Genomic DNA, 72089 nt, shown 5'->3' with positions numbered 1-72089 from the left:
ACCCCTCCCATTGCTGCTTCACCAACTGTAATGGCCCCTTAACCTCGCGGCCATACACAAGTTCAAATGGTGAAAACCCTAAACTGGGATGTGGTACAGCCCTGTAGGCAAAAAGCAACTGCTGCAACACTAGGTCCCAATCATTGGAGTGTTCATTTACGAATTTACGTATCATGGCCCCCAAAGTTCCATTAAACCTCTCCACCAGGCCATTGGTTTGATGGTGGTAAGGGGTGGCAACCAAGTGATTCACCCCATGAGCTTCCCACAGGTTTTTCATGGTCCCTGCCAGGAAATTAGTCCCCGAATCTGTAAGAATGTCGGAGGGCCAGCCTACTCGAGCAAAAATGTCTGCTAATGACTGGCACACATTTTTAGCCCTGGTGTTGCTTAAGGGTACTGTTTCCAGCCATCAGGTGGCAAAATCCATGAAAGTTACTATGTATTGTTTTCCTCTGGGTGTCTTTTTTGGAAAAGGACCCAGAATATCCAGAGCTACTCGCTGAGTCCAGATCCAATCCCCTTGGATCTTAACACAAGGAAAAATCAATCATGTTCTTAAAATTAAAACTTTTAATTAAAGAAAAGAAAGGTAAAAGAAAACCCTCTGGGAAATAGCATACCAGCTGATCTCACAGACAACAAATTCAAAACACAGAGAATGTTCCCCTGGCAAAAACTTAGTTACACAAAAATTACCCAATTTAATTATTCCCTAATGCCCAAGACAAGTTACAAAGAAAATAAACATAAACCTATTTAGTCCCTTCACTAATACTCACTACTTGATAAGAGGCTGATTTCTGGAGCTTTCCCACTCTGGTCAAAACTGAAACTCAACTCTAACAAAGGAAACTTCCCTCCTTCGTTTTGAACCATCTTATCCCCCCATTGGTTCCTCTAGTCAGGTGTCAGCTAGGCTAGGTAAACTACTTAACCCTTTACAGGTAAAAAAGGCATTAACCCTTAACTATCTGTTTATGACAGATGGTTTCAGTGCAGTTACTCCTGATTTACACCAGTCACTTTAATGGAGAACAGAATCAGGCCTTAGTCCTTAAAGCAGCTTGGCCTGATTCCTTCTGTTCTCCTCTTTGTGGCCTTGTTTTGGGGGCTCTCTCAGAGCTCCCTGATCCCATGTGCTCAGGGAAAGGTTTTGGGGCTTTGTGCTGTCATTTTAATGTCTGTAAGGGAACTTGCTGGATATGGCCATGTCCAGAAGCTCTGGTAGAAGAGAAGGTGGCCCTGGTACTGGGGAAGTTTCAGAGGAGAGGGAGGGTCTAGTTGTCATGGCGCACCAAAATGGGGGTTACACACAGACAGCCAAACTGTGACTGAACTCAGCTCTGATAACAACAGAAAACACATGAATCCCTATTGAATGTTAAATGTACACAGGTGTTTAGGTCACCATAGTCTATGCAGATGGTTTTGTTTCTATGAGCACATGTGGCTAGATCTGTATGTATTTCTTACACCTGCTACTAATCCTTTTGGTTTGTTGTTTGGAAGAGGAGTTGATTGTGTCACAACCTGACTGTTTGGTCTGTAACCCCCATGTTATTGCTCCGGGCTTTTGTGTTCACAGCTTGCAAATGGAGAAGTTGGATTAAAAAAACCCATAAAAGACTCTTGTTGGAAGGTTGAAACATAGCTCTATTTCATAGACTTCAGAACAATAACAGATAACAAAAAAATGAAGGGAGACAAAGCAGGCTGCTCCCTAAAACAGAGAGGCTCCGCTCACCCCACCTTAGTCTAGGCCGGATCTCTGCTGACTGACTGCTCAGGACACACATTGCACATTTCCCTGCAGAGCCCCCTCGCCTGCAAGCAGGACCGGGATACCCCTTACAAACCTAAACTGATAGCATGTCATTTTAACTCAGTTTACAATAAACCACACATGGCAGCCAGATTTCTACTCCTATTATTATAATCAAGAATGACAGGAAAGCACTATGGGACATGTGTGTTGGACCCTCTGCGCTGTATGCCAGCCCCGGCTCTGTGCAGCCCAGCCTGAACCTCTCCATGCTGCCAGTGGCTTCACTGCCAGCACCTCTGCCACACAGCCCTCCCCATTTGCTTCCACACGGGTATCTGCACAGCTCTGAGGGCACCAGTCTCCATAGAGTGGCTAAATCCTAATTCTGCCCCTTTCCCTCCCATAGCATTTGGGGCTTATTCCCTCCAAAGGAGCCTTTGGGTAACCGCACCTGGGAGCTCCACAGCACCCACCTCTCTGTCTAATGCCAGACGCTCTGCTGCAGGGTCTTTTATAGCCAAGCCCAGGGAAGGATGGCATTTACATGTGTTCAGTGAAAGGCTCCCTCCCTTTCAGTAAACATTCCATGCCCATCCTCCCCACACATTCCTGGTCTCCCAGATCTCATGCCTGGCTCATCTTTTCCTGATCATAAAAATCACCTGCCTCGCCCTTCAAAGCCCCAGCTCCCCGCTAGGGCTCCCAGCCAAGGAGTCAGCTCAGTCTGGTTCCCCCCGAAATCCCCAGCACCCACATCCCCACTCCACCCAAATTCCTAGCTCATTCCTGTCTTGATGTTTCTTTAATCCAGTGACAGTAACTTCCACGATCATCTTCAGCCAGGAAGATTCTTTACCTGCTATTTGCTGTTGTCTTCTTGGTACTTATGGGTGCCCAAGTAAGATATAAATAAAAACAAGGAATAAATGTCTTTGTCATGGCCTGTCATATTCCTATAGAGGGACCTGTTGAGACCTTGCTGTCTACACAACATTAAGAATATGGGAAATTCACACAGGTACCTCTGGATTCCAAAGAACCGTGTACATTACTAGATATAAACATATTAGGCCAGGCTACCCATAAACATTTCGGCACCAGCCGAGTTCTGCTGGATACAGCAAAAGATGATACTGAGGGCCACTAGAGGGTTCCTCTCTGTTTAAATGGAAACTACCCAAGTCCCATACACCCCCATAACGCCCCCAATCCACACACATATAGTCACGGCTCACAGTATCCTCCATGTTATCAGGGAATTTCTGCATATGGGGTTGATGCATAAAAATAGGAAAATTAACTAAATACACATAGAATATAGATCAATAATGTATAAAAGAGATACACAACCTACCCACACAGAGTTTGGTGCCAAGCCACTTCTCAGAGGGAGTTGTTTCTTGAATTCCTCTCTGAACCATGTTGGCTTGTCCAAAGCCAACTGGTCAATGAGACTCTATCTATTCACTTTGTCAGCTTTGTACCAGACTGATGATGTTTAATTAGTGTAGGTATTTATGATGTAATCCTGGCCCCATGTAAATCAACACAAAACTCCATGGGGCGAGCATATCACCCTAGATTGTAATTTCCTCCAGACAAGGACTGGTTAACTGTAACGATGACACAGAAAATATGGAATTTATTACTACTAATAAAGTCACATACATCCAGGCATAGGACATAATCCTTGACATAATATAGGCCTAAGCCCTTAAAACAGATCAAACATTAAGTGCTGCATCTGTGGTTCACAAAGGAGTTAGATTGAATAACAACAACAGTCAGTAGTGAACCACAAACTCTTTCTAAGTTGTGAAGTAACTTCATCTTTGATCTGGTTCTTCTATATTATATGCTTTATATTTAGACATTTGTAAGAGAGTTAGAGTAAATCAAGGTGTAACGAGGCAATATAATATATAATTTAATTTATATAATTTTAGAGATTATAAAAAATAAATCTATCTTGAGTATTCTGCAACAGAACCCTGCAGTCTGAGGAAGTTTCATAGCCAAGTTGATCTAACTACAGAGTATATAAATGAGTTTGGACAACTTTGTGTGTATGTTTATCTATCTATCTATCTATCTATCTATAGATATAACATATAAAATCTATATCTATAGATAGATATAAAATATCTCACTGATCATTAACAAAGGTATAACAAGGCATTTTTTGATAAAGAAGGTTATACCTTCAGTTGATATGTTGGGAAGCCAGTGAAAAGTTAAAATATGTAAAGTGAATCCCACTGAAATATAGGCCTTCATAACACTTGGCCTAATCATCTGTCCTATGGCCAATTCTAAAGAGGTCTCATAAGAAATGTAGCTAGCCTTCTACGAATCAAAAGAAGTGTAAAGAATAAACCCCTATGGTGCAGATGGGACAGCTGTTTTGTCTTACTACTCCAATAATTGTGAATAATAATTGTAATTAGTGGTGAACCAAGGAACTGAATCAGATCATTTATGTTACTGCATGATGAACTCTGTAACAAGTACAGAATCTCCAAGGGACATGTAAAGATTTTACAAAAAGAATCTCTCCTGACTTCAAAATGGATATTTCCGTAGACTGCTCAAAGTGCTGACAGAGGATACATATGGGAAATGATACAGAGTGGAGCCAAGTTGGACCAGGATCACACCACAGGGAGGTCTTAGGAAGGCGTCTGTAGTAGGTTGATGATCAGAGCTCAACTGGCAGGTGTTCAGTTTGTGTCCAAGACATTTTACACAAAGCACTGTGAGCTAACAGCCTTACACAAGGTGTTTTGTTCAAAGATCATGGAATTTTGCAGAGAGAATATTGCAGCAGTCCATAAGAGATGCCTCATTTTGTCATTGGATGGTGAAAAGGGACAACTCATATTCTGGTAGGATGTTTCCAAACTTTTATGCCACTTTCAATGGATACGTATCAAAATACATGTATTTTCTTTACCAAATTAAAAGATGATTATTTTAAAGCTAAGTACTTCTCTGAAAGTACATACATGAGTTAAAATGATCTATATTACTAAAATATATGATGTATACGTGTATTTCACTAACAAATTTAACCTGAATTGTTTAGAAGTCATGTCCTGGTTGTGGTCACACTCAACTGAACTGAACTTGCTAAGCAGGGGGCTCAGATGCCAGCCCCTCATGAAAAGTAAAAGGGAGGGGGGTGGACAGGTGTTTTGCCTGGAAGTATGGATTCGGCCTAAGAGTCCTAGGCATGGTTTAACCTACCCCGCTCCACTGTTCTAAAATAGAGTTACTTAAGGGTCTATTAGGAGTGTTTTGTTTTGTTAAGTATCAGAGGGGTAACCGTGTTAGTCTGGATCTGTAAAAAGCGACAAAGAGTCCTGTGGCACCTTATAGACTAACAGACGTCTTGGAGCATAAGCTTTCGTGGCTGCATCTGACGAAATGGGTATTCACCCATGAAAGCTTATGCTCCAATAAGTCTGTTAGTCTATAAGGTGCCACAGGAATCTTTGTTGCTTGTTTTGTTAAGTGATCTCTAGAACTGAAATCATCTGCTGTGGGACAATGACTCTACCAGCCTGCTTCAGCACTGAGGTTCCCCCACTAAGAGCTAAAAATCACTGAGAGTCGTGTGGAACTTCAAGAGACTGACCCACAGAGGTCCCAGCAGAAATGCAAGTGGCTGCAGAAGGTAACAGCGGGTAGAGTAGCCTGTGGGGTGACTGATGCCAGAGCAAGTGTCTGGATGGGAGAGCGAGCAAGGGCCCCCCTCCGCCCGACCACAGCGAAAGGTGAATTCACACAGAGGCATCTCTGAACTCTGGGTCTTCACTGGCCAAGGACAACAACTGGGAGTGGGGTGTGGTGGAGAGAGAAGGGAGGGGCAGTTTAAAGAAACTTTGGTTGTTGGATTCAGGAACCTGAGGCAAAAGACACTGCCCAACACACTTTGGGGTTTTGCTCATGGTTTTAGGTTTACAAATCCTGCTTGTAGTGTTTTCCCAAATTAATACTGGGTGACTTCCCTTTTCTTATTAACCAGTCTCTTTTCTACACTCAGACTTTGTGCTTGCCATAGCGGAAGAATTGCCTCTTAGAGGCACCCAGCGGGTGACATGTAATTTTCCCAAGTGAAAGAATTTTGCTTTTCTAACTTTCATGAACACGAGTTTCTAACCACCTTGGTGTCTTTTGGGTTTTTTTTTTGTACTTTCTTAATAGCTTTCAATTCTACTTGGCTAACAAAAAATCATAATTGTGCAATAATTCTCCACCCTGAACTTAGACTAAGAAATAGAGGTCCAAAGAACAGCGAGAAACCTAATATAAGTAACTGGAAAATTAAAATTACTTACAAAACATTTGTTTAGAAATATATATTTTGCTTCATGCTGTTGCATTTCCTGAAATGCTCCTAGGACATCTATGGTACTTCATAGATAATAATCATTATTACTATTATTAAGAGATTGCAGCACACATATTATGAATGTGATTTGGATTAAAACAATATTTCTAGCAATCAGCAAATCCCAAATCCCAGTGTTCTATAAATACAAGGCATCTCTATCTCCTCTCTGTCTTGGTGTCCCTGTTCTCCAGCAATCCTGAGTTCCTGTCCAGCCTTCAGCTATGAAGATCCTTCACCTGCTCTATGCTCTTGTCTTCCTGGTACTCTAATATGCTCCAGCTAAGATATAAATGAAAGCAATGGATAATATAGAGCAGGGGTTCTCAAACTCTGGGTTGCGACCCCAAGTGGGTCACGGCCCCATTTTAATGGGGTCACTAGGGCTGGCATTAGACTTGCTGGGGCCCAGGGCTGAAGCTGAAGCCTGAGTCCCACCACTTGGGGCTGAAGGTGAAGCCCAAGCCCCACCGCCTGTAGCCGAAGTCTAAGGCCTTCAGCCCTGGGCGGCAGGGCTCAGGTTACATGCCTCCTGCCTGGGGCTGAATCCCTTGGGCTTCATCTTTGGCCCCCTCATCTGGGGCAGAGGGGCTCGGGCTTCGGACCCTCCAACCCAGGGCAGCAAGCTCAGGCTTTGGTCCCCACTCCTGGGGTCATGTAGTAATTTTTGTTGTCAGAAAGGGGTCATGGTGCAATGAAGTTTGAGAACCGTGGATATAGAGGGATATCTGTGAGTTTATACTAAGGTTGCCTAAAGCTTTCCATTGGAAACATATTTCTGACACATTTTCTGAGCCCTGGCACCTCCCTGATTTGTTGCTATATGTGACATTGGGCAAAGGAATAGTTCTGAGGTCAGGGAGGAGCCTTTCTTGCCCCTATGAAAATCAATTCAGATTTGACCTAATTGGGAGCAGTCAAAAATCTCTATTTCCCAATAGAGTTTTCCTCATTGCATATTGCTGTGGCTTGCTGTTTAAACCACCCAAGGTTGGATCTGCACTGGACATGCTCTTCCTGTCACAGGACACACAGAACTGAATATCTGGATGGGACACAGAAAAAATGAAGTCTGGCCAATCCCTTTCACAACACCCTTTGTTTCAGGGGCAGGAACAATCAACTGGGAAGGAGAAGACCATGAAATTAAACTATAACTTCTGCTACTCACTAGTGTTAACAATTCTGTGCCCTTCACAACACTGACTAATAAAGTCAGGCTTCATGTCCCACTGAGAGGTTACACAGCTAGGAATGGAACCCGGTCTCTAAAATGGTAGCGCTTCATCTCAGTGACTTAGCTCCCTATTGTCTCTCAGAAAGAATTTGTCACATCTATGTGCTTGGTGTCACTCCTGGAAATGCCACTGTCTGAAGGTGGGACAGTCTGTACTGCAATGACACCAGGAACATGAGCTCACACATGTGAATGTGACCCACATCCCAGTGTAAAATGATTGAATTTGTTATTGGTATAACTAGCCACATGTTGGTGGCTGATAGAGGATTACACCTTTCACATGTCACTTTCCCAGCAACTGAAGGAAGCATCTTATTTTCAACAGCTTGCTGAGGACAGATAGAACCACAATATGTGCAGTAACGCCAGCCTCAAGAGATCAAAAATCATATGTTTTACTCACTTATGAGATCAAAAAATTGTGAGTGAGACCCCACAAAATCACAATCTTCCCCAGATTGGGAATGGGCGACAGGGGATGGATCACTTGATGATTACCTTTTGTGTTCATTCCCTCAGGGGCACCTGGCATTGGCCACTGTTGGAAGACACGATACTGGGCTAGATACTGGACGTTTAGTCTGACCCAATATGGCCGTTCTTATGTTCTTATTTATTGGGAAAGGTGATGATGGTCCCTGCTACAGGAGCTCTCACCCCCACAGTGGACTGTCTATCCCCCCACAAGCCTTTTGGGAGCCAGCACTCTGGTCACTTAGAATGTGCAGAGTGTAGTTAGAGTAGGAGGGAGTTAGGCGGTCTGAATTTGGAAGTTTAGTGGGGATCATTTGCACCCGCATGGAGTCTGATGAGCTAACAAGGTAATTAGCTCACCTGCTGGCTACCTCACAGAAGAAAGCAAGCAGTATAAAATGCTGACCAAGGAGCAGGCAAGGTCCCTTCTATCTGCTACTGCATTGTGCTGTACCAGGAGCATAAGGAAAGACACTTGAAGGTGCCCTCAGGGAGTATATGTGCTGTTCAAACCCCAGGAGGGCTTACAAGCCAGGGTTTTTACAAGGGGAATACACATACAGCTTGATTCTGATTTTAATTACACCAGTTTTATGCTAGTGTAACTATGATGGCTTCAGTGGAGTTACTCCTGATTTACAGCAGTTAGTGCAACAGGGAAGTGAATCAGGCATGAGACTTGAACACAATTTGGTCTGATTTCCTTTTTCTCTTCAATGTGGATGATGCGGTTTTGGAGAGGGGAGAAGGGGTCTAGGTGCCATGGAGCACCTCGGTTGTAGAGTCAGTCTGTGACTGAACCCAGCCCGCTGCCACAACAAAGTGAAAGTATTTGTAACAATTATAAGAAATACAGATTTACCCAAGAGCTCACTGAAACCTACAGGAGGTGTGTGGACCCTGGGCTTACAAACACCCAGGTGTGGAAATAACATGTGATAGGGATGTTTTTAGGGTATTATTTTTAATTAAAAGTATGGCTTTGTAATGGAGACGAACGATAAAAACAGCCCTTGCCTTCCACCAACACACAAACAAACAAACTTCGGCAAGATTTTCTCAAACCAACTTGCTTTTATTAAAAGGAAAGTAACAAATCTTGGAGATATACAAGGGTTCTTTACAGCCCACATAAAGAGCACTTCAGGTTCCGTTGAAGCAGGATCTGATGATTTTAGAAGCAAGCGGCTGTCTCCCAGATTCCAAGAGGTCCTGCGTAGACAATTAGCCTCCATATCTATACATGAACAAAGAATAGAGACTCAGATTTCTTGTTGATTTCCATTAAAACAGGGCTAATACCATATTTGATTTCAAACCAAAAGACACAGGAGGAATTGCCCATTCACTGAATGGGGAATGAAGAGGTTCCTGGTTAACTCCGTCACAGCGAATCCATTCTCCCTACTGCAACAGAGTTTTAAGGGGAATAGTCATATGTATCTAAATGGGCGAACTGGCTGCCTATAAAATCTGTACTGCAGAAAAGCACAACTCACACCCCAGTATAGTTGTACCACACACAGCTTGTGCACAGCTGAAGCTAAACTGACAGGTAATTACTTATGCGATAAATCACTTACTCTTAAAGAATGAAGGGAAATTCCTATTCTGTCTGTAGCCTGACTCCGTTCTGGTAGCAGTTGTTTCCAAGAAGCTGCTGGCGTGGCCACTGTGGCCGAGTTCCCTGGCTCTCACTCTGCAATCCCAGGGGGCTCCCAGCGTCACATCTCCTGCCCTCAACCCGCATCTTTAGTAGGTGGGGAAAATCTCTCACCCTCCAAAGTGCTTCTCTGGGACCTGCCCTGCCGCAAAATTAATTTGACCGTGCTGGGCGTCCTGTATAGTTTATGACAGATTCTGTGCGAAACAGGCAGAGCAGGAATAGAAAAGCCTCCAGAGATATGGAATGTGGCCAAGCTAACATTCCATGAGAACCTTTATGCTTAAACCATGAATAAACCTTATGAATAATGTTCGCATTGATGTCACCAAGATTTTTATAATTACTGCCCACGGGCTTTAAAAAGGGTGGAAATCATGGGCTAATGTCTGTACATAGCTGCTGTAAGGACTGAAGGATTCATGAGCCCTTAAATGGCTTTAAATCCTTAGTGGTGTTTTAATTCTATGGAAGAGTGAGTGCTTCTGACAATATGCAGGTGTCATCACTGTTCATTGTGTGTTAGGTGTCCGGTCTGTGCCTGCTCTACAGAGAATGAGAGTCTGTTACAGCCCCAGCTACAGAGCCTGGCCCCATAGCTCAAGCTATAGAGACTCTTGTGCTTTACTCCAGCAGTTTCTGCTTTAATCCCCAATCTGTTGGGCAAGATAGCACCTAGCACCCTTCTGTGTTCTACAGCACCTCCAGCCCGTAAGATCTCACACCCATTCACAATGATACTCTTAACCCAGCTCCTCATGTGCATAAGTATTTCCAACGTCTGGACCCATATATACTGTAAGGAAGCCCGGTGAAATGCTGCACAGTGCTGATCTAACTGCAGTTTTAATGAATTTGTTAGTTTCCACTAGAATATTTTTTCACACTGGGTTGCTCTGGAAGGACCCTTGTGTGAGAACTAGGACACACATTACAATGTTCTCCCAGTTTTGAGTTAACTAGTGTGACAATACTTTACTGTAGTTACTTTTGACCCTCCCAGCACACAAACACAGGTGTCAGTAATCTCAAAACTCTTACGTTTTTCTTTGTCATAAAGCTGCTGCTTTACAATGTTAAAGCCTTATGAACATTGAGTCTCTGTAGACAGCAGCCATTTTGTTCCCAGAATTTCATAGATTTTAAGACCAGAAGGGATCATCTGATTATCTAGTCTGACCTAGTGCCATAGAATTTCCCCCAGTTACCCTGGTATTGAGCTCAATAACGTGTATAACTGGATTGTCTTCCAGAAAGGCATCCAGCCTTGATTTGAAGATACCATGAGATGGAGAACATGTTATTTCCTTTGGTAGTTTGTTCCAATCATTAATCACCCTCACTGTTAAAAATCTGTGTCTTATTTCTGACTTAAAGTTCTCTGACTTCAGCTTTCAGCCATTGGTTCTTATTCTGCCTTCTCTGCTAAATTAAAGAGTCCCTGAGAACCTGGTATTTTCCCCCTCTGAATATACTTTTACACTTCCATCAAGTCACTGCAGAAACTCACATATAAATGGGGAATCATCATTGTAACTATTTTAGGTTTTAAATTTTATTATATGTGTGCTTTCCTGAGGTTGTATGGTGCTAGGTTTCTAATCAGAACCTTGTGCAGTGCTAAGTCAAGTATTTGGATTAATAATTGTTACACTTACAGAGTAACACTTCTCAACTAAACTTGTAATGTCATCTAAAAATAGATTAGGTTTGTTTACCAATGTCCTAAAAGCCCTGCTGAGTGGCATAGACTATATTCTTAACCTTTAATTCTTTATTGTTTGAGTCATTTTTTTCCATGATTTTTCCCATCATTTCCCCCCTGATTTTGCTGGGAATTGATGTCAGGCTAATTGTTAACTGGGTCATCCCACCTGTCCTTGTTACCTTTTGGCAGAACATTAACACTCTTCTAGTCTTCTGGAATCTCCCAAACATTCCAAAATTTGTTACCAATGATCAATAGAACAGAGCTCTCCTCAGCCAATTCTTTGAGGATTCCATAATGGAAATTATCCAGCTCTGCAGAATTAAAAATGTCTATCCCTAGTAGATGTTATATAACATCCTCCTTATTTCCTAATGGATAGATAGTAATAACTCATGTAATATGCTCATGCAATATCAATACATCATCCTGCTTCTTTCCAAACACAGACCAGAAATAGCTGATGAACACTTCTGCTTCATTATTAACTATTACCCATCTATGAAAGGGCCCCCTTTTCTTGCGGATTTTTTTTAAAAAAAGCCTTCTTATCCTTAACCCTACTAGCCATAGATTCATCCCTGATGTCCTTAGCTTCCCCTTTCACATGGCTAAACTTCATCACTTAATTTAGATTGATTGTTATCTATTTCCCCTTTTTCCCCATTTCCCCCCTTCTCCTGCAGACTGATACAAAGTAGACCCAGGCTCTGCACTCACTCACTCCTTTTTTTGTTTTGTTTTTTGTTTTTCCCTACTTGACTTACCTATTCTAAAATATAAAAGCAATGTAGACAATGGGGTATTGGGTGCCAACCCCTGCCCATATATGAAACTTCAGCAGCATATGGAGACTGGACAAGAACCATAAAGGGACTTGGTGCTGGGAGACTTTCCCAACACATGAGCAGCTCACACTGCCAAAATCAGTCTGCTGTCCCTGGAGCTGGGGTGGTGCTAGGGACGATGCTGGAGGCTGTCAGGTCTCTGGGGGGCAATCCCCGTAGCACTGAGCACTGCAAAGAATCTGGGTTGCTCCAAGCTCAGGAGAAGCCCACAGGCAGCCTGGGTAAGGCTGTTGTCTGCAAGAGCAGGCAGAAGAGTGGTTCTCATACATGTTTGGGGCCATTCCAGCTCCCACATGTCCTAGAATGTGAGCAGCACAGATGTGGCTTGAAGCCTCCTTTGCCTCTGGGCTGGACCCTGTGTGCTGAGCCTTCAAGAGTATTAAACTTACATGTAAGAAGGAGAGGAACAAATATTTCTGTTCACACTGCAATGACTCCCTTGTGAAATGCTGAACTTACCTTAGACAGCAAACGTTCCCTCTAGAGCAACTTCCACTGCGAAACATTCTACGAGGACATATCCCAATGTAACAGATACCTCCACGCAGTCTACAATTCCTGCTGAGATCATAAGCCTGGGAGAATTCTGCAGAAAGAAAAAGGATCCTCATCAGTCTGTAGAGCAGGGTTAACAAGGACTGTGATTCCAGGATGACAGGCATTTCCTATTCGCTTACACTTGGCCCAGTCAGCCCAATTATCTTCCAGTACAAACATTGATCACAGCTTTAGTAGCACTACTTAAATGGTTGTAGTTCTGTGAAAATGTAGTGGCTGATTCTAAGAAGGGAACAAAGCAAGTTAAGTAAACTGGGTTGCTGGATTTCAGAGGTACACTTCTCAACTCTGCATCCTGAATATGCGCATTCTTTCCTGCCCATGCCTTTAAGGAGTGGAAAGCAAGTAGCTGCCTACATCTCCACCTTCCTTTAGTGGGTGCTGCTGTGGGTTTGATTCCCCCTGGCTCTGACAGGGATGTGCCAGGCAGTAGGCTAAGTAGGGTTGAATTGGCTCTGCACTGGGTTGGATGACTACAACATTTGAAAGAGATGGGGTTGAAAAAATCCCTTCCGGTTTGAAATCCATTTAAGATACGCAAATTTAGCTATGCGAATAGTGTAGCTGAATTCGCCGTATCCTATTTGACTTACCCCACTGTGAGGACAGTGGCAAATCTACCGCTGCGGCTCCCCCATCGACGGCACTTACTCCTCCTGACGAGGTGGGAGTACATGCGTCGGTTCGGGGATTGATTTATCCGTCTACATGAGACATGATAAATAGATCCCCGAGAGATTGATTTCTACCCGCCGATCCGGGCAGGTAGTGTAGTCTAGCCCATAGAAAGGGTTAGACAACCTTAGTGCAGGCTCCCAGATACCCCTCTGTATCATCCTTCATTTTCATTTATGTCTTACCTGGCGCACACTGGAGCACCAGAAGGAAGACAGCAAAGAGCAGATAAAGGATCTTCATGGCTGAAGGTTGGCCAGGAACTCAGTCACTGGAGAGAAGAGACACAAAGATAGAGAGGTTTCAGAGTAGAGAGGAGACAGAGTCCCTATATTTATAGGTCATGGGGAAACACTGAGCTTTTTCTCTCCTCCATCCTTCTCTGTCTCTCTTCATTCCCCTCCCTCCTGCCCTGTTCTCTTTCCCTTAACTGCTGTCCTGTCTCTCCCTTTGTCCTTTCTCTTCCTGAGCCCTTCTCCTTTCAGTCTTAACTGTAACCCCTTCATCTTATTCTTTCTTGCCTGTTTGCTTTTCTCTCCCTCCTCACCTATTCTCTCCTCCCCATCTTCTCCCTAATTCTTCCCTTTTTTCCTTGTCCTCATCTCTAACTCTGGAAATCCTCCCAAATCGCAGCTCCCACAGCCCTAAGGTTAGTTCATCAGAGTGTGATTAACTAACACAGCACTACGGGGGGACCCACTGTGCATTCGGATAACTAGGATTTCTGGATAAAGGGAATTCAGATAACTGAAATCATCCTGATGGTGGTTTTAACTCACATAGCTTCAAAATAAAGTTTTTATTGGAGTAAACAAAATGCATGGAATTTGGTACTTATCCATTAAAACTGGCATGAAGGCGTGTTCTCCAGCTCTGCACCACTGTCGCCCCGGGTGGTTTCTCGACATAGCGAGAAAGTTCATTCAGGTAGTTTACATACTCAAAGGGTTATCAGAGCTGCCTTCTTCTCTTTCTGCGTCTCACAACCATCTCCCTAGATAGAGCTTTAAAGGAAGAATTAGTAGGGTGAGTATAAGGGATGCAACATTAGTGGTTACCAGATTGGAGGTGCTCTCAGTAGCCAGGTGATGACAGTCCCAGTTGCTTTCTCTCTCACGCAGAAATATGAGCTTCTGGGAGTGATATTTTGACCTAAGCTGCCCATTTTATATAGCTTCTGAAGGCTTGGTTTCTTCTTGGCAAAGCTGCTGTGGCCCAATCGGAAAGAACCCTGCTTGTGGGGAAAATCTGAACTGTCCTATCACAATTTGGAAGTTGGAATTCTTGCAACTCTTTCTCTCAGGAATATTCATGGTCTTTGTGCAAAACATCTTGTGCCATCCCAGATTGTGTAAGACACGTTAGGCCACACTGGTTTGTGTAAAATATCTTGGGACATATAACGAACAGCTGCTGATTTAACTCTGATCAGCAACTTACTTCTGCAGGCCGATTCCCATAGGCCTCCCTGCAATGTGGTTCTTGACCAATTTAACACGACTCTGTGTCCATCTCCAACTGGCAATTTCTCGGTCAGCACTTTGAGCTGCCAGCAGAAATGTCCATTTATGTAAAGTCCTTTCACATTCTTTGATGATTCTGTATGTTTTTCATAGTTCATCATGCTGCATTGGTCATTTGATGCATTTGCTTAATTTATTACTAATATTGTTGTTAACCATTAAATCAATATTAAGACAGACTGCTCTACATGGTTCTGTACCAGTAGTTGTGTAATCTCTACATTTTATTTGTGAGATAGTGGGATTGCATCATATGTTTAAACATACTAATAAATAATACTAATAATTGTTAATAAATAATAATAATAATAATAATAATAATAATGTTACAGTTAATTAGACCTTATGGCTGTTTATGCATTATAACATATCCTCTGAATTCACCTTTCAGATTTTCACTTCAAATGTATCACCTTCTTTAATAGAAACCAAATATTTTGTTACCTTTGTTAAAATTAGTTAGATTATAGGTGGCACAGGGAGCAACTTCTAAGACTGAGGGTGCTCGACACTTTCTTTTATATGTCCCTGTTTTCTGTTACTTAGAACTTTGTCATAGTTGAAGTATTTAAAGTTTCCTGTGCCAGGCTGAAGCAAGAGCATATGCAGTGCAGAGAGAATGCCTGGAGTGGTATTTTTTTAAAGCAATAACCCTGTATCAAGCTCTGTCGAGGTAAACAACTGGAAAAATGGGCTTTTTGATGATTTAGCCATATCTGAATGGATTTCTATGGAGGCAGCAAAGGCATCTCCATCCCTACCAAATATCACATTTCTGCTGCAACCCATGGAGGATTTAGACCTCTTCAGAAAAAAAAAGATTTGGAAAAAGTTTAATAGAAAAAATTAGGCAACTGAAATATAGGGTCACAAATATCCCTCTATACTATTCCTTGGATTTCACTTGTTTCTTACCTGACGCTATCTGGTGCATCATAAACAGCACAAAGGTAAAGAATCTTTATGGAAGAAGGTCATTCAGGTTCTCAGCATCACTAGAGACAAGAGACACAAATATAGAAAGGAGACAGACAGTTCCTGTATTTAGGGTGCTGGGGATTTTGAGTTGCTGAAATCTTGTTTTGATCCAAGAGATATTTAAAGTATATCTCCTGCAATTAAATATAATGAATATTATCCATACAGCACCAGAGTATATTAGAGACATTAACATTTCAAGTCCTTTCTTCCACGAGGAAGCAACTATATGAATATTTGCACCTGGGAAACATCTATGGCCTAGTCCAAATCCTTTGTAGCTAGTGGAAAGACCCCCATTGTCATTAAAAGGCTTTGGAGAGGTCCCCAGTGCTGACTGAAACTGCAGCCCACAGCTTTCCTTGGACTGTGACTGTCACAATTTTGCAACAGAGCCCTGCAGTTTGAGGAGTGTTCATTGCCAGGGTGATCTGACTGCAGAGAATATTGGAAGCATTTTGGATAATGTGTATTTTAAATAGATATATGTATATAAGTTATGTCAAAGTAATTGCTAAGGAATGTATAAAAGGCATTCTTTTATGATAAAGAAGGTGATACACTATGATACGTTGTGAAACCAATGAAAAGTGAAAATCTGTAAAGTGAATCGCACTAAGATATTATAAGGCCTATATGAACATTGGGCCTGATCCTTTGTTGGAAGGATAGGTCCAAACATATCTCAGAACATACGTAGCCATCCTTCTAACTATCGAATGAGATGTAGAGAATAACCAGGTATGGGCAGAGAAGGTACAGCTGTTTTGTCTTCGTACTTCAATATTCTTAAAGAATTAAAAAAATTAGTCCAAAAGGTAGCGGAGAGAAACCCTGAGTGTTTCAAAGTTTAGTCTAGAAATTGTATAGATTTTGTAGTCAAGACAAATGGACAGCTTCTTGCACAGAAGCTTTCAATTGGCATATAAGCTAAACATCTTTACCTCTACATGATTATATAGTTAAATTTGCCTAAAAACATATAATACTGATAAAATTTCAGGGGAACTGGAATAGTTTAAATCATTATTTGCATGCTATGTTTGGGAATTAATGTATGAGAATGAATTGAGTTACTCTTAGTGCTTAGATAACTTGTCTGATTATCTAAATTATATCTTTAGAAATGTTGGTTGAGCTACCACATGCACTTCCATAGCACGCTGGCTAACACACTTTATTAATAATGAATAAAATCTGCATTTAAGAATCCACATTAGTACAAAAATGACCTGCACAGTATGGCATGGTATTAAGATAACGTTCCCTATGTAACAAGACTGTGATAAAAATCTTGAATAAATTGATTTGATTTATTATTTCTTGGTAAATAATAAATCACATTTGTTTTCCTTTCTGTAATTTCTTAATTGCTTACAATTTTAGTTTGGCTAATAAAAATCATAATTGGATACTAATGTCCAGTCTGTACTTTGGCTAAGTAATTGAGATCCCAATAACAGCAAGAAACCTAATATAAGTAACTAGTGAATTTAAATGATTTAGAAAGCATCATTTTATAAAATATTTCTCACTTCACACCATTGCACTCCCTGAAATCCTCCTAGGACATATATAGAGCTGCATATATAAATAATAATAATATTCATGATACATTATTGCTACTATTATTAACAATCAGAGTTAGCAGAATACATATTAGAAATGTCATTTGGCTTAAAACAATATTTCTAGAACTCAGCCTATCACAATTCTCAGAGTCCTATAAAAATACATGGACTCGGTCTCCTTTCTCTCTTGGTGTCTGTTTACTCCACCGACACTGAGTTCCAGGACCACTTTCATTCATGAAGATTCTTTACCTGCTCTTTGCTGTTGTCTTCTTGATATGTGTAGTGGGGTGTTACCCCACTCCTGCCCTAAAGGGCTTAAAACAGCCCTGTAGGAAGGTTGTGGCTGGGAGCTGCTAAACTGGGCTGACTGGGAAGTGGCTGCAGCTGGGCCACGCCCCAATCAGGCCACAGCTGGCCTGTATAAAAAGGTTGTGAGCCAGGAGCCCAAACAGTCTCTCTTTGCATTCAGAGAGAGAAAGACCTGGCTGTAAGGAGCTAGAGACAGGGTACCTGAGTGGAGCAGGGCTAGGGAGCTCCAGTCTGGAAAGCCCCAGGCTGTGGCCTATCATAAGGCCAACAGGTACTGGGCATTGCAGAGGGCAGCCCAGGGGTAGGCCAAGGTAGCAGGTCCAAACCCAACCTTGCTAGTAATGAGTAGGCTGATACTGCAGTCTGCCCCAGGGTGTGGGGCTAGATGATGATGGGCAGTAGCCTTATACTGAGACAAGGTGGGAATAGTGGGTGGGGGTTCCTGGGGAGGGGAGACCCTAAGACTGAGGGGTTATTGCCAGGGGGCAGTACCCTAGGTAAAAGGGCCCCGGGGTCCAGGGCGGGACATGGGGGCCAGAGGACAGGTGGACCACTGGCCTGCAAAGGGCGCTCTGACAGCTGGAATGAGCTAATTCCTGGATGTCACCAGGAGGAGGCACCGCAGGGGTGAGTCTACTCCTCTACAATACGTCAGGGTGCCTAAGTAAGATATAAATAAAAACAAAGGATAGCTGTCTGTCATAGCAAAGTCTGTCATGTTCCTGCAGAGGAACCTGTGGAGACCTTGCTGTCTACACAACATTAAAAATATGGGAAATTCACACAGGCACTACTGGATTCCAAAGAACTATGTTCATTTCTAGTACAAAAATACTAGGCCAGGTTACCCATGAACATTTTGGCATCAGCACAGTTCTGCTGGATACAGCAACAGAAGATTCTGAAGGCCATTAGAGAGCCCCCCACTATTTAAATGGAAACTACCCAATTCCTATACACCACTTAATGCCCCCATGTCCACACAGACATAGTTATGGCTCACAGTATCTTCAATATTATTAGGGTTATTTTATAATTTCAGAAGGATTAGAAATTTCTGCGTATGGGGGTGAATGCATAAAAACAGGAAAATCAACTAAATATACAGAGTATAGATCAATAGTATATAAAAGAGATGGACAACCTACACACACACACAATCTGGTGCCAAGCCACTTGTTGGAGGGAGTTGTTTCTTGAACACCTCTCTGAACCATGTTGTCTTGTCCAAAGCCCACTGGTCAGTGAGACTCTATCTATTCACTTTGGTCAGCTTTATACCAGTCTGAGAATGTTTAATTGACCGGTGTAGTTGTTCAGGATGTAATCCTGGCCTCATGGAACTCAACACAAAAATCCCATTGATTTCCATGGGGCAAGTATATCACCCTAGATTGTAATTTCCTCTAGATGAGGATTTGTCAACTGTAATGATAACACAGAAAATATGGAATTTATTACTACTAATGATGTCACATACATACAGGCCTAGGACATAATCCTCGCTGTAATTTAGGCCTAAACCCTTAAAACATGTCAAACAGAAAGTGCTGCATCTGCGGTTCACAGTGGAGTTAGATTGAGTAACAACAACAGTCAATAGCGAACCACAAACCCTTTCTAAGTTGTGAAGTAACTTCATCTTTTATTGGGTTCTTCTATATTATATGCTTTATATTTCAAAGTTTGTAACAGAGCAGTATAATATGTAATATTAGAGATTATAAAAACATCTATCTTGAGTATTCTGCAACAGAACCCTGCATTCTGAGGAAGTTTCATAGCCAAGTTGATCTAACTACAGAGTATAGAAATGAGTTTGGACAACTGTGTGTGTGTGTGTGTGTGTGTATATATATATATATATATATATATATATATATGATTATAAGCAAATGCCCACCCCACAGTACACTGTGCAGTATCCTTTGCTGCAGTTTTTCACCTTGTGATGTGAAAGTCCAATGAATGAATATTCCTTTAATATGCCACTCCCCTCTCCCTCCACTGCACCGCACTCCAGTTAGCTATCCTTTCTTAGCAAATACCTAGAGTTTAGAGGCACACTCACATAGGTTCATCCTCCACCCTTGGAGGTTGGGGGTATCGAACAAGATGTAAGCAGGGTCTGAATGAACTCTCCCCTGACAGCTAGTGAGGAGCTGGAGAGGAGTAAAGGATTCAGGGCCAGACTGCATATACATGAACACACCTGCTTTTGACTAGGAAGGAGCAGACAGAGCTGTGTTGCCAAAGTGACCAATTCTAGCTGGTGTTGGGTTACAAATCACTTCAGTATCAAATGCAGGAGTAATGAAATGTTGATATTCTGACTGTATGAATAAAGGGCAGCAGCCTGTCTTGATTGTGGGGGTCACACTCCACTGAACTTGTTAAGCGGGGGCTCAGATGCCATCCCCTTATGAAAAGTAAAAAGGATTAGGGGAGAGGTGGTTTTGCCTGGAGGTATGTGTTCTGCCTAAGAGTCCTAGGCATTGGGAGTCTTTCATTTTGTTATGTGATCTCTAGAAATGAAATCCTAAAATATCAGGGTTGGAAGGGACCTCAGGAGGTCATCTAGTAAATCATCCCAGCTAGGGTTTTGTCAAGCCTGACCTTAAAAACCTCTAAGGAAGGAGATTCCACCATGTCCCTAGGTAACCCATTCCAGTGCTTCACCACCCTCCTAGTGAAAAAGTTTTCCCTAATATCCAACCTAAACCTCCCCTACTGCAACTTGAGACCATTATTATATGCTATTGGACAGTGATTCTACCCAGCCTGCTTCAGCACTGAGGTTCCCCCACTAAGGGCTAAAAATCCCTGAGTTGTGTGGAACTTCAAGAGACTGACCTACAGAAGTCCCAGCAGAAATGCAAGTGGCTGCAGAAGGTGACAGCTGGTAGAGTGGCCCATGGGGTGACTGATGCCAGAACAAGTGCCTGGAGGGGAGAGCGAGCAAGGAGCCTTCTCTCTTCCCCCCCCCCCAGTGAAAGGTGAATTCACACTGCTGAACTCTGAGTCTTCATCGGCCAAGGACAACAACTGGGAGTGGGGTGTGGTGGAGAGAGAAGGGAGGGGTAGTTTAAAGGAACTTTTGTTGTTGGATTCAAAAACCTGAGGCAAAAGACACTGCCCAACGCACTCTGGGGTAGGTGGTTTGCTCTTGGTTTTATGTTTATGAATCCTGCTTGCACTGTTTTCCCAGATTAATGCTGGGTGACTCCCCTCCTTTTATTAAAAAGTCTCTTTTCTACACTCACACTCTGTGCTTGCCAGAGGGGAAGTATTGCCTCTTAGAGGCACCCAGGGGGTGGCGTGCAATTTTCCCAGGTGGCTGGATGGGGGCTTGAGCCGGTTCTGTTCTTTGTTGAAAAGGAACCTCCTAGACATTGAATGTGTCCCTGATCGCTGCTGACTCTACCTGGCAGAAGGGTTACATTAGCAAATACCCAGAGGTCAGAGGCGTGCTCACACATAGGTTCACCTACCTCTCTTGGTAGTGGGGGGGCATCAAACAACACCTGAGGTGCTGCTGCCAGACACTCATTGCTACTTCTGCAACATCATGTTCTGAGACTCTGCTACTTAAGCCAGTTGTAAGTGGTTTCAGCAGGTAGTAGGGAACCTCGCTGCTAGTGCAATAGCTGTTATTTTTCACTACAACACCATCTCTACACCACGTCTACCACTTTGTCCCTAGACCTCCTCATCAAGTCATATCAGCTTCTGTAACCAGTGAGGTTCAGTTTAGGGTGACCCCCTCACTCAGGCCATGCTAAGTACAGTTTTGCTGCCCTTTACTCATACAGTAAAGTTAACAACATTTCATTACTGGTGTGTTCAAATACTAAAGTGATTTGTAACCCCAAACCAGCCAAAATTGACCACTTTGGAAAAGCAGCTCCACCTGTGTAGCACCTAGGCAGAGTAGGTGTGTCTGCAAATACAATCTGCTCCTGAAGTCATTTTCCCAGGTCATCACCAGATGGCAGGAGAGAGCTCATTCAGACCCTACTTACATATAGAACTATGGTTAAGTTTGTATACGTAACAAGGCTGTGATAAGGCATTGAAAATTTGATTTGATTTGTTATTACTTCATAAATTGTAACTTCACATGAAGAATTAGTTTTTATAACTTTCATGAATACGAGTATCTAACCACCTTGTTTTCTTTTTTTGTACTTAATAACTTTCAATTCTATTTGGCTAATACAAATCATACTTGTGCAATAATTCTCCACCTTGTACTTAGTCTAAGAAATAAAGATCCAAAGAACAGTGAGAAACCTAATATAAGTAACTGGTATATTAAAATTACTTACAAAACATCTGTTTAGAAATATATATTTTATTTCCCTCATTGCATCTTGCTGCTGCTTGCTGTTTCAACCACCCACGGTCTGATCTGCACTGGACATGCTCTTCCTGTCACAGGCCACACAGAACTGAATATCTGGATGGGACACAGAAAAAATGAAGTCTGGCCAACCACTTTCACAACACCCTCTGTTCCAGGGGCAGGAACACTTAACTGGGAAGGAGAAGACCATGAAATTAAAATGTAACTTCTGCTACTCACTAGTGTTAACAATTCTGTGCCCTTCACAACCTGACTTATAAGGTCAGGCCTCATATCCCACTGAGAGGTTACACAGTTAGGAATGGAACCCGGTCTGTAAAATGACAGCGCCTCATCTCAGTGACTTAACCCTTTATTGTTTCTCAGAAAGAATTTGCCACATCTATGTAGTGTCATTCCCAGAAATGCCACTATCTGAAGGTGGGACAGTATGTACAGCAATGACACCAGGAACATGAGCTTACACGTGTATGTGACCCACATCCCAGTGTAAAATGATTGAATTTGTTATTGGTATAACTAACCACATATTGGCGACTGATAGAGGATTACACCTTTCACATGCTTCGGGATCTTTACATGTCACTTTCCCAGCAACTGAAGGTAGCATCTTATTTTCACTAGTTTGCTGAAGACAGATAGAACCACAGTATTTGTGGTAATGCCAGCCTCAAGAGAAAAAAAATCATGTATTTTACCCATTTATGAAATCAAAAAATCATCAGTGAGACCCCACGAAATCACAATCTTGCCCCAGATTTATTGGGAAAGGTGATGTTGGCCCCTGCTACTGGAGCTCTCACCCCCACAGCTAACTGTCAGGGCCGGCTCAAGCGAAAACAATTTTGGCCCCCGCCTGTTTTTTTCTTACCCCACCCCCGGCCCCGCCTCAACTCCGCCCCTTCCCCAAATCCCCAAGCCTAGGAGGGAGGGAGGGAGAGGGAGAAGCAGCGCACGCGCCGCGGCCACTCAGGGTCTTCCCCTCCCTCCCAGGCTCTCAAACCTGGGAGGGAGGGGGAGATCCCAAGTGGTCGCAGCGTCCGAAACAGCTGAACTGGTTCAGCACTGGGTTGGATGACTACAACTTTTTTTTAAAGAGAAGGGCTTGAAAAAGTCCCTTCCTGTTTAAATGCCTGCCTGTCCGGGATCTGCCCCGATTTTCTTCAAAGACTCACTTGGGAATAGTGTCTTCATGTCCAACTGCCCATTTTTGGTTATATTTGAAGGGGCCTGTTATTTCGAAAATGCAGCCCAAATGTGCACAGCCAAATCTTTTAGAATATTTAGGTTAGAAAAGTGTAACTGGAAATTGTGTTTTCTCAAGACTGTCTACAACCAACAGATATGAACCAAAATCCTGATGTGCGGGGTTGAAGCCCAGAACCCCGCTGCCTAGGGCTGAAGTCATAGAGGTCACATAAAATCACAGAATCCGTGACCTCTGTGGCTGACTCGTAGCCTTACTTATGAGTTCTTGCAACTTCCTCTCTATAAAATACCATGTTTTTTGTGTAAAATAAGGTGTGCTATCCCCATTTGTGTGAGACACGTTAGACCACAGCAGTTTGTGTCTTAGGACACATATGGGACATCTGTTGGTTTAGCTCCAATCCTCAACATACTTTTGCAGGCCTCTTCACATTGTCTTCCCTGTGGTGTGGTCCTTCTTCAACTTGTCACGACTCTGCATCTTTCCCCAAGTGGCAATTTATCTGTCAGTACTTTGAGCTGTCTGCAGAAATGTTCATTTTGAAATCAGAAGAGATTCTTTATGTACAATGTTCCATGTTCATTGATGATTCTGTAGTTGTTTCATAGCTCATCATGCTGCAGCATAAAGTCATTTAACTCAGATTGCTTGGTTCACCACTAATAATACTGATAACAATTAATGGCACAGTAAAAGCGAACAGCGGTCCTCTCTGTACCCATCCTGTACCCAACCATCTGATAGTTAGAGGGATGGCTACATATGTTATGAGATCTCTTCAGAACCGCCGGTCCAATGGATCATCAGATCAAATGGCCATATAGGTCTTATGAGATTTCAGTGGGCTTCACTTTACAGATTTTCACTTTTCATTGGTTTCACAAAATATCAGCTTCTTTATTACAAACAAATGCCTTGTTATACTTTATCAATGATTAGTTAGATATATATATATATAATGTTTTCTCTTTAAAATGTACCAATCCCTGCCAGACCCCACTAGAAACATACCCTTTCAATTATGATTTCCTGTTTACAATTACATTTTGAGATCTATCAGTTAGCCAGCTTTTAATCTGTTTAATGTGTGCCATGTTAATTGTATACAGTTTTAGTTTTTAATTAAATCATCATGTGATACCAAGTTAAATGCCTTACAAGTCTAAATATATTACTTCAACACTGTTACCTTTAGCAACTAAACAGATAAGCTCATCAAAAATATATATCAAGTTAGTTTGACAGCATCTCTTTTTTGTAAACCCATGTTGATTGGCAGGAATTCTATTATTAATTGTGTCCTGTATCGACTGCTCCAGTATCTTTCCTGGGATTGATGTCAGCCTGACAGGCCCATAATAACTCAGGGCCTCCCATTCACCCATTTTAAATATTGGCACAACTATAGCTTTCTTCCAGTCTTCTGGAACTTCCCTGGTGCTTGAGACTTATTGAAAATCAATATTAATGGTCCAGCCAGCCAGCTTCTCAGCCAGCTTTTAAAATACACAACTTTCTCCAAAATGCTCTCAGTACCCTTTCTAGTGAAATCACCTTGTCAGGGAAACTTCCTCAAACTGCAGGGCTCTGTTGCAGAATGTGCCAGATAGACTAATTTTCTATATAGTTGCTAAAATTGTATATTATGCTGGCATATCAAGTCCCAACTTGATCTTGTATGTCTGTTATGAACTTCTAGCATAAAGCAAATAATATGGAAGAAATTGATAAAAGGTGAAGTTACTTCACAATTTAGAAAGAGTTTGTGGTTAGCTTCCCTAATGACTGTTGCTGTTACTCAAACAACTCCTCTGTGAGCCACAGATGAAACATTTGCTATTTGACATGTTTTAAGGGCTTGGCCCTAAGTTCTGCAAAGGATTCTTGCTTGTCCCTGGATATATACAACATTATTAAAAATAAATTCCATATTTTCTGTCATCATTACAGCTGCCAAACCTTGCCTGGAGGAAATTACAACCTTGATTGAAATATTGGCCACATGGAAGTCAATGGGAGGTTTAAACTCTATGGTGATGAATGTGGGGATGCCTGGCACAGAACATTGGGCTGGTCCCCAAAATGTGTTTTCTGTCTAGGATTTCTTGAGATGGAGGGTGGGAATCTCAGCACACTCCCCACAGCCACATAGAGTGACCAGATGTCCCGATTTTATAGGGACAGTCCCTATTTTAGGGTCTGTTTCTTATATAGGCTCCTATTACCCTCCACCCCCTGTCCCGATTTTTCCCATTTACTGTCTGGTCACCCTACAGCCATAGTGCCTCTGACTGCAAGCCATTAAGGCTGAGTGAGTGAACAGCCAAACAATGGAAAAACCATCACGGCGGATACTCTTAGATGGCCTGACTGGTTTTGCCCAGACAGTCAATCTCAGGCAAAGGAAGATTCAGCCCCGTCCATCTAACAAAAAGGCACTGGGCAGTGTGGTAACTGAGCTCAGGCATGCCTGGGGTGGGTCGTTCTGTAAAAAAAGAGTTTCCCTGAGAAGGGGAAAATAGAGTGGGGATCACTTTCTCTGGAAGGGAAACTGAGCCCAGTCTTTGTCTTTAGAGTTGTGGTGCTTGGAAAAAGAACATAAGGGCTTGTCTACTTTGAGAAATTTACTGGAGTAACTATATTGGTGGAATTATATTGCTATAGTAATAGGGGTATAGTTCCCCGGGTGGACACTCTTGTTGTGCAATAATAGGGCCTTTTCCCAGTTTGTCTTAAACCCCTTCCAGAGGGACATAAACTGAGATGGGAAACAGCACTGTTTTTGTGAAATAAAAGTATACACATGGGTTGTTTCCCCAGTAGAACTGTAGGACTGTAGGTATGTGGACACTATGGTGACTATACAGGCATAGCGATAGTTGTCACTATTACCAAGCAGTCCACACAAGAGATCCACTTTGGGGCACTACAGTGCAAATAAGTGATGGTCCACTTATAAACACCACCCTATGCTGGAAACCTACTGACCGCTATACTTACCTACATGCCTCCAGTTTCCATCCAGGACACATCACACGATCAATTGTCTACAGCCAAGCCCTAAGATAAAACCGAATTTGTTGTTTTTGTGGATACAGACTAACACAGCTACCCCTGATACTTGTCGGAAGACAGGATACTGGGCTAGATGGACCTTTGGTCTGACCCAGTATGGCCATTGTTATGTTCTTATGTCTTAATATTGATTGAATTGTGGTCAACATTATCAGTAATAAACCAAGCAAATGAGTCAAATGACTTTATGTTGCAGCATTATAAGCTTTGAAAAAAACATATAGAATCATCAAGGAATGTGAAATGGCTTTACATGAAGAACCTCTCCTACCTTCAAAATGGACAATTCTGCCGGCAGCTCAAAGTGCTGACAGAGAAACTGCCACTTGAGGAAGGATACAGAGTTGTGTCAAGTTGGCCAAGGACCACATGACAGGGAGTCCTATGGGAAGTGGCCTGAAGAAGTAAGTTGCTGATCAGAGCTAAATCAGCAGGTGTCCGTTATATGTCCCAAGACATTTTACACAAACCTCTGTGGCCTAACATGTCTTACACAATCTGGGATGGCACAAGATGTTTTGCACAAAGACCATGGAATTTTCCCAACACAGAAAGAAATTGCAAGAATTCCAGCCTCCAGATGGTAGTTGGATATTTCAAATCTTTCCCCCGTGCAGGGGGTCACTTTCTGATTCGTCCGCAGTAGCTTTGCCAAGAAGAATCCAAATCTTCACAGCCTGTATAAAACAGGCTGTTTGTGCCAAAGCCTCACTTCCTGAAGCTGAGAGAGACAGCGAGCGGGACTGCCATCACCTGGCTACAGAGAGTGCCCCTAGCCTGGTAACTGCTAAATTCTCTTCCCTTGTACTCACCCTATTAACTCCTCTTTTAAAGTTCTAGCTAGGGATATGACTGTGAGATCCAGAAAGAGAAGAAGAACACAGCTGTCATAACCCCTTGAGTGAATGAACTACTTGAGTGAAGTTTCTAACTATCTCGAGAAACCATTCTAGCCTGCCGTGGAGACCTGGAGAACGTGGCTTCTTCATGCCAGTTTCAACGGATAAGGAACAAAATTCCATGCATTGTGTTTACCCCCCAAAAAACCTTGGTTATTTTAAAGCTACTGAGGTAAAACCATCTGCAGGATAAATCCAGTTTTCTGAATTCCCTTTATCCAGAAATACTGCCTATCTGAATGCAGTGTGCCGCCTGTGTAGTGCTGTGTTAGTTAATCATCCACTCATGAACTAACCTTAGGGCTGCGGGAAATGTTATTTGGGAGGATTTCCAGAGTTAGAGATGAGGACAAGGAAAAAAGGGAAGAATTAGGGAGAAGGTGGGGAGGAGAGAATAGGCAGGGAGGGAGAGAAAAAGTCAATAGGCAAGAAAGAAACAGATGAAGGGGGTTAAGATAAAGACTGAAAGGAGAAGTGTTCAAGGAGTGAAAGGACACAGGGAGACAGGACAGGAGTTATGAGAAAGAGACCAGGGCAGGAGGGAGAGGAACAAAGAGAGGCAGAGGAGAGAAAAAGAGAAGGAAAGAAGGAGGAGAGGGGGAGTAACCACAGGAAACAGGAGCCTCTGTGTTGCTACTTGAGGGTGTCATGATACTAATAGGCCTAGGCTCCACAAGTGCGAGGAGAAATAGTGAGGGGTAGGGTCGGCTCACTCCCCTGGGATTGTCAGAGCTAGGAAATGCTCAAGCAGCACCAAGGAGGCTCCTGTCTCCTGCAGCTCCTCACCCTCTCTTTCCCTCTCTCATCTGTCTGTTCTTCCCCTTTTCTATCCTCTACTCTCTGCCTCCCTTTGTGCTCTGTCCATGCAACACCTTGGGGACTGCCATCACCACAGCATGCAGGGGCAACATGCAAATGAGCACCTCCCCTTCCTCTTCTGCTACCTCCGGCTTCTAGCACTAAATTCACTAGCACTTCTTATGTTTATCCAAATGCCTGATTATCCAAATTTTGAATATCCCCCAGTTGGATAAACCAGAGTGTGCTGTAATAGAATGTGTGATGTATGCATGTCTTTTACTAGCAAACTGAATCTTAGTTGTCTAGAAATTTTGGGTAGCTCAGTATGCGATCTTGAGTGTTAAAGTCCAGAAATATTTGTAGAAGGGAATGTCTCCTCCATAGACGAGAGCTGAGAGACACGCTGAGTGTTTCAGAGTTTAGCCTAGATATCATACAGAGTTTATCGCTGAGTGAAATCAACACTTCTTTCCCAAAAGCAGGAAGAAGCTTTGAATTGGTTGGTAAACTAATGATTGTTCCCACTATCTGAATATGTAGTTAACCTTGAATATTTAGTTCAAGTGGCCGAAGAGCAAAGAATAGAGAAATTCAAATTGTTTTAATCATTATCTGCATAAAGTGTGAAAATTAATTGAATTGTAATTCTTAATCTTTAGTAACGTGTCTGATTTTCTAAATTGTAACTTTAGAGCTGTTTGTTATAACTGTCACAGGCACTCCCATAATTCCACTGGGGAACACTTTTGATTAGCAATGGATAAGAATCTGCACTAAAGGATTCATAGTTTCTGTTGGTATCAAAGTTACCTGCCCAACAAAGTACAGAACTAGGGCAAAGTTTGTCTATGTAACACAACTGTGACAAGGCTTTGAACGAATTGATGTGATCTGTTACTTTTTAGTAAATTGTAACATCAAATCAGGAATTCATTGTTATAAATTTCATGAACATGAATAGACAACCATCTTTCTTCTGCTTTCTGCAGTTTCTAAATTGCTTTCAATTTTGCCTTGGCTAATAAAATATGTAAATGTGCGATAATTCTCCAGTCTCTACTTTGGCTAAGGAGAAAGAGATTACCACAAGAAACCTAATTTAAGACACTGGAAAATTAGTTACAAAACATGTCTGTAAAATGTATTTTGCCTCACACAACTGTATCTCTCTGAAATCCTTCTATGATTTCTATGGAGCTGTATAGATAACGGTCATTATTATTAAGAGATTACAGAACATATATTATAAATGTCATTTGGATTAAAATAATATTTCTAGAACTCAGCATATGCCCACGCTCTGTGACGCCTCTTTTTCTTGGTGTCTCCTCTCTCCAGTGACACTGAGTTCCCAGCTGACCTTCAGCCATGAAAATCCTTTATCTGCTCTTTGCTGTTTTCTTTCTGGTGCTTCAGGGCGGGCCAGGTAAGATATAAATGTAAGTGAGGGATGATGCAGAGGGTTCTCTGGGAGCCTAAGGTTGCCTAATGCTTTCCATTAGAAACAAGTTGCTGACTTTTTTCTTAGGAGCACTAGTACCTCTGCAGTTTACATGAAATTTGGCAGGGTAATTGTTCAGAGATCTGGGTTATGTCTTTGCTGCCCCCAAGGAAAAAAAATGTTTGACTGAATTATGCCCAGTGGGGGAAAAAATACATAGTGTTTTTCTCAGATCTTTCTGAGGCTTGCTGCTTAAACCAGTCCATATTATACCTGCACTGCACGTACTCTTCCTCTAACAGGCAATGGCTATCAGAATGGGATATAACTAAAGTGAGGGGGAGGGATAGCTCTGTGGTTTGAGCATTGGCCTCCTAAACCCAGGGTTGTTACTTCAATCCTTGAGGGGGCCATTTAGGGATCTGAGGCAAAAAAATTAGTCCTGCTAGTGAAGGTAGGGGACTGGATTTGATGACCTTTCAAGGTCCCTTCCAGCTCTATGAGAAAAGTGTGAGAGTGGCCACCAGCAAGAGTGGGTGGCCATACTTTGAGGCCACCAATAAATCTGTCCTGAGAACCACTGGTCTAGGTTGCCCAACAACCTTCAGTTCAAAATGTTCTAACCTAAATAGTCTACAAGCTTTGGGTGTGCACATTGGGGCTGGATTTTCAAAATAACAGGCCCTTCGAGTATAACCAAAACCTGACAACTGATCATGAAGACATTATTTCCAAGCTGATTTTTAGAAAAAAAACATCTGCACAGAGTCTCACAGACCGGTATACGTTGAAACTGGAAGGGACTTTTTCAATCCCTTCTCTTTCAAAAATGTGTAGTCATCCAACCTGGTGCTGAACCAGTTCAACCCTACTTCACCAAATTGCATTTGTGATACTGCCTGGCACATCACTGCTAGAGACAGAGGGAATCAAACCACAGCAGCAGCCACTCAGGGAACTTGGAGGTCTGAGCAGCTAAATGCTTTCCATCACTTAAAGGCCAAGGGAGGCAAAGGACACCATGCTGAGAGCTCCGGTTCTCAACTCTGCAGCCCAAGAGCTAGCGCCCCTCTTTAATTAACTTTCTCCATTCTCTTCTTAGTGGCAGCCACTAAAAAGGTCACAGCACTACACCCATTTCAATAGCACTAAAGCTGTGATACATTTTTGGATTTGAACTTTTGGGCTGACGTGGCCAGGCGTCAGTGAATGGGAAATGCCTGTCCTCTTGGAATCACCGCGCTTATTTACCCGGCTCTGCAGAATGATGACTGACTCTTTTTCTTTCTGCAGAATTCTCTGAGGCTCAGGATCCCTTCAAGCTCTGTACATACCGTGGGGGTACCTGCTCTTATAAGAGATGTCCCTTCAATTATAAAGTCATTGATATATGCACTGGACGCTTTTTGTGCTGTCGCGGGTAAGTTGAAGTTTCCACAAGGCAGACATTGTAGCATGAACAGAAATGCCTGTTCCCCTCCTTCCTACATCTGAGCTGTTGTTTAATGCTCTTGGAGGCTCAGCAGATGTGGCCCATCGGTAGGGGTCAAAGGAGGCTTCAAGAACATTTTGTGCTGCTCACATTCTAGGCCACCTGGGGGCAGGAGTGGCCTCAGCATGTATTAGAACAGTGGTTCACAAACTTTTGTACTGGAGACGGCTTTCATATAGCAAGCCTCTGAGTGTATAAATTAAACACAATTTTTTATATATTTAACACTATTATAACTGCTGAAGAAAAGGGGGGTTTGGGGTGGAGGTTGACAGCTCGCAACCCCCCAGGCAATAACCTCGTGACCCCTTGAGGGATCCCAACCCCCAATTTGAGAAATCCTGTATTAGAACATCCCATTGGCTTCTATTGCATACAACAGCCTTACCCAGGCTCCTGGACAGCCTGGAGCAACCCAGATTCTCTGCAGTGCTCAGTGCTACTGGGATTGCCCCCTTACACCTGACAGCTCCCAGCAACATCTCCAGCACTACCCCATCATTTGCAACAGGAACAGCATAGACCTATTATGGCAACCATGTGCTGCTCATGCTTTGAAAGAATTTTCCCCAAACCTCTTAATGGCACTTTTAAAGCCTCCATATGCTGCAAAAGCTTCATGTATACAAAGGGATTGGGGCCCAAATGTGCCATTGTCTACATTGCTTTTATATTTTAGAATCAGAAATCAAGCAGGAAAAACAAAAGTCTGGAGGAGAGTGTTCAGAGGCTGTGTCTACTGTGTATCAGTATGCAGGAGAAGTGAAGGTGAAAGTTAGAAATAAAACAATATCTATAACAAATGGGATACAGAGGAAAAAGCCATTAATCTAAATTGGAAGTAGTGAAGTGCAGTAATATGAAAAGGGAAGCTAAGGACAAGAGGGAAGAAACCATAGCTGACAGGTGTAAGGACAAGAAAGCATTGCATTAAAATATTAGGAAGAAACGAAATCTTTACAATGGTACGGATCCATTTCTAGATAGTGAAAAAATGTGAATAATGAGGCACAGACGGCAGAAGTGTTCACTAAATATTTCTGTTTTGTATGGGAAAAGAAGCAGGTTGTTGTACTGATATTACAAGAGGATGGTGACTTCTATCTAGTCCATTATTAACTAAGGAGGATGTTAGCATCTACTAGGGATAAACATTTTTAAATCAGCAGACCTAGATAACTTCTGTCACAGAATCCTCAAAGAGTTAGGTGAGCAGATCTTTGTTCCCCTAATCATTTTGGAGACATTTTGGAATGTTGGGGAAATTCCAGAAGATGGGAAGAGTGATACTAAAAGGCACAAAGACAGGCAAGATGACCCAGGAAACTGGAGGCCAGTGAGCTTGACATCAATCCCTGGAAAAATAATAAAAAAGATGACTTATTCAATAAAGAATTAAAGATTAGGAATATTGTTAATGCCAGTGAACAGGGTTTTTAGCATATTCAGTCTTGCTAAAAAAAACCTACTTTATGTTTAGATGACTTTGATATTAGTTGATAAAGATAACTGCCAGGATGTAATATAATTATATTATTGCAAAAAGCTTGGCTTGCACTGCACAAGATTCTGAGTAAAAAACTAGCACCATATAATCTCAGTAAAGCACACATTATAATATAATATAATATAATATAATATAATATAATATAATATAATATAATTAATAATATACTTGTCAATGGGGAATCATCATCTAATGTGGTGTCTCCAGTGATTTGATTAGTGTTTAAGTATATTTACAGGGAGAAAATACCAGATTCTCAAGGACTCTTTAATCTAGCAAAGAAGGCAGAACAAGAACCACTGGCTGAAAGCTGAAGCCAGACAAATCAAGTTAGAAATAAAATAATTTTTTTTACAGTGAGAGTGATTAACCATTGGGAGAAGCTACCAAGGAAATGACGTATTCTCCATCTCTTGGTGTCTTCAAATCAAGGATGGATGCTTTTGCGGAAGATAATCAAATACAAGTTGCTGGGCTCAATGTAGGGGTAACTGGGGGAAATTCTATGGCCTATGTCTTACAGGAGGTCAGACTAGATGATTTATTGGTCCCTTCTGGTGTTAAAAGCTATGACATTCTGGGAACAAAATGGCTGCTGTCTGCGGGGACTTGGTATTTATAAAGGTTTCAAACTGTAAAGCTACAGCATTATAGTAAAGAAAAGCCTAAGAGTTTGGAGGTTACTGACACCTCAGGGTGGGTGTAAGTTTGTGTGTGTGAAGGGAAGGTACAAAAGTTAATGTAAAGTATTTTCAAACTAGTTAACTCAAAACATTGTAACTGGACACGGGTCCTAGTCTTCACTCGGGGGGCCTTCCAGAAAGACCTAGTGTGAAGAATATTTGAGTGGAAACTGACAAATTCATTAAAATTGCAGTTGACCAGCACCGTGCAGCATTTCACTGAGCTTCCTTACAGTATATGTGGGTCCTGATGCTGCTAATATTAATGCATAGGAGGAGTTTTTGTTAAAATATAGTAGCTTGTGTATGAGAGATCACAGACCGGGGATGCTGTAGAACACATCAGTGTGCTAGGTGCTATCTTGCCCAACAGATTGGGGAATGAAGCAGACATCTCCAGAATGAAGCTCATGGGTCTCTACACACTGAAGGTCTAGGCTCTCTAGCTGGGGCTGTTACAGACTCCCATTCTCTGTAGATCAGGCACAGAGGGGACACGTAACACACATTGACCAGTGGGTGACACAGGCATATTATCAGAAGCACTCAGTCTTCTGTATAATTAAAACAGTACCAGTCCACAAAGGATTTAAAGCCATTTAAGAGCTCATGAATTCTTTCATCATTAAAGCAGCTCTGTACAGAAACTTAGCCCTTGATTTTCCCCCTTTTGAAAACCAAGGGAGGTAGTTGTAAAAATCTTGGTGACGTCAATGTGAACACTATTCAGAAGGTTTTTGAATGGTTTAAACATCAAGGTTCCTATGTAAAGTTAGATTGGCCACATTGTAAATCTCTACCCTTTTCTATTCATGATTTGACTGTTTCAACAATATCAGCCATAAACTATTCAGGACACCCAATCTGGACATATTAATGTTGCATCAAGTACAGTTCCCCAAGAAGCAACTGGGAGGGTGAGAGATTTTCCTACCTACTAAAACACAGAGACGCAGGTCAAGGGCAGGCGATGTGAAGCTGGGAGGCCCTTGGGCTGGCAGAGTGAGAGTCAGGGATGTAGGCTGGAGTGGCCATGCAGCTGCTCGGCATCTCTCCTGGTTGATTCACTGAGCGTGCACAGAGATCCACGCTATCATCAGGCTGGGTTGCTAATGTGCAACTGCCACCAGAATGGAGTCAGCTTTCATATAGAACTGGAATTTCCCTTCATTTTTTAAGAGTAACTTATTTATCACCTAAGTAATTATCCATCATTTTCGCTTCAGCTGTGCACAAGGTGTGTGTGATAGAACAACCGAACCTGGATGAGAGTTGTCCTTTTCTGCAGTATAGTTTGAATTGGCAGCCAGTTCACCTGCTTATATACATACGGGTATCTTTATTAAAACTCTGTAACAGAATGTCGCAGTGCGGAAAATGAATTCCCTGTGCTGGAGTTAACTAGGAACCCCTTCACTCATCATAGTGTTACTTGGGAATTCCTCCTGTGCCTTTTGATTTGAAATCAAACATCATATTATTCCTGTTCTATGGGAAATCATCACAAAATCTGATTCTCTTTTCTTTGTACAGGCGATTTTCTGACTGATTGTCTAGGCAGGATCTCTGGGAATCCGGCAGAGAGCCATTTGTTTCTAAATTCATCAGATCCTGCTTCAATGGAACCCCTGAAGTGCAATTCATTTGGACTGAAAAGAACCTCATGAGCTGGAGCAATTCCAGAAGGGAGCCCTTGTATCTCCCCTATAAGATTCGTTACTCTCCTTTTAACAAAAAACATTTGGTTTGAAATAATCTTGCTGATGTGTAGATGGGAGGCAAGGGGGCTGTTTCTATCATTTGTCATCCTTAGAAATCCATCTTGTTTCATTTTTTAAAATTTAAAATAAAATAAAATACCCTGAAAACTGCCCTATCACCTGGCTGTTTATAGACCACGGTCCAAACATCTCTGTAGATTTCAGTGAGCTCCTCTGTGTAGATTTTTAATTTTTACAACTTGAAGAAATCCTTTCAGTTTGTGGTGTCAGAGGAGCTGGGTTCAGTCACAGATTGACCATACGGTGTGTAACACCCATTGCGGAGCTGCATGGCATCTAGACCCCCTCCCTATGTGCCAAAACTCATCATCCAAACTGAGGGCCACAGAGGAAATCAGGCCAGTCTGGATTCTGGTGTAAGGCCTGATTCTCCTTCCTGTTACACAGACTGCTGTAAATCAATGGTAACTCCACGGAAGCCACCATCATAGTTACAATGGCATAAAACTGGCATAACTGAGATCAGAATCAAGCACACTTTTGTGCACAAAAGGATGATACGAAATTTGCTAAAGGAAAAGTTTTTGATTATTTCAATGGAACATGAGCCCCCCAAATTCATTTCTCATCCCATCCCGATGGTTCCCTGAAACAACAATTTACCATTGTACCACACATCAGAAATTTCAGGCAGATTTTTTTAATCCACTTGATGTGAAAAAATCTACATTTGAAATTTTTTATCATAGCCTTAATTAGGCAGAGCTTATCATCTTTCCATCATTGTATTCATTGTAGTGTCACTAAAGTCCAGCAGGTTGCACTGTGAGACAGCAGATTCCTACTTGAAGGATGATGCTAAATTAGAAGGAGCATCTTTCTGCCGCTGCTGTCCTGGAGTGGTTGAGAGCCAGGAATGCCAGTTTAAGATACTTTTGAAATTACAGTAATCATGTATGATGAGCCCTTGATATCTCCCTTCCCCTGCTGTGCAGAGCTTTTTAATTCTCACATCCTCTAAGGGTGTCTTTATACTGGGGCTTGATGTGGCTCGGGTAGATGTACCCACACTAGTTCTGCTTCAGCTAGTGATCTAAAAATACTGGTGGAACTGGCCATTTTTAGAGTGTTAGGCAGAGTTTGATTGCTGGGGAGGTGGGGTCAGACTCCAGAGGGTGCTCTGAGGCTGTGGACATGTCAGGTTGAAATTGTCTTCTTCTGTAGGTTTCATCTGACATGTCTCTTGCTGGCTTGAGAACTTTAGAGCAACATCCATAAATTCTACCCTGCGCTAAACACACTGGGTGCATTATCTAGGAAGCTTTCTTGTGTGAGTTTGTTCTAGCCTCTCCCAAGGGCCTGCCAAGATGCAGATTGTTGTAGTCAATGAGTGATTGTTATTATGCAGCACCAGGGAACTTTTTGTTCAAACCATACCTTCAATGGTTATTATTATGGTTGTGCTTAGAGGCCTTTAGATTAGAGCCCCTTTCCGCTAAGCACTGCACATATTCCTAGGAAAATATTGTGCCTGAGCCAACCAGATTGCAATCAGAAGAGACAAGACAGATGAAGTATTATTAACCCCATTTAACAGGTGAGGAACAGAGGGCCAGAGAGACAAAAGGGCCAGATTTGTAAAGTTATTTAGACATCTCAAGTGCATAGATTTTTGAAAGTTCATTGGACACATGGCTGCATTTTTAGGTACCTAAATACCTTTACAAATCTGTCCCCAAATGACGTGACCAAGGTCACAGATGGATTCTATGGCAGAGCAAGGAACTAACCCCTGACTTTCTCAGTGTCCTCTAGAGACTGAACTATAAACCATCCTGGGAGTCTGTTACTAGAGTGATGCTGGAAATTACTATGTGAGAATTAAATTCTACCCTGGTAGATCAAAGCATAAAAGAAAAGAGTCTGGATGGAGGGAATAATGGAACACTGGACAGGAGCAGGACGTGGGTTTGAAGACAACAATCCTTGCCAGACACACCTGACTGCTCTGTGTGATAGAATAATAAAATGAGTGGCTCAGTGGCTCGTCATTGATGTAACATGTTGGGATTTCAGCACAGCACTTAGGACAGCATTGTGTGAAATCTTACGCTAAAGGGCCAAATGCTGCTCAACTCACACACTCAGGTTTTCCTGGCACAGTGGCAAATATCTGGGACAGGCCCACAACTGAGGCTCATGCAAGATGGGATAGGATACGATTTTCTGGGATATCAGGTGACCCACAGAAATAGCTGAAACATTTCCCTTGTGTAAACTTGTTTTGCTCTCTTCATTAAAAGTTATGCACCTGAGTCTCTTCTCCCTTATGACAGTTTCACACCAGAGTAATGATCATAGAATATCAGGGTTGGAAGGGACCTCAGGAGGTCATCTAGTCCTACCCCCTGCTCAAAGCAGGACCAATCCCGCACTAAATCCCCAAATGGCCCCCTCAAGGATTGAACTCACAACCCTGGGTTTAACAGGCCAATGCTCAAACCACTGAGCTATCTCTCCCCAATGATGATGTCTTCAGTGGAATCATTCCGGGTTTATGCCAGTCAGGAAAACAGGGAGCAAATTCAGGCCTTAGATCTTAAAGAAACTTTGCCTAAATCCTTCTATTCTCCTCAATGTGGCCTCCTTTTTGGAGAATCTCTCAGAGCTCCCTGGGGTTCAATTTGCACAGCAAAATATTTAGAGGTTTTGTGCTGTACCTTAAATTCTGCAAGGGAAGCAGATGGATCTATCCATGACAAGGAGTCCTGGGGGTAGGGTGTTACAGAGCAGTGGGGAGAGTCTAGGTACCTTGCAGCACTGAGTGGAAGGCTAAACACTGTATGGTCAGGCTGTGACTGAACCCAGCTCTGATAACCACACAAACCACAGGGATTTGTAACAGGAGTAAGGCAGAGGTAAAGATCTGCCAGATGAGCTCATTGAATCATACAGATATGTACTGAGCATGGTCTATAAACACCCATATGTGGCATTAACAAAGAAGAGGGACTTTTGAAGAGTATTTTATTTCATTTCTAATCTTAAAAAGATTAAAGAAATGGATTTCTAAGGAGACAAACGATAGAAACAGCCCCCACCCTCCACCTCCTCCACTCATAACAACACAAGTGTACATATTTCAGCAATGTGATCTTACAACAACTTCCTTTTATTAAAAGGAGCATAACAAATCTTCTATGATTGGTAGAAGAAGGGCCCCCATCAGGACTTTCTCCAACTCATGAGGTTCTCTGCAGCCCAAACAAGTCAGTGCTTCTGACTTCCATTGAGGCAGAACTCAGAGATTTGAGAAGTGAAGGGATGACTCCCAGATTCCCAGGCATCCTGCCAGAACATTCAGTCACACTGAAAGAAAAGAAACACTGAGATTTTTTGTGGACATCCGTAAGAACAGGGATAATAAAACATTTGATTACAAATGAAAGGCACAGCAGGAATTGCCCAATCACTGACTAGTGAGTGCAGATATTCCGGGTTAACTTCAGAGCAGGGGATTCATTTTCCCAATTGCAATGTTCTGCTACAGAGTTTTAATGGGGATAATCATATGTATCTAAACAGGTACCTGCCTACTGTTTCACCAGGTAAATACCAGACATCTAAACATGGATCTCCCTTCCCATCACCCATCTCTGTGTAGCAGGAAAGGCAGTTTCACTCTATTTTTTAATGTAATTCCTATTAACAGCCTGCAACGTTAAAATTCACATCACAAAAAAATAAATCTAGCTGTGGCATAATGCCAGAAAGAACCATGGCTAATTAAATGTGAGAGCTGGTCTAAATACAATACAAAATTGTCATTTAAATTTTATCCATTTTCTTTATGGAGATTCATAGATTCCCAGGACAGAAAGGACCATTGGGATGATCGAGTCTGACCATCTGTGTAACACATGCCATAGAACTTCCCCAAAAGATTTCCTAGAGCAGATCTTTTAGAAAAACACCCAAACTTGATATAATAATGATCAGTGATGAAGAATCCCACCTCAACTTCTAGTAAATTGTTCCAAAGGTTAATTCCCCTCACTGTTCAAAAATTACATCTTATTTCCTGTATGAATTTGTCTTGGTTCAACTTCCAGCAATTGGATGGTGGTATAAAATTCTCTGCTAGATTGAAGAGCCCATTATTAAATATTTGTTGCCCACGTAGATACTTATTGATTGTCATAAAGTCAACGCTTAATCTTCTCTTTTTTAAGCTAAATAGATTGAATTCTTTGAGTCTATCAGTATAAGGCATGTTTTCTAGTCCTTTAATTATTCTTGTGGTTCTTCTGTGCACCCTCTCCAATCTATCGACATCTTCTTGAACTGTGGAAACCATAATGGGACATGCTATTCCTGCATCAGTCACACCAGCGCCAAAGACAGAGGAAAAATAACTTCTCTTCTTCTACATGAGATATTTATGCAACCCAAGACTGAATTAGATCTTTTGGCCACAGAATCATATTGGTAACTCATGTTCAGTTTATCATCAACCACAACCCCCAAAATCTTTTTCAGAGTCACTGCTTCTCAGGATAGAATCCCCTATTTTGTAAGTATGGCCCACATTCTTTGTTTCTAGATATATACATTTAAATTTTGACGTATTAATATGCATATATTTTGCTTGCACCCAGTTGACTAAGCAGTCCTGATCAATCTGAAGCACTGAACTGTCCTTTTCATTATTTACCACTCTCCCTATTTTTGTGTCACCTCCAAACTTTAGAAGTGATTTTGTTTTCTTCCATGTCATTGATCAAAATGTGAAATAGCATAGGGCCAAGAACCGATCCCTATGAGATCCCACTGGAAACACAACCATTCAATGACAATTCCTTGTTTACAACAACATTTTCAGACCTATCAGTTAGCCAGTTTTTCATCCATTTAAGTCTAAGTATATTGCATCAAAACTATTAACTCAATCAACCCAACTTGTTATGTCATCAAAAAAAGCTATCAAGTTTGTTTGACAGGATCTTTTTTCCATAAATCCATGTTGCTTTGCAATAATTATATTATCTTCCTTTCATTCTGTATTAAACGAGTCCCTTATCATCTGGTCCATTATCTTGCCCAAGATTGATGTCAGGCTGAAAGGCCAGTAATTACCCAAGTTCTCCCATTGAAGCTTTTTAAAAAATGACACATTAGCATTCTTCCTGTCTTCTGGAACTGTCCCAGTGCTGCAAGACTTATTGAAAACAATTGTGGTGGTGCTGGAGAGGTTGCTGCAGGCTGTTAGGTTTAAAGGGGCAATCCCTGTAGCAGTGAGCACTAGTCAGATAGTGGACTGCTCCACGCTGTGAGATAGTGGACTGCTCCACGCTGTGAAGTATCCCATAGCCAGCCTGGATAAAGCATCTGCTATGGAAAAACAGCCACTGGGATGGTTATAATATATGCTGAGACCACTCCAGCCTCAAGCAACCCAGAATCTAGGCAGCACAAAATTTGCTAAAAGCCTCCTTTCCTGCCTTTTTCCTGAGCTGGGTCATGTGTGCTGAGCCGGCAAGAGTATTAAACAAAAGCTTGGATATAAGAAGAAAAGGAACAGATATTTCTGTGGAATACTGAACTTACCTGAAACAGCAAATATCCTTTTAATTTAAATTTAATTTAAATAACACTCCAAATTTAAGAAAATTGGGGGGACATAGCAGAGTGTAACAGCTACTTTCAAGGCATGGACATTACGTTTGTTGCTCTGAGCCCAGGAGCATTCTGTACAAAGAAAGTCTTAATTAGCATTCAGCTGGGCAGGGTAAAAAAGAGCTGATATTTTTTTAAACTGGAGGTAGATGTATTTTCACAAAACTATCCCCAAACCACAGATAGGAGCCCAAACCTTAAACTGATACATTGTCATTTCTGCCCCTACTGTCCCATTGCCAGGCATTTCCAAGGGTGATAATGGCATTTCCAAGGGTGAATTCAAGCATAGAGATGTGGCAAATTCTTTCCGAGAGACAATAGGGGGCTAAGACACTGAAATGAGGGTTTGCCATTTTACAGATTGGGTCCTATTCCCAGCTGTGTAACCTCTCAGTGGGGCATGAGAGGCCTGGCTTTATATTTTGGATTCTGAACAGCACAGAATTATTAATGCTAGTCAGCAGAATAAGTTATATTTCAATTTATGGTCTCCGGGCTCCCAGATGAGTGTACTTTCCCCGGGGAGAAAGAGTATTTTGAAAGCAGTTCACCAGACTTCATTTGTCTGTGTCTCATCTGGATGTTCAGTTCTGTGTGGTTTGTGATAGGAAGAGCATGTGCAATGCAGATAGAAAGTTGGGTTTAAGCACCAAGCCATAGCAATATACAGTGACAAGAACACGGATGGGTAATGGTGATTTTAGACTGGTCCTAATTGAGTCAAATCCAATGGATTTTTATGGGGGCAGCAAGGGTACCTGTCTGACCACAGGGCTATTCCCCTGCTATATTTCATATCTCATTTGCAAAGAACAGGGGCTCTACAGCTCATAAGGAAAATAGGTCACACTGGTTTGTGCAAAATGTCTTGAGACACATGCTGATCCCCTTCTGGTTTAGTTCTGATTATCAGTCTCCCTCTGCAGGCCTTTTGTGCAAGCCTCTTCCTGGAGTCCTCACCATGGTGTGGCCCTTGGCCAGCTTGGCTCAACTCCATATCCTTCCCCAGATGGCAGTTTCTTTGTCAGCACATTAAGCTGTCTACAGAAATGTCTATTTTGAAGTCTGGAGATATTTGTTCAACTCTTTTTCCATTCCTTAATTATTCTGTTCCTGTTTCATAGGTCATCATGCTACAAGTAATTTGATGCAATTGCTTGGTTCACCACAAATAATATTGTTAACATTTACTGGACTATAAGACAAAATAGCTGTCCCCTCTGTACCCATACCTGGTTATTCTCTACACTTTGTTTGATAGTTAGGAGGATGACTACATATGTTATGAGATCTCTGTGGAACTGGCAGTCAGACAGAAGATCAAGCCAAGTGTCAGACAGGCCTAATAATATTTCAGTGGGATTCACTTTACAGATTTTCACTTTTCATTGGCTTCACAACATAACAACTGGGTGTATCAGCTTCTTTATTATAAAGCAATGCAGTGTTATACCTTTGTTCATGACTAGTTAGGTGCACACACACGTATGCACACACTAACACATACACACACATAAGGTTTCTATTTAAAATATTTGATTTTCTCCAAAATGATTGCAATACTTTTTCCAGTGAAAGCATTGTGTCAATTAAACTTCCTTAAATGGATGGCTCTGTTGCCGAATGCTCAAGATAAATTTTAATTTTCTGTGTAGTTTCTAAAATAATCGGTTATACTGCCATATCAAGTCACAGCTTGATCTACAATAGCTCTATTATGAACTTCTAGGCATAAAGCATATAATATAGAAGAAACTGATAAAAGATGAAGTTACTTCAGAACTTAGTAAGAGACTGTGGTCAGCTTAGCTGGGGACTGTTGCTGTTACTCAATTTAACTCTTCTGTGAACCACAGACTCAGCATCTACTATCTGACATGTTTTAATGGTTTAAGCCTAAAATATGCCAGGGATTATGCCCCATGCCTGGATGTTTATGACATTGTTATTAATAATAAATTCCATATTTTCTGTGTCATCAATGCTGCTGACATGTCCTTGCCAGGAGGATATTACACTCTCGAGTGAAATTCTGGCCCCACGGAAGTCAATGGGAGTTTTGTCATTGACTTCAGTGGGGCCAGGATTACATCCTGATCACCTAAACCAATTAAACATCATTGGCCTGGTCCAAAACTGACTGAAGTGAATGGAAAGAGTCTCGATGAATGCGGTGGGCTTTCAATGAGGCCCTGTGTTTCAAAGAGGAATTCAGGAAATAGCTCCCTCTGGAAGTGGCTTAGCATACAACTGTTTATGTATATGGGTTTTATTTCTCTTCTCTATTGATAAATATTCGATGTGTATATAAAGTTATTTTCCTATTTTTATGCAGCCACCTCCTTACAGAGAGGTTTTAAATCCTGGTAAAAACTCAAAATATCCTTCATCATTAGGGGGATACTGTGAGCCATGAATATCTGTGTGTGGGGAGGGTGGCGTTATGTGGTGTATAGGAATTGGGTAGTATCCCTTTAAAGAGTTGGGAGCACTCTAATGCAGTGGTTCTCAAACGTTAGCAAACTGAGGACCCCCATTTTGAGTTAAAAATGTTCAGGGACCCACAAGCCCCCTCGCTGAGCCCTTGCTCTGCCCCCTTCCCCGAGGTCCCCCCCCCGCCCTGCTCTTCTCTGAGGCCCTGCCCCCTGCTCACTCCATCACCCCCTTCCTCCATTGCTCTCTCTCCCCCACCCTCACTCACTTTCACCAGGCTGGGGAGGGGGGTTGGGGTGCAGGAGGAGATGTGGGGTGCAGGCTCTGGGCTCTGAGAGGAAGTTTGGATGCAGAAGGTAGTGCGGGGTGTGGGCTCTGGGAGGGAATTTGGGTGCAAGCTCTCAGAGGGAGTTTGGGTGCGGGGTGTGGGGTCTGGGCTGTGGCGGATCCCAAAAGCGACCGGCACATCCCTCTGGCAGCTGTCTTGGTGAGGCAGGAGGGGCAGGAGGCAGTGGGTCTCTGCATGCTGCCCCACCCTCATGCATCACCCCCGCTGCTTCTATTGGATGCAGTTCCCAGCCAATGGGAGCTGAGGAATCGGCACTTGGGATGGGGGCAGCGCGCGGAGACTCCCTGCCTCTCTAGGGGTCGCAGGGATGTGCCGGCTGCTTGCCTTAGCCCCAGTGGGCTGCCAGACTCTTAGTCTGCAGGAGGTGCTGGGAGGGACGGGGAGGAGTTGATCAGTGGGGCCCGCGGATCCCCTGGGGTCCCCTTAGGGACCCCAGTCTGAGAAATGCTGCTCTAGTGGGCTTCTGTGACTCCTACTGCTGTAGCCATCAGAACCGTGCTGGAGTTCAGCAGAGGCTGAAGGAACTGGGTATGTTTAGTTTGGAAATGAGGAGATTAAGGGGGTACATGATAGCAGTCTTCAAATACTTGAAAGACCTCCATAAAATAAGATGGAGAAATAAATGTTCTTTCTTGCCACAGAGAGCAGGACAAGAGGGAATGCGTTCAAACTACAGCAGAGCAGATTTAGATTAAATCTCAGGAAAAACTTCCTAACTGTGAGAACAGTAGGACAATGGAACAAACTGCTCGTGGAATATCCTTCACTGGAGTTTTTCAAAAGGAGGCTGGATCGCCATCTGTATTGGATGGCTTAGACACAACAAATCCTGCATCTTTGCAGGGGGTTAGACTAGATGACCCTGGCAGTTTCTTCTGACCCTATGCTTCTATGATTCTATGGTTCTCAGGGCCGGCTCCAGCTTTTTTGCCGCCCCAAGCGGTGGGAAAAAAAAGAAGTGACGATTGAGCTGCCGCCGAAATGCTGCTGACAAGTGAAGAGAGGGAGTGTAGGACCCGCTGCTGAATTGCCGCCGAACACCCGGACGTGCCACCCCAGCAACGGACGGACTGCTGCCCCTTTCTATTGCCCGCCCCAGGCACCTGCTTCCTTCGCTGGTGCCTGGAGCCGGCCCTGATGGTTCTATACCAAATTAAAACATTTCACAAAGCAAAGAAATAACACGTCAGAAACGAATACTCATTGCAGAGCTTCTGATGTTTGCAAACCCCTCCCAAAGCTGATGCCTTTCTGTCGCAAATACATTGAATTGCTAAGCAGCCATAACACAGACCTGAGTTTTAATGAGATATGGCAGCCAAACAAACCAATGTGATTTTGACACAGCAGATGAGCAAAATTTCCAAACAGCTTCTGTTGTCTCCTTGCCTTTGCAACACAGCAGGGCATGCAGGTCAACATTTCCACATGCCTGTTCCCACCCAGATCTCCAGACCATGTCCAGCCACTGAAAATCGACCTTCAATGAGACCAAGTGTTGGGATTTCACTTCTCTGGGGAGATTAATATAATACTGCCTCCCAATGGGGGGAAGTGGGGGTATTATGGGGTACACCAGCCCTTTAACATGAGGCTACTCCATTGCATGAATTCTGAAGTAAATAAAGGGATGAGAATTGGGAGTAGCAGCTGCTGGGAGAGAGGAAGTGGTCCCAGGGAGGGATAGTTGAATATCTTGGGGGAAACCAGGCTATTTCTTTAAGGTCCGAGGACCAGGAGCCTTGTGATCTCTCTGTCAATCGCCAAACCTATCAAGACACACTCTGGGGAGGGGTGAAGAAAGAGGGAGGAGGTGTTTACCAGTGGATTGGAGGAAAAGGGGTGCCCCAGTGTCTCCTTTCCAGGCTGTAGAAGAAGGACAGACCCCCCCTCCCAGTCCCACTCCCTTGGAAATATGGGGGGGGAGGGGGCTTTTGCTCTGAACTGGGGTATGTAAAGGGCCTGCTGAGAAAGAATGGAAGAGAACGGCTCAGTGATAGTAAACTTCTCATGGAGAAAGAGGGGAAATCTGGCCACTGGGAGGGATGATCTGAAGCTTAGGGGTGGGGTTGAAATGTTGTTGGCTCCTAGCCCTGGTGACAAAGTATCCCTTACTAGTTGTGTCAGTTCACTACCTAGATGAGCAGGAAGTAATGGGCTCTAAAGGGCTCATCCTAACAACAGGTCAGTGGCTCACTGCACCAAGTTGTGTCACTGCAGGCTCATGCAATAATATGCTGGGACACGGATGGTCTGAGGCTAATGGGATCCACTCTGCTTGGACAGGCTGGAATTTTCTAGGCTTACTCCCAGAGACCCGACGGCAGCACAAGAAACAGACCAGGCACAATGAGTAGATACAGGGCCAGACCCTGCCACGCTCCCTCACACGGAGTACTTCTTGTGCTGCGAGTTGTGCCATTAAAATCAGTGGGACTAAGTGGAGTAAGAAGCTAATTAGAATAGGCCTAGCAGAGTCTAGCCCTTAAAAACTAGCAAGTCTCCTTCACTAGGTGTAAAATTGGCCCTTAGCAGAGATACCACTGCTGTACCCCATTTATCCAACCTGGGCCTCCAGTGAGCACACGTTTGAAACTCCATGGTGCTGAATATGAGGGAGGGGGACTGGTAATGAAGATTGAGCTGGACCCCAAAACATGATTTCTATCTAGGATTCCTGAGATGGAAGGTGGGAATGTCAGGGGGAGCAGACATTTTCAGCACATGTAACCCACACACCTCCTGGGTGCGGTGCTGTGGCACTGAGACCACTTACAGAGAGATTAATGAGTCTGCTCTACAGCCTTAGCTAAGGGCCAAGTGGCTTTTAGCTCATGCCATAGAGGCTCATGCACTAAACTCCAGAAGCCCTAGGTTTGATCCCCCACACCGACAACTGGGGTCTGTTGATGTTACACACACTCCCTACAGACACAAGACCTGTGACTACAAGCCATTGAGTATGAGTCAGTGCAACAGCCAAACAACAGAGAAACCATCATGGGGGATATTCTTATGTGGCCTGGCTGGTTTTGCCCAGACGGCCAATCTCAGGCAAAAGCAAGCGCTGGCACCTGGGCTGTTTAACAACAAAGCACTGAGCAGTGTGGTAGTTGGGCTCAGGCATGCACCGGGAGGGTCGGCCTTTTAAAAAAAAAAAGAGTTTCTCTGAGAAGGGGAAAACAGCCTGGGAATCACTTTCTCTGGAAGACAAACTTAGTCCGGGCTGGATCCCTAGAGCTCTGGTGCTGGCAAAAATAATATAAGGGCTTGTCTACACTGAGAAACATAGTGGAATAATCAAATAGGTATAGAGTAACAGAGGGGTAGCCGTGTTAGTCTGAATCTGTAAAAAGCAACAGAGGGTCCTGTGGCACCTTTAAGACTAACAGAAGTATTGGAGCATAAGCTTTCATGGGTGAATGCCCACTTCATCAGACGCAAGTAATGGAAATTTCCAGAGGCAGGTATAAATCAGTATGGAGATAACGAGGTTAGTTCAATCAGGGAGGGTGAGGTGCTCTGATAGCAATTGAGGTGTGAACACCAAGGGAGGAGAAACTGCTTCTGTAGTTGGATAGCCATTCACAGTCTTTGTTTAAGCCTTTGTTAATGGCACAAGCAGCGTCCTTGGGCTTTCATAGAATCATAGAATCATAGAATATCAGAGTTGGAAGGGACCTCAAGAGGTCATCTAGTCCAACCCCCTGCTCAAAGCAGGACCAATTCCCAGCTAAATCATCCCAGCCAGGGCTTTGTCAAGCCGGGCCTTAAAAACCTCCAAGGAAGGAGACTCCACCACCTCCCTAGGTAACGCATTCCAGTGTTTCACCACCCTCCTAGTGAAATAGTTTTTCCTGATATCCAACCTGGACTTCCCCCACCGCAACTTGAGACCATTGCTCCTTGTTCTGTCATCTGCCACCACTGAGAACAGCCGAGCTCCATCCTCTTTGGAACCCCCCTTCAGGTAGTTGAAGGCTGCTATCAAATCCCCCCTCATTCTTCTCTTCTGGAGACTAAACAATCCCAGTTCTCTCAGCCTCTCCTCATAAGTCATATGCTCCAGACCCCTAATCATTTTTGTTGCCCTCTGCTGGACTCTTTCCAATTTTTCCACAGCTTGACTCATCAACAGTTTGTGTCTATACTTTTAACTGTTATTGTTAATGATGGTGGTTAGTGATGGCAAAAATAATGGGAAAAAATCACAGCTTGGTCCTGGCAAAAGCTGTTAAATGTATCATGTTAGATCTACAGTAACCTCCATAAATTCATGGCTCACATGATTGTCTTGTTATAAATGTTATTTTTAGGCTTTACAAGGATGTTATACCTTCCTTTAATTGCTTGGATGCAAAAGATTGCAGGGGAGAAATCCTATATATAAAAAAGTTGATAAAATTGTATAAAACTGATACACTCAGATGCACACAAAATCCCCTCTTGCAAGTAACATTCCAGGGGGAGCTATTTGCTGGAATTTCAATCTGTACTAAGGACCTCTCCAAACTGTTGTCAATGCATGGTCGTTCCATTGACTACAAGGATTTGGACAGGCCGTAGATGTTTGCCAGGTGTAAAGAATGATATTGTTACTTCCACAAGGAAGCAATGGCCTGCTAATTTCATTTCTTTAACATACACTAGTGCTGTTTATAATATTCAGTATTATTAATTGCAGCAGACGTACTTTAAATATCACTTCGATCAAAACAAGAGTTCTGCAACTCAGTATATCACCAGCACCCTAAATATGGGGATTGTCTAGCTCCTCTTTTTGTGTGTGTGTTTTTTGTCTCTAATGATGCTGAAATCCTGAATGGCACTGTGCTGCAAAGATGCTTTACTTTCTCCTGGCTGTTTTTGTGCACCGGATTGCTGCAGGTAAGAAGTACATAAAATCCAGGGATAGGATAGAGGGATATTTTTGAGGCTAGGGTTAGGTTGCTTAATTCTTTCTATTATAATATTTTTTTCCAGCTCTTTTTTCTGAAGCGTTTTAAAGCTTTCATGGATTGCAGTGGAAATGTAATATTTGGTAGGCAAACAGCCCTGAAGCCAGGGAGGTTCTTTTCTGCTTCCATGGAAGGCCATTCAGATTTGGTTAAATTATAAATGATCGAAAAGCCCATTTCACAGATGTGTTTTCCTCAGTAGAGCTTGATACGGCATGTTGCTACAAACAAACAAACAAACAAACAAACCAAAACCAAAACCAACCCAAACATTCTCTGTTCACTGCATGGCACAGAGAACTTTAAACACTTTAAATATGGCAAATTTCTAAGTAACTGAAAACAGGGGCATATAAAAGAATGTGTCGACCAATCTCAAATTAAAGTGTCACTATCAGCGGCAGCACCTATAATGTCTAACTAATTTTAACAAAGGGAAGAAAGCATGTGGTTTATATTCTACAAAGTGATACATTCGGAACCAATAGGAAGTGAAAATCTGTAAGGTGAACTCAATTAAAATGTAATATGGGCTAAACAACCACAATGCCTGATTAATTTTAACATTATTATTACTAATAAGTATAAGTATTAATTATTACTATATGTAAACACACAAGTCAAGCATACAATTTTAAAAATCAAATGTAGAGATTATCAAGCTACTGGTACAGAGTCATGAAGAGCAATTTGTTTTATATATTGATTTAATTGTGGCCAACTTTATCAGTAATACACAAGGCAAATGAGTCAAATGACTTTATATTGCAGCATTGTAAGTTATGAAAAAAACATACAGAATCATCAAGAAATGTGAAAGGATTTATGCAAAGTATCTCTCCTTCAGAGTGGGTATTTCTGCTGGCAGCTCAAAGTGCTGACAGAGAAACTGCCACTTGAGGAAGGTCTCAGAGTTGTGTCAAGTTGGCCAAGGACCACACCGCAGGGAGGCCTGTGGAAAGTGGCCTGCAGAAGTAAGTTGCTGATCAGAGCTAAACCAGCAGGTGTTCGTTATATGTCCTAAGATGTTTTGCACAAGACATGATGGCTTAACATATCTTACACAATCTGGGAGGGCACAAGATGTTTTGCACAAAGACCATGGAATTTTGCAGAGACAGAGTTGCAAGAATTCCAGCATCCAGATTGTGGTTGGACAGTTCAAATCTTCCCCAGAAGCAGGGGTCACTTTCTGATTGGCCCACAACAGCCTTGCCAAGAAGAAACCAAGCCCTGAGAATCTATAAAACAGGCAGTTTGGGTCAAAGCATCCATGTGACGCTCATATATCTGGATGAGAGAGACGGCGAGTGGGACTATCATCACCTGGCTACAGAGAGCACCCCCAGTCTGGTAACTACTAAAGTCACTTCCTTTATGTTCACCCTATTAATACTTCCTTTAATGTTCTGTCTAGGGAGACGGCAGTGAGATCCAGAAAGAGAAGAAGAACACGGCTGTCATAACCCCTTGAGTGAGTGAACTATCTAAATGAACTTTCTAGTGAGCTCGAGAGACCACTCAGGGTCACTGTGACGCAGAACTGGAGAAGACGCCTTCACGCCGGTTTTAATGGATAAGTGGTACAATTACATGCATTTTGTTTGCCCCAATGAAAACTTGGTTATTGTAAAGTTACTTGACTTAAAACCATCTACAGGTTAATTCCAGTTATCCAAATTCCCTGTATCCAGAAATCCTAGTTATCTGAATGCACAGTATGTCCCCCCTGTAGTGGTGTGTTAGCTAATCACCCACTGATTAACTAACCATAGGGCTCTGGGAACTGTGATTTGGGAGGATTTCTGAAGTTAGGGATGATGGCAGTGAGAAAATGGGGAGAAATAGGGGAGGAGAGAAGAGGTGATGTGAGGGAGAGAGAGAGAACTGGCAAAAAGAAAACAGATGAAAAGATTTAGGCGGAGATTGAAAGGAGAAGGATTCAGGAGAGAACCACAGGCTCAGACAGAACTGAAATTAAGGGAAAGAGAACAGGGCAGGAGGGAGGGGAGAGAAAGGAGGCAGAGAGGAGGATAGAGGAGAGAAAAGTGGAAGGAAAAAAGATGCAGGAAGAGGTTAATTAGCCACCTCAGACCACAGCCACCTTGGTGCTTCTTGAGGGCATCCCGGCACTGATGCCCTGGGCTCCACAAGCACTAATACAAATAGTGAGGGGTAGGGCTGGCTCACTCCCTCAGATTTGTCAGTGCTGGGAAATGCTCAAGCAGCTCCAAGGTGGCTGTGGTCTCAGGTGGCTAATTAACCACCTGAGCCCCTCTGCCCTCCTTTCCTCTCTCATCCGTCCTTCCTTCCCCCTTTCCCTCCTCCACCCTCCTCTCTGCCTCCTTTTGGGCTCTGTCCATTCAGCACCTTGGGGACCACCATCACCTTAGCATGCAGGAGCGAAGATTAGCTCAGCCCCAACCCCTCCTCCTACTCTCTCTGGTTTCTAGCACTAAATTCTCTAGCACTTCTTCTGTTTGTCGAAATGCCCAGTTATCTGAAAGTCTGGATGTTGCCCAGGCCGGTCAGATAAATGGGAGTGTGATATGATAGAATGTTTGATGTATACGTGTATTTCACTAACAAACTGAATCTTTGTTGTCTAGAAATTAGGGTAACTCAGCATGTGATTCTGAGTGTTGAAGTCAGGAAATATGTGTCAAAGGAAATGTTTCCTCCATATCAGATAGCTGAGAGACACCCTGAGTTTAGCGGGGAAATAGCCCATGAAAGCTTCTGCTCAAATAAATTTGTTAGTCTCTAAGGTGCCACAAGTACTCCTTGTTCTTTTTGCTGATAGGGTGTCATAAGGAGGAGGGAGAGAACTTGTTCACCTTAGCCTCTAAGGATAGAACCAGAAACAATGGGTTTAAACTGCAGCAAGGGAGGTCTAGGTTGGACATTAGGAAAAAGTTCCTAACTGTCAGGGTGGTTAAACACTGGAACAAATTGCCTAGGGAGGTTGTGGAATCTCCGTCTCTGGAGATATTTAAGAGTAGGTTAGATAAATGTCTATCAGGGATGGTCTAGACAGTATTTGGTCCTGCCATGCGGGCAGGGGACTGGACTCGATGACCTCTCGAGGTCCCTTCCAGTCCTATAATCTATGAATCTATGAATACAGACTAACATGGCTACCCCTCTGAAACCTACAGAGTTTGTCACTGAGGGAAATTCACAGCTTCTTTCTCAAAAGGAGGAAGAAGCTTTGAATTGGCTGGTAAGCTAAAGATTGTTCCCACTATCTGAATATTGAGTTAGCCTTGAACATTTAGTAATTCCACTGGGGAACACTTTTGATTAGAAATGGATAAGAATCTGCACTAAAGGATTCATAGTTCCTGTTAGTACCAAAGTCAGTTGCCCAACATAGTAAAGAACTAGGGTAAAGTTTGCCTATGTAACACAACTCTGATAAGGCCTTGAATGAATTTATGTGACTTGTTACCTTTTAGTATTCATTATTATACATTTCATAAACATGCAACAGAGAGTCCTGTGGCACCTTTAAGACTAACAGATGTTAGATTCACCCACAAAAGCTTATGCTCCAATACATCTGTTAGTCTTAAAGGTGCCACAGGATCTCTGTTGCTTTTTACAGATCCAGACTAACACAGCTACCCCTCTGATACTTCATAAACATGAATATCCAACCGCCTTTCTATTACTTTCTGTAATTTCTTAATTGCTTTCAATTCTATCTTGACTAATAAAATATATAATTGTGCAATAATTCTCCAATAATTCTTATTTTGGCTAAGGAAAAAGAGATTAGCATGAGAAACCCAATTTAAGACACTCAATTAACATTAAAATTAGTTACACAAAATCTGTTTTTTAAAATATATTTTGCATCACACAATCATATTTCTCTGAAATATTCCTAGGAGCTGTTCAGCTGTATAGATAAAATCATTATTATTATTATTATGAGAATACAGAACACATATTATAAATGCCATTTGGATGAAAATAATATTTCTACACAGTGGCAGATTAATGCACAGGTCTATGGGGCCCAGGCCCAGGGGCCCTGACCAATTTGGGGGCCCCCGTAGGAGCACCAGAACCAGTATAGAAGTGTGGGGTCCACTGGAACTGTGGCCCCATCCCCTGCTTCTCCTCTTTCCTGGGGATCCCACCCCCTGGCCAGGCCAGAAGCTGGAGCCAGGCCACAGTAAGAGGCACCCAGGGATCCTAGGCTGCTCTGGGGAGCCCCAGAACCTCCACCTGCCCTGGGTGGCACATTCTGGGGGACTGGGACATGGGCCAGGGGCTGCTCTTAGGCATCCTGGACCCCCGCCCACAGTGACCCCGGCTCCTTGGACGGCTCTGACCACGGCCCAGCTCTGGCTTCCAGCCTGGCCGGAGGGCGGGACCTTGGGGGGAAGTGGAGGAGCAGGAGGCGGGGCCGTGTGGTGAGGGGAGTGTCTGTGGGGGTCCCAAAATGTTCTTTGTGCCCAGGGCCCCAATAAATTTTAATCTTCTTCTGTTTCTACAGCTCAGCATATCCCCAATGTCCTATAAATATAGGGACTTTTTGCCTCCTCCCTGTCTTTCTGTCTCTTCTCTCCAGTTACGCTGAGTTGCCGGCTGACCTTCAGCAATGAAGATCCTTTATCTGCTGTTTGCGGTTTTCCTTCTAGTGCTCCAGGGTGCACCAGGTAAGAGGTAAATGAAAATGATGGATGATACAGAGGGATATATGGGCATCTATACTAAGATTGTCTAATACTGTCTATTAGAAATGTGTTTCTGACTTTTCGCTTAGGCACTCTAGCGCCTCTGAAGTTTGCAGAGAATATGTGAAATTTGGCAGTGGAATTGTCTGGATGTCAGGAATGTGTATTTGCTGCCCCCAAGAAAATACATAAAAATTTGACTGAATTATGACCAGTGAAAAAAAGATTGCCATAATGTTTTCCTCAGATCTTTCTGAGGCTTGCTGCTTAAACAACCCTATATTCTCTCTGCACTGCATGTACTCTTCCTCTAACAGGCAATCACAGAACTGAATATCAGAATAGTGAAGAAATTGGTAAAGAAATTGAGGTGTGGCCAACTTTTGTTCAATACACCTGTTGGTGAAAGACAAAGTGCATAGAGTTGGGAGTTAAAATGTAACTTCTGCAGCTGGCTAGTGTTCATAATTCTGTGCCTTTCACAACCTCTATTATAAAGTCAGGCCTCATGTCCAACTGAGAGGTTACACAGCTAGGAACGGAACGCAGACCCTTAAAGCGGCATCCCTACGTCTTAGTGTCTTAGCCCCACTCTCTCTAAGAATCTCACTATTATGTACTTGGCTGCTTTCTAAGAAATTATATTATTTGAAGGTGGGACAGTGTTTGCAGACATGACAATGTGTCTGTTTAGATTGCACAATAACCTTCAGTTAAAAATGTTCTAACCTAACTAGTCTACAAGCTTTGGGTGTGCACATTGGGGTTGCATTTTCAAAATAACAGGCCCTTCATGTGTAACCAAAATCTGGCAACTAGTCATGAAGACATTATTTCCAAGTGAGATTTCAGAGAAAAAAAATCTGTACAGAGTCTCACAGACAGGCATGATTTGAAACGGGAAGGGTCTTTTTCAAGCTTTTCTATTTCAAAAATGTGTAGCCATCCAACCGAGTTCTACCCTACTTCACCAAATTGCATTTGTGAGACTGCCTGGCACATCACTGCTAGAGACAGAGGGAATCAAACCCAAAGCAGCAGCCGCTCAGGGAACATGGAGGTCTGAGCAGCTGAATGCTTTCCATCACTTAAAGGCAGAGGGCAGCACAGGACACCATGTACTGAGAGCTACAGTTCTCAACTCTGCAGCCCAAGAGCCAGCGCCCCTGTTTAATTAACTTGCTGCATTCTCTTCTTAGTGGCAGCCACAGAATGGTCACAGCACTACACCCATTTCAATAGCACTAAGGCTGTGATAAATGTTTGGACTTGAACTTTTGGGCTGATACGGTCAGGTATAAGTGAATAAGAAATGCCTGTCCTCTTGGGATCACAGCGCCTATTTGGCTCTGAAGAATGATTGACTTTTTTTTTCTGTGTGCAGCATTCTCCCAGGCTAATAATCCCTACCTGCAATGTAGACTCCGTGGGGGTAATTGTTACTTTAGGAGCTGTCTCTTCAATTCTAAAATCATTGGCTTGTGTGCTAGACATCATTTCTGCTGTCAAAGGTAAGTTCAGCATTGCACAAGGTAGACATTGCAGTGTGAACAGAAATGCCTGTTCCCCTCCTTCCTACATCTGAGCTGTTGTTTAATGCTCTCGGAGGCTGAGCACATGTGGCCCAAGGGCAGGGCCAAAGGGAGGCTTTAAGCCACTTTTGAGCTGCTCATATTCTTGGCCCCCTGAGGGCTGGAGTGGTCCCAGCATGTATTAGAACCACCCTAGTGGCTTCTCCTACATAGAACAGCCCAACTGAGGCTGCACATGGGCTATTCCACAGCCAGGAGCAACCCAGATCTTCTGCCGTGCTCAGTGCTACTGGGATTGCCCCCAGAGACCTGACAGCCTCCAGCAATGTCTCCAGCACCACCCCAACTCCAGTGCTTATAACAGGAACAGAATAGATCTATTATGGCAGCCTAGTGCTGCTCATGCTTTGGGAGAATTCCCCCTCCCCCCCCCGAGCCCCTTTTACAGACTCAATATTCTGCCATAGCTTCATATACGGGCAAGCGTTGGGGCCCAAACATACCATTGTCTACATTGCTTTTGTATTTTAGAATATAGAAATCAAGCAGGAAAAACAAAAGTCTGGAGGAGAGAGTGTGGGGGCTGTGTCTACCCTGTAGCAGTCTGCAGGAGAAGTGAAGGCAACTGTTAGAAATAGAACATTATCTATAACAAATGGGATACAGAGGAAATAGCAATCAATCTAAATTGGAAGTAATGAAGTGCAGCAATATGAAAAGGGAAGAATCCTCAGCTGACAGGTGTAAGGACAAGAAAGCATTGTTTTAAAATTTCAGGAAGAAAAGAAATGCTTACAATGGTATAGACCCATTTCTAGATGTTGAAAAAAATGTTCATAATGAGGCAGAAAAGGCAGAAGTGTTCAATAAATATTTCTGTTCTGTATTTGGAAATCAGCAGGTTGATGTACTGATATTGCATGAAGATGGTGACTTCTATCTAGTCCATTAGTAACTAAGGAGGATGTTAGCATCTACTAGGGATAAACATTTTTAAATCAGCAGACCTAGATAACTTCTGTCACAGAATCCTCAAAGAGTTAGGTGAGGAGATCTTTGTTCCACTGATCATTTCTGACACATTTTGGAATGTTGGGGGAAATTCCAGAAGATGGGAAGAGTGATAATGTTATGCCAATAGGCACAAAAGATAGGCAAGATGGCCCAGGAAACTAGAGGCCAGTGAGCTTGACATCAATCCCTGGCAAAATAATAGAAAAAATGACTCAATCAATAAAGAATTAAAGATTAGGAATATGTAGGGTGACCAGACAGCGAGTGTGAAAACTCGGGACAGGGGGTGGGGGGTAATAGGAGCCTATATGAGAAAAAGACCCAAAAATGGGGACTGTCCCTATAAAATCGGGACATCTGGTCACCTTAGGAATATGCCAATGAACAGGGATTTTAGCCTATTAGGTCTTGCTAAAGAAACCTAATTTTTTTTTGTTGACTTTCAAGGTTAGTTGATCAATATAACTGCCAGGATGTAACATAATTATATTATTGCAAAGAGTTTGACTTAGCACTGCTCAAGAATCTGACTGAAAACCTAGCACCTAACAATCTCAGTAAAGCACACATATAGAATAGAATAGAATAGAATAGAATAGAATATACTTGTCAATGAGGAATCATCATCTAATGTAGGTGTCTCCAGGGATTTAATTAAAGTGTTTAAGTATATTTACAAGGAGAAAATACCAGATTCTGAAGGACTTTTTAATCTAGCAGAGAAGGCAGAACAAGAACCACTGGCTGAAAGTGAAGCCAGACAAATCAAGTTAGAAATAACAGAAAAATGTTTACAGTGAGAGTGATTAACCACTGGGAGAAGCTACCAAGGAAATGACGTATTCTCCATCTCTTGGTGTCTTCAAATCAAGGATGGATGCCTTTGTGGAAGATAATCAAATACAAGTTGCTGGGCTCAATATAGGGGTAACTGGGGAAATTCTATGGCCTATGTCTTACAGGAGGTCAGACTAGATGATTTATTGGTCCCTTTTGGCCTTAAAAGCTATGAAATTCTGGGAACAAATGGCTGTTGTCTGCTGAGAGTTGTTATTGATACAGCTTTCAAACTCTAAAGCTACAGCTTAATAAAAAAAGAAAAGCCTAAGAGTTTGGAGTTTACTAATACCTGAGGGTGGGTGTAAGTTTGTGTGTGTGTAAGGAGGGTACAAAAGTAAATAAGGTAAAGTATTTTCAAACTAGTTAAATCACAACTGTCAGAATATTGTAACTGGACACATGTCCTAGTCCTCCCTCAAGGGGGCAGGGATAGCTCAGTGGTTTGAGCATTGGCCTGCTAAACCCAGGGTTGTGAGTTCAATCCTTGAGGGGGCCACTTGGGGATCTGAGGCAAATTCAGTACTTGGTCCTGCTAGTGAAGGCAGGGGGCTGGACTCGATGACCTTTCAAGGTCCCTTCCAGCTCTAGGAGATGGGATATCTCCATTAATTATAAGGGTCATCCAGATGGACCTAGTGTGAATAATATTTGAGTGGAAACTAACAAATTCATTCAAATCGTAGTCAGACCAGCACAGTGCAGCATGTCACTGGGCTTCCTTACAGTGTGTGTGGGTCCAGATGCTGCTAATATTAATGCATATGAGGAGCTACAGTTAAAATATAGTCGCTTGTGTTTGAGAGCTCACAGACCGGGGATGCTGTAACACATCAGTGTGCTAGGCACGATCTTGCTCAGCAGATTGGGGAATGAAGCAGACAGCTCCAGAAGGAAGCTCTTGGGTCTCTACAGATCGAAGGACCAGGCTGTGTAGCTGGGGCTGTAAGAGACTCCCATTCGCTGTAGATCAGGCACAAAAGGGACACGTAACACACGCTGACCAGTGGGTGACACAGGCATATTATCAGAGTGCTCACTCTTCTGTATAATTAAAATGGCACCAGTCTACAAAGGATTTAAAACCATTTAAGGGCTCATGATTCCTTCCATCCATAAAGCAGCTCAGTACAGAGTCTTAGCCCTTAACCAAGGGAGGCAGTTGTAAAAATCTTGGTGATGTCAATGTGAACACTCTACATATATTTTTTTTGAATGGTTTAAACATCAAGGTTCCAATTAAAATTAGACTGGCCACATTGTAAATCTCTAAGCATTTTTATTTCTGCTCTGCTTGTTTCAGACATTATCGGTCATAAATTATACAGGACGCCCTGTCTGGTCCTATTAATGTACAGCTCCCTGAGAGGCAGTTGGGAGGGTGAGAGATTTCCCCACCTACTAAAACACCAAATATGCAGGTCGGGGGCAGGCAATGGGACGCTGGGAGCCCCTTTGGCCTGCAGAGTGAGAACCAGGGAACTGGGCTGGAGTACCCAGGCTTGCATCTGCTCGGCAACCCTCCTGGCTGATTCACTGAGCATGCCCAGATATCCATGCTATTACCAGGCCAGGCTGCTGGTATGGCATTGCCCTCAGAACAGAGTTAACCATTGATAGAAGTGAAATTTCCCTTTTTCTTTAAGAGTAAGTTATTTATCACTTAAATAATTATCTATCAGCTGTGCCTAAGGTGTGTTTGATAGAATAACTGTGCCTGGATGAGCATTGTGCTTCTCTCCACTGTAGTTTTTATAGGAAACCAGTTCAGTTGTTTAGATACATATGAGTATCCCCCTTAAAACTCTCTAATAGACTGTTGCAGTAGGAAAAAATGACTTCCCTGTGCTGGAGTTAACAAGGGATCCCTTCACTCACCATAGAGTGACAAGGCAATTCCTTCGCTGCCTTTTGATTGGAAATCAAACATCATAGTATTTCTGTTCTAAAGGAAAACATCCAAAAATCTGATTCTCTTTCCTTCATACAGGCGACTTTCTGACTGATTGTCTAGGCAGGATCTCTGGGAATCTGGGAGACAGCCACTTGCTTCTAAAATCATCAGATCCTGCTTCAATGGAACACTGGCATGCTGTTTATTTGGGCTGTAAAAAATCTTGTGAGTTGGAGAAATTCCAGAAGGGATCCATTGTATCACTCATATAAGATTTGTTACTCTCCTTTTAATAAAAGCAAGTTGGTTTCAGATAATATTGCTGAAGTGTGTATGGGTGGGAGGCAAGGGGGGCTGTTTCTATCATTCATCTCCTTTAGAATTCCAACTTGTTTATTTTTTTAAATTTAAAATAAAATAAAATTCCCTAAAAATCTCCCAATTGCATGTTATTTCCTCACCTGGGTGTTTATAGACTATGGTCCACACATCTCTATCGGTTTCTGTGAGCTCCTCTGGGTAGATCTTTAATTTTTACAACTTGTAGAAATCCTTTCAGTTTGTGGTGTCAGGGGAGCTGGGTTCAGTCATAGACTGACTGTACGGTGTGTAACACCCACTGTGGAGCGGCATGGCATCTAGACCCCCTCCCTATGTTCCAAAACTCATCATCCAAACTGAGGACCACAGAGGAAATCAGGCCAATCTGGATTCCGGTGTAAGTCCTGATTCTCCTTCCTGGTACACAGACTGCTGTAAATCAACGGTAACTCCACTGAAGCCACCATCATAGTTACATTGGCATAAAAGTGGCACAACTTAGATCAGAATCAAGCACATTTTTGTGCACAAAAGGATATGAAATTTGCTAAAGGAAAAGTTTTTGATTATTTCAATGGAACATGATCCCCCAAAATTCATTTCTCATCCTATCCCAATGGTTCCCTGAAACAACAATTTACCATTGTACCACACATCAGAAATTTCAGGCAGATTTTTTGTAATCCAGTTGATCTGAAGAAATCTACATTTGAATTTTTTTATCCTAGTCTTAATTAGGCAGAGGTTGTCATCTTTCCATCATTGTATTCATTGTAGTGTCACTAAAGTCCAGCAGGTTGCACTGTGAGACAGCAGGATGATGCTCAATTAGAAAGAGCATCTTTCTGATACTACTGTCGTGGAGTGGTTGAGAGCCAGGAGTGTCAGTGAAAGACACTTTGGAAAGGTAGATAGATCATGGGTGATGAGCCCTTGACTTCTCCCTTCCCCAACTGTGAAGAGCTTATCAACTCTCACATCCTCTAAGGGTATCTCTACACTGGGGCTTGAGGTGTCACCTTCAGTTTGGGTAGACATACCCACACCAGTTCTGCTTCAGGTCACGCACTAAAAATAGAAATGTAGCTGGTGCAGCGCTAGTGGTGGAAGTGGCTAGCCACCCCGAGTCGGATCCCATCTGAAATTCTGGACACTTACTTGAGGTGGCTAGCCAAAATTACATCTCCACCTCCAGTGTAGCCGTAGACTTAGGGACACTTGAAATTATGGAGAAGTGGGGATGGGGTTAAGAAGATTTGGGCAAATGGGAGTGGTTGAGGCTATTCTTAGAGTGTAAAGAGAGTTTGATCAGTGGGGTGGTGGGGATCAGACGCCAGAGGGTGCTCTGAGGTTGTGGGCATGTCAGGTTGAAATTGACTTCTTCTGTAGGTTACCTCTCAGGTGTCTCTTGCGGCTTGAGAACTTTAGAGCAACATCCATGAATTCTACTCTGTGCCAATCACAGTGGGTACATTATCTAAGAAGCTTTCTTGTTCTCTGGGCACATCCCACGGGTCTGCCAAAAATGCAGACTGTTGTAGTCAATGAACTTTTTGATCAAACCATACTTTTAGGGGTTATTATTGTGGTTATGCTTCGAGGGCTCGGACTAGATCAGAGCCTGATTCTGCTAGGCACTGCACATGTTCCTAGGAAAATACTATGCCTACTCCAATCAGATTACAATCAGAATAGACAAGACAAATGAAATATTATTAATCTTATTTGATACTTGAGGAGCAGGGGGCCAGAGAGACAAAGGTGCCAGATTTGTAAAGTTATTCATGCACCTCAAGTGCCCAGACTTTTAAAAGTTCACTGGGAGTCTGGCTGCATGTTTAGGTGCCTAAATACCTTTACGACTCTGTCCCATGGGACTTTCCCAAGGTTACACACAGAATCTGTGGGAGAGCTAAGAACTAAGCCCTGACTATATCAGCCCCCTCTAGTGACTGAGCTATAACCCATCCTTCCTGCCTAAGGTTTATAACAATGGAAAACAGAGTGATGCTGGGAATTACTGTATGAGAATTAAATTTTACTCTGGTACATAATATTCTAAAATAAAATAGTCTGGATGCAGGGGATCATGGAACCATGGACAGGAGCACCATGTAGGTTTGGAGACAACACTCCTTGCCAGACATGCCTGACTGCTCTCTGTGCTAGAGCAGGGGGGAGGAATAGCTCAGTGGTTTGAGCCTTGGCCTGCTAAACCCAGGGTTGTGAGTTCAATCCTTGAGGGGGCCACTTGGGGATCTAGGGCAAAATCAGTACTTGGTCCTGCTAGTGAAAGCAGGGGGCTAGACTCAATAACCTTTCAAGATCCTCCATTAATTATACAATGAGCAGCTCATCATTGAGATAACCTGTTGGGATTTCAACAAGACACTTAGAACAACATTGTGTGAAATCTTACTCTGAAAGGGTCAAACCCTGCTCCCCTCACACACTCAAGCTTTTCCCTTTGGCACAGTGGCAGACACCTGGGACAGGCCCACATCTCAAGGTTGCACAAGATGGGATTGGATAAGGTTTTTGGGAGATCAGGTGACCCACAGAAATAGCTGAAACATTTCCCTTGTGTAAACTTGTTTTGCTCTCTTCATTAAAAGTAGGGTGACCAGATGTCCCGGTTTTATAGGGACAGTCCTGATTTTTGGGTCTTTTTCTTGTATAGGCTCCTATTATCCCCCAACCCCTGTGCTGATTTTTCACACTTGCTGTCTGGTCACCCTAATTAAAAGTTAGTCTCTACTCCCACATGACAGTTTCACACCAGTGTAATGATGATGTCTTCAGTGGAATCATTCCGGGTTTATACCAGTCAGGATAACAGGGAGCAAATTCAGGCCTCAGAGCTTAAAGAAATTTGTCCTGAATCCTTCTGTTCTCCTCAATGTGGCCATGTTTTGGGAAAATGTCTCAGATCTTGCTGGGGTCCCATATACACAGTGAAATATTTAGAGGATTTTTTCTGTATGTTAGGTTCTGCAAGGGAAGCTGATGGATCTATCCATGTCTGAAGGTGTTGTCACAAGACAAGGCATCCTGGGTGTAGGGCAGTTACAGAGCAGTGGGGAGAGTCTAGGTACCATGGCAGCACTGAGTGGAAGGCTAAACACCGTATGGTCAGGCTGTGACTGAACCCAGCTCTGATAACCACACAAACCAAAGGGATATGTAGCAGGTATAAGGAATAGATAATGATCTGCCCACATGAGCTTGTTGAAACATACTGAGACATACTGAGCATTTAAAGTGTGCTGTGGTAAGTTTATATCATTCTAGTTTTTTCATCAAAATGTTGTGTGGTACCAAGTCAAACACCTTTCAGAAGTCTAAGTATCTTGCATCAGCACTAAACATTTTGTCAGACAAACTTTTAATCTGATCAGAAAAAGCTATCAAATTAGTTTGGCAGGATCTATTTTCCGTAAACTCAGGTTGATTTGCATTAATTATATTATCTTCTTTTAATTGACTTCCTTATCATCCACTCCATTATCTTGCCCAAGACTGATGTCAGGTTGACAGGTGATCCCATTTCCTTTGTTTTCTTCTTCAATTGACACAACCTTAGCTTACTTCCCCAGTGCTCCGAGACTTATTGAAATCAACATTAAAAAAACCATTAAAATGTCATTGACATTTGAAATTATATATGAAAAATATGATAAAAAGGACACTGTAGACCAGGGGTAGGCAACCTATGGCACGCGTGCCAAAGGCGGCACGCAAGCTGATTTTCAGTGGCACTCACACTGCCCGGGTCCTGGCCACCGGTCTCGGGGGCTCTGCATTTTAATTTAATTTTAAATGAAGCTTCGTAAACATTTTAAAAACCTTATTTACTTTACATACAACAATAGTTTAGTTCTATATTATAGACTTAGAGAAAGAGACCTTCTAAAAACGTTAAAATGTATTACCGGCATGTGAAACCTTAAATTGGAGCGAATAAATGAAGACTCGGCACACCGCTTCTGAAAGGTTGCCGACCCCTGCTGTAGAAGAAGAAGATCCCCATCCCTTTGGCCAGGGCTGAAGCTAAAATGACAAATACTTATTTAGATGATGAATAACTAATTCCGAGCAATCATAGAAAATCCCAGCTTGTCCAAGCAGAGTGAATGCCATTAACCACCAATTCTTAGCCTCCATATCCTAGCTTATTATTGCATGACCCTGCAATGACACTGCTCGGTGCAGTAAGCCACTGATCAGAAGCAGGCAAATAACAGAAGCTGCTTGGAAATTTTGCTCATATGCTGTGTTGTGCATTGGTTGTTTTGGCTGACGTATTGCATTGCAAACTCAGGCCTGTGTATTGGCTACTAAGCCATGAAATGTATTTTCTACAGAAAGACATCCTCTTTCTCATAGGGCAGGATACAGGGAGGGGGGCGGGTTGTGAGCCTCAGAAGGCGGGTTGCTGATTTTAGATGAGTTATTTGTCTGCTTTGTGCAACATTTTAATTTGGTAAGAGGGAGGTGTGTGGCCAGATCTTTTAGCTTGATATCGCACACTATCTGTTGGGTTCAATTTGGTCCCTCTTCCCATCAATGCTTCCCAGTCACTCACTCACTGCCCACCCTCTGCCACTGGCTCTGTTTCCTACATCTGTATCTGTGGCAGAGAACTCTGCCCTAGAGCTGGCCAAAATTCAAGATTTGGGGTTTGTAAGACATTTTGTGTCTTTGGAATAAACCAAATTTCTCAGTGAAATTTTGTAGAGTGAATAGCCTAGCCAGGTCTGAGAGCCCCAACTCTCCCAGGGCTTTTAAGGCTACTTTGGTGCTTCTTGTAGAGCAAGGAGCCTAGCTAGCCCTGACAGCCCCACCTCTAGTCAGGTCTTCAAGGACTGTCTTGGGGCCAGTGGCAGTTTGGAGCCTAGCAGCTTCAAAAGTCCTAGTTTTAGCCAGGGTTCTGAGCACTGCTGCTATAGCACAGAGCAGTGAACTTAACATTCAAGAAAAACCCAGCTCCAGCCAGGGCTTTAGCAGGCCCACTTCCACAGAGCTGTAAATCCTGGAGAACACGAGGTTTAACAAAAACTCTTAGTTGAGTGTATTTAGTTTTGTCTTTAAACACGGAAGGGGAAAGAGCAAATAGTTTCCAGAACCCTTAAACAGAGTCCTCCTCACCAGCCAGAGACATCTCTTTTTTCCCCCTTCTCTTTTTCACTTATAGTTGGCTCACTTTCCCACACTTAGAGAGTGAGCTTACAGTTATGGTGACCTTTTAATTAGGGCATATTAAATACAATTCTGCTGCCGTTTAGCCACACAATAGGAATAACAACATTTCATACATTCCAAGACAAGAATGGATCATTGTGATTTCATGACTCCATACCCAAGATGTCTTTTAATCCAAATCAGCCAAAATTGATCACCTGGGTAAAGTAGGTGTGTCTATGCAAATAAGGTTTTCTCAGAAGGTCTGTTCCTCCAGCTCATCAATAGATGACAGAAGAGAGCTCATTCAGACCAAATACTTTGTTTTGTGATATGGTTCAGTGGGCTTTTACCCCTTCTGTTATCTTCAGGTAAACGACCAGGCTTATGCTGTGAGACCAGATACATTTGATACATGTACAGAGAAAGAAAACTTGTAAGGTTAGGACACAACAGGTACCAAGGAAGTGTTTAAAATTATTTCTTTATTGTTGTTATTATTAACAACTATTTCCTCCAATGATTTAAAGTAGTTGGAAGAAAATCTTTCTTTGTTAAAGATTCCACAGACTCTTTCAGTTGAGGGCTGAAGATTCTGGCAGGCATTTCTTTGGGGTCTCCAAAGAGACCTCCAGCAAAAGAGGGAAGACCAGACTTGACTTTCCTGATATTTCTAAGGTAAATAACAAGCAGAGAAAAAACACTTTAAAAAACAAAAAAATCTTCAGGTGTCTTTATGCCTTATAAAGAGGCAAAAAGGAGCACACGCAGAGTTATTTTTTTCTCTGTTGCAATTAACTGGCAATAATCTGGGTTAAATGTCTTCAGGGCATTAGAGCATTAGGAGCGTAGTTGAATCTTCCTCAAACGTCGATCAAGTTTCACTCCAACTTTCAGTTGGTTCTGAAAAGAGGCCAAGGCGGGGTTTGTTTGGCAGCCGAAAGGGAAGAGGAGGTGTTTCTTATTGTTTGTGTAAGAGGGTAATTTTTTTTTATCTGGGGCAGTGCGCCCATCCTGAACTGTGACACCCACATTCGCCCGCTCCTCCCAAACCCAGGTGTGGTCACCAGTGAGACAGCCAGGTGCCAATTAAGGGCAGATGCTTGAGTTCCAGTTAGCAGCTGGAAGGAACACGGCTGGAACATCAACATCTGTGGGGAAAGAAGAGTACTGAGGTGGCCAGCCAAGCTGACATGCCTGCTCCTTGTGTCCCAATGGGCAGGGAAGCAACCAATACCCTCATCCTGTCTCTGCAGAAAGCAGCAGAACAGGTCACTGTCTCCTCTGCCTCCCTCCACCCAGAGCAGACAATTAAAATAGGATGCAATGAGTTGATGCAAGGGACAGGTCGGAAACGACACTCTTATTAGGGAGTAAGAGTATCCACATGGGGGGTAGCTCCAGTATAACTACAGCGATATAATCCTGGTATTGTTATGCAGTCGATTTCCCCACATAGCAAGCTGTTACCCGTGCCTGTTCTGCTCCCGTAGCTTGGAAGGAAGCCCATCTAATTGAACATGCAATGAAGCATAAGGTTAGATGAGTCTAAACATGTCTGTTGGCTGTTGTTTTAAAGTAATTGTCTCGAATGCTTTCTTCCATTTGCTAAATAAATGGAGTAGGAAGGGACAGTACCTCAGGGAAGAGGGACCCAGGCTAAGCTTAAGGCTGGGTGGAAGATGTGTTAGAGCTCTGAAGAAGGGGAAACAAGAGGTAGGGCACTGCAGAGCACCCCTGGCCACAACGGGGTGCTCAGGTGGTGACCGCCATGTAACACTAGGTAACCGCCTCCCTCTGCGCCCTCTGGCACCCATTTGCCGTCTCAGAATGGGAGCTGGCAGCATGATGTAGCCGCAGCCTGTACACTACCCCCGCTCATGGCAGAGTCAAATAATGAAAACATTTATTTCCTAAAAATCAACAGTTCACTGAGACAGTGGTTACAGGAAAAGAAGTTTGGTTAGTATTCATCGTTTACATGAGATATAAATGCATAGTGTATGCCCAGCACAGGTACAAAAAGTTCTGCTCCTGCTGAGGTATAAATGCCCTGTAACACACGTTCTGCCCTACTGTCAATGCAGGACCCTTTTGGTTTTTCTCTGCATTGTCTCTATGTCTGCAGGGGAGAGAAAGCAGAACTTAAGACTGAGAAATTGCTCGATTTTGGTTCTCACATTGTAGGGGCTGGCTGGGAGTCTTTTCCCTGAGTATAGCTTGCAAGTCCCTTCCATTCGTGCAGCACTTCTGGGGAGACCATCGTGGCAAATAACCTCACAGCATATCTCACTAGTCTGCCCTTTGCCTTTTTGAATAAGGCCATTCTCTGCCTCCTAGTCACCTGCCTCAGTGTAACATCATGGAGAGTTAGGACAGCCTAAAGGGGCTGGAGAGGAGATTATTATCCAGCCAGCACACCGACGCCCACCATAACACCTTCGGCAGCATAGAACTGCCTAAAATACACAAACAACACTGCAAAGCTGGACGAGACCAGGAACGTAATTCCCTTCCCCCAGCCCTCTGAAGCTCAGCAGGAAAGCAATAGAGCATATACTGCACACACATAAATCCCAGTGCACCCAGTACCTTTCCCACACTCACATCACTTACCATCTCCGAGGTTCCCCCAAGACTGGAAAGATTCTCAGGAAGGTAAAGGCACAAATACACATTGAGGAAATGCTACCATGGCCTGTCTAGATAATGAAAAATAACCCTGGTTTGTTTGGTTTTTTTATAATCATACTCCACAGCTACGACCCCTGCAGTGGTCAGACTGTCAAAGACAGGGCCTCTATCAACAGCAGAGCACCTGACCACCCTGAGGGGGCAAATAAGGAAGCCTCGGGATGAGATGTTTGCAGAAGTCATTACGGAAACCTCTGAAAAATCCAAAATGGGTGAGAGGTGAAGGCAGAGTTGGAGGACCAGAGGAAGAAAGGAATGGAGCTCTCAAAGAAGATTGTGGCAGTGGCTGAGGACAATGTAGGAGTTGCCAGGGAAAGCATTGCCATAAGCAAAGAGAGCCTGGAGAAGGACAGGGAGATGCAGAGGCAGCTCACTGAGGCTACATTAAGCCAAAATACACTGCTTCATCCCATGCTGCTGGTCAGGTTCGTCCACCCCTGGACAATACTAGCTAAGGAGATCAGTAACTATTCCCCACTGTACCTGCACAGACACTTCCAACTTCCATAGACTCTACCATACAGCTCACAATGAACCCAGACACTGCCCTCCACTGGATGGACAGCCCCTTATTTTCAGGCCTGAGGCTCAAAATAAGAACAATTACCATCCCAAACAATATTTCCCCAGATGTTTCTGTTTTCTATGGAGCGTCTTGCTGACTGTTCAAACTACCGAGCAAACGTCTGCACCTCGGCCTCCCATGCATCATTAATTGTTTCTCCCTAGGTCTCAAAAATATTGTGCAGAATACAATATTTAATTAGCTGTAGTTATTTTTTCTATCATTGACAGCTGGGTTTATTTTTTTGTGATCGTCGTTTTCACTTTGCAGCATGCTAACAGGAAGGATGTTAAAACAAAAACAGAGGACCAGTTTTCCTTACTAGAAAGTTAGAGGGGAGAACAGAGGATATCCCATGTTCAGAAGCCTGCTATTTACCTGTTAATCCAGGTAGGCAGCCAGTTCACCTGGTTAGATACACATGACTATCTTCACGAAAACTCCGTAGCAGGATGTTGCAGTCGGGAAAATGAATACTCTGCTCTGGAGTTAACCAGGAAAATCTGTATTCACCTTTCAGTGACTGGGCAATTCCTGCTGTACCTTTCCTTTCATATCAAATGTTATGTCATCCCTCTTCTTAAGCACATCAATAAATCCTTTATTCTTTCCTTTGTGCAGGTGAAGGTGTGACTGATTGTTGAGGCAGGAGCTCTGGGAATCTGGAAGACATCCCTTGCTTCTAAAATCATTGGCTCCTGCTTCAGTGGAAGTCAGAAGCGCTGTTAATTTTTCCTGTAAAGTACCTCATCAGTTGGAGAAATTCCTGAAGGAAGTCCTTGTATCACCTGTAAAAGATTTTTTTACTTTCCTTTTAATGAAAGCAAGTTGGTGTGAGATCATATTGCTGAAACATGCATGTGCCTTGAGGGCTTTGGAACAACATCAGCGAATTCTCTCTTCTGCCAACTAATAAGTTCTCATTTTTCTTGCACGATCTTGTTATGTTGACTCAAGGCCCTGCCATGGTGCAGACTGTCATAGTCATTGGCTGATTATTATCAATTATTATTATAATCAAACCCTGTTTTCAATTATTGTTATTATGGTCATGGTTACGGGCCTCAGCCTAGAAGAGAGCCCCATAGGATTAGGCACTGTACATAGTAAAGGATTGTCCCAGACCCAAAGAGTTTACGATTGAAATGGAACAGACAAAAAAAAAAAAAGTGCTGTTAACCCAATTGTACAAAAGAGTAACCAAGTCACCCACAGAGAAGAGGTGACATGCCCGAGGCCACACATGGAGTCTGTGATAGAACTGGGAACTAAACCCAGATTTCTCAGTCCTGTCTAGTGACTGAAGCATGAGACCATCCTTCCTGGTTAAGCTTTACAGAAAAGAAAAGAGGAATGATCCTGGCAATTAGTATCCGAGAAGTAAATTCTACCCCAGTAGATCAAATTGTAAAAGAAAAGAAAAAATCTAGAGAGAGGATAATGGAACCCCAGGCAGGAGCAGCACCTGGTTTGTAAAGGAGAATTTTTGCCAGACACCCCTGACTGCTTTGTGTGGTACAATTATAACCTTAGTGGCCGAGCAGTGAATGATAGACGTAATGTGTTTGAATTTCTCTAGGCCTGAAAGGGCCAAACCTTGCTCACCTCACTCACTCAAGTTTTCCCAACTGGTCACGCTTCCCCTTCACCTTGTGCTCTGTTCCTGAGGGGATGCATGGCCTCCCACTCCCTCCCACCCCCCAGGAAATGGTGAATGCCTGTTAATATGGCACATTTAAAGCTAGATAGTCAATGACTGCCAATGGCCTGGAGATCAGGGTAGGGCCATGCCTGCACTTGTCCATGGCCTAGATATGTAGAGAAACAGACTCCTGTCAGAAATGTTGTCCATATGGCAGAACATCCAGCAGTGATTGAGTACTGAGGGCCCTGAGAGCTGGAGGGTCTCAAACATAAGGTGAGGGACCACAGGTCCTGGCTGCCACAACTGCTAGGGAGCCAGTACCTGGGTCTGCCTTGTGGAGACTCTTTTCCCTCCTCCCAGATGTCACTGAGGTCAATGAGATCTCCCTGAGATTCAGCCCAAATATTCTCTTTCTTAATTTCACCCCACAGCTTCTCAGTAGACCCCATCTTTGTATTGGGCTAAATAATCCGTCTCCCAGCTTGGTGTTAACATCCTTTAAATATCTAGAGGCTGCCAGCATTGCCCCACCCTGATTTAGTGGCTGACTTACCAAGCGATACATGTACAGTCTCTGTTTCAAATTCCACTTCAACCCCTCCAACACCCCGGCCATTTTTCATTCATCTCTGAACTCTCTCCAGTTTGTCAATCTCTCTCAGGTAAGGCAGGGTTCAGCCCTGAACTCAATATTCCAGATGGAGGGACCAAGATGCGATTGTGCTGTGAATGCCGCCCCAGCACTCCAATGGCCTTTTTGGTGGCCGTATCATATTGCATGCTCAGGTCTGTGTGACAGCTGCCTAACAAGGAATGGTCACAATACAGGGAGAAGTTTGTGACTCTCAGAAGTTCTGCAATGAGCGTTTATTTCTGATCTGTTATTTATCTGCTTTTAATTTCTATTTTCACTTGATAATTATAGGGTTTAAATTAATTCCGGGATGCAGCTCATGGATTAATTACAACAGCAGGTATTTTGCTTATCTGCCTGCCAGAGATGTTGTGAGGTGAATTCATATGTAGGAAAAGTTTGGATCTTCCTGGTGGGAAGGTGCTAATGAGTGCCAAGCATTCCCATTATTAAATAATTATACTATTTTTAATTAGGTGAGACTGTCCCATGTAATATTCAGGGGGTAGCCGTGTTAGTCTGTATCTACAAAAACAACAAGGATGCATCCGAAGAAGTGAGGTTTTTACTCACGAAAGCTTATGCCCAAATAAATCTGTTAGTCTTTAAGGTGCCACCAGACTCCTTGTTGTTTCCATGTAATATTGGCAGTGCTGTGCATCTGCCATTTAAATCCATCTAATTCAGTTTTACATTCAGCCAGGAAATTGGACTGAAAATCAGCCATAATAAGACAGATATCATGACCTTTAATATTGCCTCACCGTCACCAGTACAGGTAGAGCATCAGGTTCTCACCAATGTAGAAACATTCAGATATTTGGGCAAACGGAAATTAGGCCGCCCGAAAACAACCTGGCAAAGAGCTGTGGAAGCCAAGATGAAAAACCTGGGGCACAGCTGGGGAACCATTGAAAGACTTGCCAGAAACAGACAGGAGTGGAGGAGTTTTGTCACTGCCCTAAACGCCAGAGGCGTAATGAGAACATGATGATGATGATGGATTCAGTCTTGTTCTATTAGCATCTATCTCTGTGTTGAAATTTATAGGATGAATTATACCTGCACCACTGTAAATTCTCTAGTGCAGCCGCTCTAAGCCAATGAGAGGACTCTCCCGTCGACTTAATTAATCCACCCCCAACAAGCAGTGGTACCTATGTCAGTGGGAGAAACTCTCTCCCCCACCAACATAGCACTGACCAAACCGGCACTTAGGTCAGAGTAATTTATGTCACTCAGTGGGGTGGCTTATTCACACCCCGAGTGACATAAGTTATACTGACATAAATGGTAGTGTAGACATAGCCATCGATTCCAAGGCCAGCCTAGACAGCACCAGTGTGATCATCTAATCGGACCTCCTGTATAACACAGGCCATAGAACTTCCCCCAAATAATTCTTAGAGGGCATCTTTTAGAAAAAGATCCAATCTTGATTTAAAAATGGTCAGTGATAGAGAATCCACCGAGACCCTCACTAAGTTGTTCCAGTGGTTAATTATGCTCACGGTAGGTATGCGTTATTTCCTGTCTTAATTTGCCTAGCTTTAACTTCCAGCCATTGGCCTGCATTATATCTTTGTCTGCTAGATTGAAAAGTCCATATTTTTTCCTTGTGTAGGTACCTATAGAGTGTAATCAAGTCACCCCTTAACCTTCTCTGTGTTAAGCTAAACTGAGCTCTTTGAGTCTATCAGTATAAGGCATGTTTCTAATCCTTTAATCATTCTTGTGGTGCTTCTCTGAACCCTCTCCAACTTATCAACATCCTTCTTGAATCGCGGACACCACAGATGGTCACAGTTTTCTAGATGTGGTTGCACCAGTTCCAAATAGAAAGGTAAAATAACCTCTCTACTCCTACTTGAGAGTCCCCTGTTTATGCATCCCATGATTTCATTAGCGCTTTTGGCCACAGCATTGCACTGGGAGCTCATGTTCAGCTGATTATCCACCTCAATCCCCAAGTCTTTTTCCAGAATCACTGCCTCCCAGGATAGAGTTGCCCATTGTGTAAGTATGGGCTACATTCCTTGTTCCTAGATCTATATGTCAGCACCCTTCACTAGAAGGGCACTGAACTTAATTGGGAGTGTTCTAATTGGGAAGATCCTGGGTACTGCAATCCAATCTTGGGGACTACACATCCCATCGAGGTGATGGAACTAGAGGTGCAGTGGGTTCCATTTTGGAAAGGAGCTGAGATTGCTTTATGGAGCTCTATTCAAACCAGGAGCTGCTACTAAACTGATGCTAGGAATTCAGAAGTTGCTGCTGAGAGTCTGCTGGTTCTTCGATCAAGCAGGGAGCCGCTGAGGCTGTTGGTGGCTTCAGTGGAGCCAGGGCAGAGACTGTTCCTGTGCCTGGAGCTGACTGAAGTTGGCCTGCAGTGAAGGCAGTGTCAGTAATCACCATCCTTGTTTGGGAAAATGCTTGCAAGGAAAGGCGGACAGCAAAGAGACTTTAAAGAAGTTGCCTGTGTCTAAGAAGGGGTGGAGTGGTCTTGTCATCAAACCAAAACTCACGGTTGTTGACCTCTGGGTAAAACAACTCCCATCTTCAGAGAGGCTGTGCACTTGGAATGATCCAAAATTAGAATTGTTCTGCCCCTTGTTGCCTTGGCTGGACTGATACACTGGACCAACAGAGTGCTGTCCCCTGCTCCAGGATCCTCAAGCGCACCCATGCAAGCATTTAGAACAGAGGAGGATACACTCGGGGGTAGGGTAAATGGTGACAGTGTAAATGAAAGTTAG

General features: G+C 43.0%; 2 long non-coding RNA genes across 2 annotated transcripts; both read left to right on the top strand.

Annotated features, from left to right (window-relative positions):
- Window positions 1-26982: 26982 nt before the first annotated feature.
- On the top strand, window positions 26983-35044 carry LOC112058904 (uncharacterized). The gene is made up of 4 exons (XR_002888077.3): window positions 26983-27142; window positions 29401-29488; window positions 30797-30923; window positions 34719-35044. It is a non-coding gene; the product is annotated as an uncharacterized LOC112058904 (long non-coding RNA).
- Window positions 35045-49532: 14488 nt separating this feature from the next.
- On the top strand, window positions 49533-58607 carry LOC101953962 (uncharacterized). Its single transcript, XR_256926.4, has 4 exons — window positions 49533-49678; window positions 52908-52995; window positions 54398-54524; window positions 58387-58607. It is a non-coding gene; the product is annotated as an uncharacterized LOC101953962 (long non-coding RNA).
- Window positions 58608-72089: the final 13482 nt, after the last annotated feature.

The sequence above is a fragment of the Chrysemys picta genome, chromosome 3 (genome assembly GCF_011386835.1).
Source record: "Chrysemys picta bellii isolate R12L10 chromosome 3, ASM1138683v2, whole genome shotgun sequence".
NCBI lineage: Eukaryota > Metazoa > Chordata > Testudines > Emydidae > Chrysemys > Chrysemys picta.
Note: the sequence above shows the minus strand (reverse complement) of the source record. Positions and strands in the feature narration are given on the sequence as shown.